Source organism: Cyanistes caeruleus, chromosome 7 (assembly GCF_971803275.1).
Source record: "Cyanistes caeruleus chromosome 7, bCyaCae1.hap1.1, whole genome shotgun sequence".
Lineage (NCBI taxonomy): Eukaryota > Metazoa > Chordata > Aves > Passeriformes > Paridae > Cyanistes > Cyanistes caeruleus.
In genome coordinates this window covers 35,932,203-35,990,811 of record NC_141707.1, presented here as the reverse complement: position 1 = coordinate 35,990,811, position 58,609 = coordinate 35,932,203, and the positions used below count along the sequence as shown (strand labels likewise).

General features: G+C 39.0%; 1 protein-coding gene and 1 long non-coding RNA gene across 5 annotated transcripts; one reads left to right on the top strand and one right to left on the bottom strand.

Annotated features, from left to right (window-relative positions):
• Positions 1-7,089: 7,089 nt before the first annotated feature.
• SPOPL (speckle type BTB/POZ protein like) lies at positions 7,090-40,433 on the bottom strand. 4 transcript variants are annotated; one of them, XM_086896909.1, is made up of 12 exons: positions 40,203-40,370; positions 27,380-27,424; positions 25,286-25,420; positions 24,988-25,109; positions 24,573-24,724; positions 20,908-21,035; positions 16,648-16,825; positions 16,497-16,552; positions 14,850-14,972; positions 13,485-13,627; positions 13,347-13,400; positions 7,090-11,287 (listed from the first exon to the last, which is right to left on the bottom strand). In XM_086896909.1, the coding sequence occupies exons 3-12, from the start codon at positions 25,361-25,363 to the stop codon at positions 11,143-11,145; spliced, it is 1,179 nt and encodes a 392-aa protein (XP_086753035.1). In that variant the 5' UTR covers positions 25,364-25,420; positions 27,380-27,424; positions 40,203-40,370; the 3' UTR covers positions 7,090-11,142. The 4 variants fall into 4 exon arrangements, 3 of the variants coding, with proteins under 3 accessions (XP_086753035.1, XP_086753033.1, XP_086753034.1); XM_086896907.1 differs by lacking the exon at positions 27,380-27,424 and having other exon boundaries at positions 40,203-40,433; XM_086896908.1 differs by lacking the exons at positions 27,380-27,424; positions 40,203-40,370 and adding an exon at positions 25,891-26,196.
• An 83-nt stretch (positions 40,434-40,516) lies between these two features.
• Positions 40,517-48,458, top strand: LOC111932326 (uncharacterized). Its single transcript, XR_015288925.1, has 6 exons — positions 40,517-40,679; positions 41,142-41,263; positions 41,415-41,659; positions 42,555-42,623; positions 43,955-44,026; positions 45,718-48,458. It is a non-coding gene; the product is annotated as an uncharacterized LOC111932326 (long non-coding RNA).
• Positions 48,459-58,609: the final 10,151 nt, after the last annotated feature.

Sequence of the window (58,609 nt, the reverse complement as noted above, 5' to 3'; positions counted from 1 at the left end):
ACCTCTTCTCCAGGCCAGCTGGGAAAAGAAAGCCCACCAAGGCAGTCCTGTACAAACTTTACCCTTCCTCAAAGTTCACCAGAAGGATTAATTTTCACCTCAGTTTATGCCTTCTATTTATTGATGAAAAAGAAATTCTATTTAAAATAATTCCTAGGACAGCATTTTCCAGGAAGACTTTGGAGGTCTTGGAATTAATTTTTTTCTTTTTATAGAGGAGCTCAAAGGGACTTGAGAGGAACCAGATTGCACACTATGGTACCTGTTTCATCTGTGAATTACATGGTGAGTTCTGTCCATCCTCCACAAAGGCAACTGCATGTGAAACTGTTTTTGGATAGGATTCTTCCTGGAACTCATCATTTAGTTAGTCTCTAATCCAGACAGTCCTGGACTTTTGTTTTTGACTAACAAAGTCCTTCTCCTTAAAAAATCCTCTAATTGCTAGGCTTAAAGGCCTTTCCCTCAGTGTTAATGCACACAAGGAGGGGAGTGGCTCTTGCCCACCCCATTGTCCCAAAAGCAGAACACCCTGGGTCACATCTCACTCACCAGCCCCATCTCCTGTTGTCAGGCACTCTCTGGACTCCTCTCTCAGCTGAGCTGCCCTACAGCTCTGTCCTCCCTGAGCTCAAGGCTGGCCCTTCCAACCCTGCTCCTTCAAAAGAAAAAGGGGTGAACACAAAACTTTGCCAAAAAGATACTTAACATGGACATTTCAGTGGATTTTTGAGAAATTACTAATATTTTTATATGGCATGATTAATGATAATATATGCCCACATTCCAAGCACTTCATGTCTACATAAAACATTGTGCCATAATGAAGATAATTGAAAGTATGACTTCCATCAATATTTAATTAGCATTTGGTGCTAACTCATTATTTCGGTGCAATTAATTTGACATCTTGCTGTATGGCCTGCACAGATTTCCTCCTAGAGGGTTGTTTTACTGGTGGGACACAAGTAACATAAGACACGTGACACCTTCCCCAGGCATTCGAGGGCACTGTGAAATGTGGAGAACATGACTGACACTTTAATCTACTGCAGGATACAAAAGCACATTAAAGCTCACAACGTGCACGTGCATTCAGCTAAGGCATTTCTGCAATAGGGCAATATTCTGCTAAACCAACATTTTCAGGAAACAAACTGTACCATCATCACACCAGGCTCCTCCACGTGTCTCTGCTCAAATCCCTTTTCCAGGCTGCAGAAGGGTACACATGATGTCAGCACACAGCTCTGGGGACAAGCACCAAAGAAAAATTCTCTTCCCTTCCAAATTATTTCTGCAGTTCTTCCCAGGAGCAGTGAGAGTAGCTCTGCCCCCCACCCACTCAGGAACAGGTTACTGAGCCCAGCACTCACAGCACAGCCAGAATCTCTCCCCTGCTGTCACTTCCCCTAACCTAGCAGCTGATACCTGGGGAGGGGACACAAAATAAATTCTGCAAGGTGCAAATGGGAAAGAATACTTGGCTTACCATGTGAAAGGGACCCCAAGTCCTTCCAGCCCAAATTCACTGGAAATAAAAGCACTCATCACCCTCTGCTTACTGATTATTTGATGAATCTTCTGTTCTGAATATTTGACAAAGATGTAAAAGAAACAAATGACAACATATCAAACTGCAACTGCCCCACTGCTCGCTCCTACTGCCCTGCTGGGGGGCCCTGGGGTGGGCAACACAAGCACCCTCCTTCACCCCCAGCTTCACTATTTAAGCCCAACTTGCAGAATTATTTAATAAAGAGCTTTTGGCAGCCCCACACACCAGTGCCAGCTGTGGGCAGGTGAGCAGCGGTGCCTCGGCTCCACCCTCTGCCTCCTCCAGGGCAGCATTTCCCTCCCAGCTGTTCAAACCCTGTGGAGCTGCAGGAACAGAAGCCAATTCTCACCAGGTTTAGCCCTACAAGAAGCAAGTTAAGATTACAAAACTATGACAGCACTACTGATGGTTCTGTGGCAAGAATCTCTGTATACAGCTAAATAAAGCTTATTTTTATTACTGATGCTGTCCCAGTGGCACTGAACATTGCTGAGCCAGCCCTAAGTTTCATTCTTGCTTCTAAAGAATGAAGAAAAATATTCATTCCAGGAAAAACTTCTTTCCATCCTTGGTAATCCATGCAAAAACACAAACCAGGTTTAATGTTAAAGACAATCTCAGTGCAATAGCACCTTCCCCTACATATTTTTATTCAGGGGAATCAAGAATAAATATTTAGCTTGCTCTCTTCAAACAAGCAACAAGATTATGGATTCTTTTGACAGCACTGACAAAATAAATACAACTGTTCATAGTATGACTATGACCAAGAGTGTTGATGTGAGTAATTATTAATAAAAATGGCTGCAACTTCAAAATGCTTTTAGTTTTATGGGTGCACCACATGGAGCACCCTCAAGAGCTGACTATTAAAAAAAAAAAATAACTGGTCCTTTAAACATTCCTCCTTTAAAGTCATAAAATACCTGCACTTTTTATCTTTGCTTCTTTTTCTAGCTGCCCAGAATATTCCAATGCCTTCTTGGAAAACTGCAGCCTCCTGCTGTGTACCTTGGTTACCAAATCAACACATTCTCAACACCCATACTATTTGTTTTTTCAGGATAATTCTTCCATAAATCCAGTTTTTATACTCTGCTTAAATACTTCAATTGCAATTTGTACAGAATATTCAGAGGTGAATCTCACTGGGGCACACTGCCCCAGTAAACACCACACATTTAACTGGGTGACAAAACAACTAGAATGAAGTATTTATTGATTTAAAATGTAGCTGAAACTGCCATTTCTTTGATGAAGTGTATCCAAAGAAAAGGGATTTCTAGAGCTACCCAAAGAGATGTTGATTTCAGACACACAGACCCCACCACTCTTGCAGGCTCCCAGAGCTGGGGCAGGTTTTGGGGTTGTTTTAATGAGTCAAATGCTGGACACCTGCAGAGCAGCATGGAAAGCCTGAGCTCCTATGCAGACAGAAAAACAGTGACTTTCAAAATCTCCTGCTACTGAATTTAAACACAAATTTTGTATGATTATTTCTTTAGATAAACCCCTCCATGTCTGCATGTCAGGGGTAAAACAGAATTAATTACAACATAAAGGAGGCATACAGAGACTCAAAACAAACAAACAAACAAACAAACCAAAACCAAGCTCTGAAGAGCAGATGCCCTCCAGGATTTACCCAGTTTTACCAAACTGAAGCTGTAAATCTTTCTCAAAGCTGATGCAGGATGAGTTGAGCTCCTGACAATAACTTTGTACCCCTACATTCCCTACCTATCCACTAAAGAGAAAACATCTTTACAGGAAAAATAGAAGACCTGGGTTATGCCCAAATTATTTATGTGGAAAGAGCATATTAAACTCCCTAATGCATCCATCTTATTCCCTTGTTCAACTGGAAATACAAAGCTGAAAATCTGAAAAACCCCAGCACCCTGAAGAAATAACAGACAAACCAGCCTCGCCCACATACACAAATCTGTATTTTTTTAGAAACACTGGAGACTGAATATGCAAATTATAAGAATGTATTAATTATCATTAATCATTCCTTCACAAAGACTAGAACTAATTGGAGAAATAATTTGAGGAAATTGAAGTACATGACAGAAAGCATTAAGATTCATTAAGTTTCAATTCTCTGGTCTGTCAGCTTGTCAGAAGTAGATGCCTGCTATTCTAGCACTACTGGTAAAATACTGAGTATCTTCCTAATCTAGTACACAATTTAACCCCTTTTATAGCTTGTTCTGAGATTAACTACATCTGACACCACACATTTTTTGCTAGAAGGCACTGTCACAAGGAAATTTGCATCTCCATTTCTTTAAATCAGCAAAATTGAACTTGCTCAAATTTCACTATAAAGCATTTGCAGGTTCACTAGTTATTTTGTATTTATTTACATTTGAGAGGTGCCAGCACACATTCAAAAATCCCACCAAGAGATGAACACCAAGGCATTTGAAGAAAAAGCTTCATTAAAAAAAAATCCAGCCTGCTCCATACCCACACCTCAAATTCATCTTGACTGGAACAGCCAATAAATATGCAAATATTTTATGTCCTTCTATTTGTGGTTCTGCAATAATCCTCCTCATATGAGTTGGTACAAACTCCTGATTGAGCACAATGACCCCCAGTCCTGCTGTGAGGGAGGAATGAGGGTTTGGCAGTGTAAGAATTGCCTCGTGTGTCTGACAAGAGCAGCCCATCTGCAAGAGGGACAGGATGCACCATTTCATTGACATTTTTTCCCTCCATTTAAAAACATATGGTGTGGGCTTTACAAAGAGCACCACAGCTCTTAATCTTGGGATAGCACAAGTACCAGAGGCAAGATTCAGTCTTTGCTGGAGGCAAACATTTCAGTAGCAGACTTCAGTAGCAAGTAGGTGGTTTGTTTTAAAGTTTCAAGACTCAATAAACACAGCTGGGTTAGAAAATTGTGTACATAATACATAAAGTTACATAATTAACATAGTATGTATAAATACATAGTACATAAAGTTAATTTCAGAGCTTACCAACTTAAAAAATGAAAGTCACCAACTTAAAAATGAAAAATATAAATAGTTTATGTGGCAATTAAGGTTAAAATAGGTCAGCCTGAAGTTAGGGTGAAATCTTAAAAGCACAGAAGCTCCATTAGAATGTTTTTGCAATACGCTTCAAAATTTACCTTTTTTAACTGAAATGGCTCAGTCAACTGTGCAGGGAGAAACGTGGGAAGTCACAAACTGTAACTGCTTAAAATGCAGCACCAGTTGTCTCCATTCTGATCAGCAGCACCAAGTCTGACATGGTGTAATTTATTTTCTGCATGACTATCACTGCCAACGCATGAAACATGCATAAGTTGGGCAAAGCAGAGATTTCCACTCATTATACACGTACCCTTGATTGGAACACAGTACCTGCATGAAAATATGCTCCAAACTCTGCTAAGAATGCAAGACAAAAATGTTGGTGTCAGGTAACATTTTCAAAGAAGGCCCTGCTCCCTGCCTGACAGGATGATGATCACCAGGTATTGCTGCAGCTCTGAGGCTCCTTCAAGAACACTTTAACCAAGAGCTCAAAGCACTCCTGGTGCCTTCTCTATAAGCCAAGGCCATGGAAATTCTGAGGTGTTTTTTCTTCCTGAGTCTCAAAATCACAAGTTTGTTTCTGTTCTCTGTACTCGACTTATGAGAAGCCCAATTTTACACTAAGAGCACCAACTTCACATCCTGTCCAAAATATAACTTATTGACACCCCCTGGAAAGCCATTCCAAAGCACTCAAGAATTCTCTCAGCTGAGCCTGGGTTGGGTTTTTTTTCCTCTTGGTGCAGTGCTTGTAATGGAAAAAGCAAGTCCTTTGCATCTCACATCTGAAATGCTTCACTCGACTCCTTGTATTTTTCCCAACTTTCTCTGAGAGTACAAAGAAGGAATCTTCAAAACTGACAACAAAAAACATATTCTTCTAGTGGAAGATTGCCAAGAAATTTGCAGAAAAATAAACTGTTCAAGACTAATTTTAAGTGGCAATTAATAGCATTTCCTCCATTAGCACACTATCACAATGTTAAGTGCAAAGTTATTCGTGTGCAATGGAAGCAGCTGCATCTTTAATCTAATTTACTTAATAAATGTGGCAAGTCAAATTTGTAGTGGAATGGGTAATAATCTACCTTGAATAGTAATTGTAACAAAAGCCATCTAAAACACAGAAAACCATTAATACTATGAAGTTTGGAGTAGTGGCACAAAGACTCACTTTAATCAACTTTAATTTCTCACCTGACTGCTCAGGCTGCACTCAAATGCTTCAACATCAAACCATCCTTTCAGCACAGGGCAGGACAGGCAATTCTGTACAGCAAGAGATGGGTTTTACTCTTTCAGCCTCCATCACCCAATTGAGGTTCAATATTTGAGCTTCCCCCTTTTAAAGAAAGGGCACACACACAGGAATGGACCAATGCTGTAAAATACTTTCAACTAAAATGAGAAAAAGTTTTCTTCATGTACTCAGTTTCCACACAAAAAACTGGAATTTGCTATAGAAGAAGGAAAAACAGGTGTTTTTTTTAAATCAATGCTCAGTGAATCAATTCTGAATAACAAAGAAAACTTTTTATGATGACAAGATAAACAACTGGGAGGAAAACCATCTTCAGAAAGGATAATATAGCCTTCTAAAAAAAGAAATAATGAAGTTTAATATTCTTTTTTTTAATCTGGAATTTGAAGTTCAGATCAGACATTTGGATTGCATAAATAATTCTGATACCACTGGCAGTGGTAAGCAGTCCTGTTCCCCTCAGAGGTTACTAAACTGTGGGGATGTGAGTTATGCCATTGTTGATATAAACCCCATGAGGAACCTTAGACTGGATCATTGTGGAGTCAATTAAGGGAAGCATGTTTTAAGCACACCTGGAAAATTTTGCATGTACCTACCCAGACACAGACTTTTTTATAAAATAACTTACCCCGACATCATCATTTTCAGGAGTGCAGCATGCCCCAAGCCACGAACACAGAGCAGTCTATCAGCAATCCCACAGTCACTGCTAAGTATTTATAACCATATTGAACCCCTGTGCTCCCCCTACAGATTCCTCTTACATACCACTTCTCCTGTAACAAATGCCAACAGCATTCCTGCTGGATGTGCTCACCAGCAGCCTCTGCTCTTTGGCAGGACAAAGGATGATGGTTTTTCATGGTGGGTGGAAGAGTAAAGCAGATTTTAAACCCACCAATCCCATCTTCGTTATCACAGCATCAACTCTTCTTCCCACCAGTCCTGACAGAGTCTGTGTAAAGGGAGACACTTCTCAGGTAGGCAAGTTAAGCTGTCCAGAGCTTTAAAGCATCAAAACAGAAAAATAACCAAGTTAATGGAGATCAGAGCAAGGCTGCAAGATGATCCTCCCCAAAAGAGGCTTACAAAAGCACAGCAGCATATTTGACACCAGACTGACAGTGCTGATAAAATACCTTTCTCAAAGCAAAGGTAGCCATTGGGAACAAATGCAAGTACAGACAACAAATAAAGACAGACACACTCTGTATAAGTAACAACTTTATTGTAACTTGATGTGCTGAAACGCAAAAATATTTTCAGCAACAAGGTACAAAAAGTATTTCACCATTAACATCAGCTGATAAAAAAAGGCTGGATGGTTTGATACGACTGTTTACATATCTGAATTCTCTTTACCATTTCCACCCCAAAACAGATCCAAGTCATTTCACTGGTTTAACTTCTAAAATAGGACTCATTGATCTTAAGCCTTCAAAAACCAGGTTACAAACACAGTGAAGTTCCTTGCAAAACACTTGAAATAGTGAATTCCCTTTACAAACATAGTCCATTTACTGTAAGCAGAAGCCACGATATGAGACTGAGTGTCTAAGGAGCTAAGCTCTGCACTAAATAAGCTATTGACACCAGACAAAGAAGACAGGTAACATTCAATTACAAAAAAAAAATAAAAAATAAATCAGTTAAGCTTAGGAATTTTAATCAACTGTAAAATTCAACAGAATTTGACAACATTTCAGGTAGCAGTACCTCACATTTGCAATTCACTGCCTTCTATGAAACACAGTTTCAAATACTGCACGCGGCTTTTATTCTCCCAAAGGAGAAGCCTTGCCGTGAGGATTTAAAAGGAACACAATCTCCATGTAGGTCTTCTACTGATCTCCTGTGCAAAGGTGAATTTTATAGTAAATATTCAATGTTTAGAAAAACATCAGAACTAGAGTAATGTTGTGTCCGTGATTATCACGTTTTGACATACACTTATCTTGTAACAGCAAATATTATCACAATTTCACAAAAATATACCATTACTCAACTTGTATCTGTAATACTTATTTCACTTGTTTGTGTAGTTTGTACCTTGGTGAAATTGAATTTAGGAAGCAAGAATCAACATGCAACAGAGGTCAAATGCAACTTGAACTTTTCCATCTCGATTATGTACCAGAGTATTCTTTTTCACCTTTAAAAGTACATTTTACAAAGACCTTGCACCCTGTTAAATCCCTTCATTGCAACAGTTTCTAAAAAGGCACAATGTGTTCATACTTCTGCATGCAGTAAATGGACTAGGAAATAAGGATTATTTATTGAAGCAACTTCCACCCAAAGCATCTCCTTAGGAGAGGTCTGAATGGAAACAAAAAAAAAAAAATATATATATATATAATACATAATAGCATTTTAACAGCAAATTGAGTCCTTATTTTTAGAAAGTCACCCTTGACAAAAACACCACACAGTCACACACACACACACGCACACACACACAGGACACATGCAGGGTTCTCCCCAGAAAAGCATGGAAGTGGTGGTTCACATCTATCTGAGAGAGTAGTGTTGGCAAGCCAAAACATGGCACCTTCATACGGCATTTTCCTAACCTGGAGGGAAAACTAGGAAAAACCCCCAAGATTTCAGCCTGGAAAAACCTGACCATTGATAATGGGATCATTCCTGATCTGCTGCACTTCCAACTGAGGCTTAAAGGGCAAGTTCTTGAGGTGTGGGGAATGAAACCGAGCTACTGAATCCGAAGGGGAAGGTTGTAATTACCAATGTCCCGTTCCAGTGAGAACGCTGCACGCAGGTAATTAAAGAGGTGAATAATTAGTGCACTCACTTAAGAATACAGCAACTGCTTTACCTTCTTCTCAGGATCTGAGAGAACTTGAAAACATAAATAAATAAAGTCCAACCTAAGCAGATGGATCAGCAGAGGGCTCTTTCCTGTTAGTGTAACACACAGCTCACACTGCCTGGCTCCAGGAGGGGACACTCTATGATGCAGATGATAGCACAGTGTCTGACATTTTTTTGGTACAAAGTGTGCTATTAGGCTTTAATAAAAAAATGCCTAGAAATCCTTAAGCTTTCCATCTGATTACTGTAAGTTGTTACAGAAGAACAGGCTGACCTGGGCAATCATTACAGCATTAAATATTCAAGTCACTTTGCACGTGAGCGCTGTGAGTTTTACAGTGATGAGGATGAGGAGCTGTAGTCCCGACACGTTACACAGTGCAGCAAAAACATCACAATTTTGGAATAAACACATTCACCTCCTGTTATGGAGAATGCTTATAAGACCTTATCTTAGATAAATATTTAAGAATTGATAAATCCCTGTAAATATGAAATTTGATACCTTGTCAATTATTTAAATTTCCAATTTTACACTTTAGCCACCATAAAGATTTAATTATAGGCTAAGAAAAAAATTCATGTTTAGAGGTTTTAATCTACGAAATTGGACTGGGAATTTTTTTTCCAATTTACCTTTGTAAGCAGTTTACTAGATGCCAAAGTATTAAATTATATATTCTTTCCTCTAAAAATTTCATTCAGGGCAAGTCAGATGAATGTCAATGAAATGAGGATGGAGAAACAATCTGAAATTCTTCCTCTCTCCTCCCTGCACGACTTTTTTTTAATAGGCAAATTCAAACCCTTATGGAAAGACATTTATAAATTAGCTGAGATCTCCTCCCATTCCCCACTGCAAAACCCAAGTCTTCCCCCCCAAAAAAAAAGAGAAATACAGCATATTATCACTATTACAGTAAACTCAATGCAATAACTCAGGGAACATTTAGAGTGTGCACTACTGCAGACTTTTCCTCCCAATTGTAAACAAAGCTATCAAACACTGAGGATGTTGATATTAAAGCTAAGGTTCATATAATAAAGAACTGGCCCGTGACAAGCAGTTTACAAATGTTTCATCCTTTTCACATTATGCAGAATTTCAATACCATCCACAATGCTAGTACAATAACTGAAATGCAAGACTGAGCAAGTCTCTGCTTGCAGATACCATCTGACATTTCAGGGAAATACTCCTCGATGTGTGCACAGCCTCCCCAGGTGTTCGTGGGAGCCATGCACGTACGTCAAGATGAGAAAAATCCCCTCAAAGTTTTTACCATTCACATGCCTTTTTCAAATAAGCGAAAATATTCTGTTACTTAAATACGAAAGCTCGCAATAGCCACCTTCAATTGGGTCTTAAAAAGACATGCCTTTCTTTTCTAACAAAACTAAATCCCATGTGGCTGTGGGCATCTTAAAATGTATCTAAAAAGTTAAGCCACAATTACCTGTACCTCATTAATTCATCAAAAGCAAAATATATATGTACCACACAACATACAAAAGTTACACATTAAAAGTGCATATTCAGAATCCATTTGGCCCATTTCCTCAATTTACATTTGGTCATTCTATGCATCCTTGACTTTTCTATGCAACCATACACTGGGATATATTTATTCCATATACAGCACTATTCCTTTTCACAATGAACTCTTTCACCTCTCGTTCAGTTCTGCATTAAATGTAAACTAATGATGGACCATTAAGAAACACAAGCAAAAGGTTTATTCTGTGTTTCTTTTCACCGCTTGGACAGCTTTGACACACACACAGTAAGCATTACAAACTGTAATGAAAATACATTTTTGGGCCAAACCATTGCATATTTGCCCCCACAATGAAAAATAAATTATGTTCAAAGCAGTATATTGCCATAAATAGCCTGTAGGCATTTGCTGAAGGTAAACAGGCTCTCCCTATATTTAGCACTTGCCTAGGGTACATGATGTGCCTCTGGTTCAAGTGCTTTTGAAGAGAGGCCAGTCAAAACCTTCCAGTTAGCACAGGACCAAACTATAATCTTTTTCTTTTCTCTTCTGAAAATAATGGAAGATCCCTTTCAAAAATTAATCTTCAGTTATCAGCTTTACTGCATTATGGAGCTAGTGCAATCCTGCAGAGCCTAGTCAAAAAGACAAGGCACATTAAAAAATAATAATAAAAAAATCAAGATACATTAGACTATATGGACTAGAGAGTCATTGAAGATAATTTAAGGCCTTTCAGTGAATTAGAGTAATCAGTCTAATTTAAAGCTGAGGATTAAACCATAAATTATCCATCTGAAAAGCAAACAATAGGCTTTTTCAGCTTCTGTTCTGTGGACAAGGATAACAAAAACTCTTGTTATGGTTTGTGAAAACACCTCTGGACAAGGAGGAGTGGAGTCAGTCCAATTTCTCTAGAGTTCATGGAAGATTTCAGGACTGTTTTAGCCGCTTGCGTGGAATGCCAAACTGTGGACACTGTGCAGACGCCAGAGCGCGAAAGGCCTCGGCTACTAAGTGAGGGTGGGAGTGGATCATGGACTTCCAGCCTGCAGTTTCCATTATGTCTGTTGCTTGGCTGAAAACAGAAGCATTAACAAGAGTCACACAATTTTACAAACCAAATGCACAGTGGAGAAGAGCAGGCAAGGCAGAAGCGCTGCAGAAGGGCAGTCAAATATTGTGGAGCAGACTGGGGATGCCAGTGAAGGTGCCAACAGAGAGAAGCAGCAATTTGCAATTTGGGCACAGAAATATAATCAGATTTGGGACAAAAGGTACTTGTTCTGCCCTACACAGTACCAGCCAGACCTCAGCTAGAGAACTGTGTCAAAATAACCACCTTGAAATTGTTCAGGAGAAACAATAAAGAGAAAAACTAGAAGAAAATGAGGTCTAGTGCAGAGATTAAAAGCAAGGGAAGACACAATAATCTCATTACATAAAAGGGCATGCTCAATTTGGGGAGAGAGAAGGATGACAAGATGAATCAGCTGAAACTGCAGCAAAAACGATGTAGTTCATCTCCTAGAAAGAGCCATGAAGGCAGATTAGCTGACTGGCTCCAGACCCCTTGACTGGGAGTCTGCAGTCTCAGTACCAGTGGAGAACACTGAGAATATTCACTCTTTTTTCAGTGCAGATGATGGGCAACATTCAAAATAGCTTTCAATGGCCACTGTTGATTTTTAACTAACACAAAAGCAACAACAGATTTCACCAAATGGGTGTCACACTGACACCCAGGAGATTAAAAACAATATATTAGTCTATGTATGCATTTACTTTTGGGTGAAATAATATAGAAAAAAAGCAGAAAATTCATTTTGCACATGGAGAATATTATATTGGTTGTGTTGCATGTCACATAGATATAGGATAAATTTGTGATTTGGAACTAACATGCATCAGTCCCAGGTTCCCATTGCTCTGCATTTTCAAAAGCCTTTCGTGAGCACCCTCACACTGTTTCAGGAACATTATCAAGCATGAAGTTATCGGCTGACCTCTACACCACATGATCTCTAAAACACCTTTGGCAGATTTCTAATGCAAGTCTTTAATCTGCTGCTGCATGTTAGTGAAGGTAAGGGCCTTGAGAAACAATACCAAAGTTCAGACTCCTCAGTGCCTAGAGTCAGTAAATTAAGCCAGGCCCTCTCATATTATTTCCCTGAAGTACTGTAGACGTTTTAGCTGAAGCAAAGATGACCAGCATGTTAACTAGCAAACATTCAAGACAGAAGTCAGCTCAGGGACTTCCAAATCATTTGAGAAGAAATACATCAAGTAGTTACATAGTTATGATACTGAGATATGACTTATCTCTATTACTGGTATTTTACTATTTACCTTTCACCACCCACATCTTTTCCACATCATGCTCAATCATTATGCCTGTGGAGCCTTTTTTTTTTTCAAGGAGAAACAATAATTTAAACTAAGTGGTACAACACAGCCTTTAAGTTCTCTGGAGATTCTGATGGTAAGAAATAAGTGTTCTGCTGCCCTTACACTGTTTGAGCCTACCACCAGCTATTCTGCAGCTGGCTGTCTTCCACTCTGTGATTCACTTGAGCTGCTGCAATCAGTGCCAGAGCCTGAGCCACACAGTCTCACCCTATTTCCAATGTAGGCAGGAGCCCTTAGAGTCAGAGGGACCTGACTGACGAGTTGTGTGGCCTTCACAGCACTTGTGCTGGCATGTGGGAAGATGCACAAACCCATCCCCAAAGGCAAGACAGCAACTGCCCTCCTTTCTGCGGAGCTACTGCAGGCTCAGACTGACCCAAGCAAGTCTCAAAACCACACTGGGGTTATCACTCCTCCAGGCACAAACCTGGGTACTCATGGGAATGGTTTTTCTATAAATGCTGCTTCCATCATCTCACAGCACTCTGCCCCTGGGAGAGGGAATGAAAACCAGCTATTGTTAGGATCTCACACTGGAGAGCAGTTAACATTGCCTGTCATTTAAAGGGGGAGTCACAATCAGAACTGGGGTAGCATCTGCTGAATCCTACTTTACTTACAGTCAGTGACAGGCCTCAGTAGTGTGGAAATGAAGCAACAGTTCTTAAGATCTGCAGTCTACTTAGCAGTGTTTGTACAGAACATCGTGGGGCAGGGAAACTTACTTGCTATTCCAGTTTTTCCCATCTTTACACCCAAGTTGTCTAAGAACACTGCACCTGCAAGAGAGAAGTGTGCTAATATTGCAAAAGTACACCAAGTATAAACAGAAATATATTTAGAGTCTCATAAGTATTACTTGCCTGTTAATAAAGTCTATTGCTTGTGCTTTTAGCTGTTCAGCGCTGTGCAAATCTGCGAGGATAAGAATGTCAGCAACATTTTCTACCGAGAGGTTACTACAGAGTGCCTCCTCACACATCACCTTCAGCCGTTCCAGTGCATACTGGAGAGAGAGAAAAACTGCACTAATCATTCCTCAAACTCATTCCTTCTGTCCTCATCTCTACACTTCTTCAGAAACTTCCAGCCAGGCTTGGTGCCACCCAAGCTAAACATCAAACTGCTTCCCCACAGGTACTGCAAAGCACGATGTGCTGCATGAACACTTCTCAAAGGTAACAAATTACTTGACACAAATTACTTAAAGACCTTGCTGACAAAGTTTTTATCATAACAAAAAGTAACTCATGCAAAAGTTTGCATTTCACTTCAGCTTGGTGAGGAGGAGGAGCAAGGAACCAAATCAGCATTGAACAGGTTCACATCTCTAAGGGGATGAATTGTATCTCTAACTGATACAATAAATACATTGATTTAAACAAATTTAAATTTAGCCCAAACCCATCTCTGAATTTCCTTATTTCCCTCATACCTTTGATACAGCCTACAAGAAATTTGATGGAAAATAACTGCATTCCCATATTACATTCTGCATGAATAAACTATGCTTCTTTTTTGAAGGATGTCACAGTCTGAACAGGTTTCATTTTTATTTTCTGGTATTGCAGACAATCATATAACTCTACCTTATAACAGTCTCTACATTTATCAAATATGCCCTAAATCAAGGCCAGCATTCAAAAAAACCCTTAGTTGCTGAGCTGCCATAAATCCCTTAATTTTAAAAATCATAGTAAAAAAAGCATTTTGAAGAGCTACAATTTTAAGACTGGACAAGATCCAAACAAAGAAGAGATGAAAGATTAGAACTATTACATTTGCAGGGGAAGACAAGAAGATAAAAGTTCTAAAGTAGCAGTACTTTAGAAAAGTACTTTAGGAAAGCACAGTTAATTCAAGAACTTGGATAAATCTTCTTGAAGAAAACAAAGATCTAGTATACATTTTATTCAAAACCAATTTTCCAAATAATATTAATGGTCTCAAATTTCTAAAAAAAATTGATACTAATACCTGAAACACTTCTCTTTAAAAAAAAGATTTATCAGCCTTCTACTGCTAAAAAATGTCTATTCTTTCCTATCTCGCTTCATTTCTCATGCTTCTCAGGTTTTAAAAAAGTAAAATATATATCAAACATTCTAAATAAGATTAATAAATAAATAAATAAATAAGATCTAATAAAATCTAAATTAAGGTATTTTTTTTAATCACCATTCCCCAAGCAAACACCAGGTTTGGGAACTTTGGAGTCAATTACTTACTTTGTCTGCAGCTGCCAATAAATTGTCAGCCATTTTTTCAAGGTTTGGTGCTTTTCCTGTGTAAATGAATCTCATCATTTCTTTAAAAACTTCAGGGTCCACATCATTTATTTCTACACGATTCTAGTAAAGAAGAAAAAAAAGTCTTTAGAATTTAGCTACAATTTCAAAGTGAGTATTAAATATCATCTGCATGCATGCTACACGTTTTCATTCACCATACATCATAAAAAATCCTTACAAATTTAAGGTAACATTCAACAATGTTAAGCCGAAAGCAATCAAAAAAGCTCTCAGAAGTTAGGTAGAAATCAGCTGGAAATGCTCCAGCAATAAAAAGTAATTGCAATTTTTTCCCTAGAAATGCATAACTCTGGAGTCGATCACACAGACCCTACATAAAAATCAAGACAGTTTCAGGAATATTTAAAAATGTTTCCAACACAATGTGTTTGGAATATCAGAAGTCAGAGCAGCAGACAGAACAAATTGAGCCTTTCTTGGCTCAATTTAAACTGAGTCAACACAGCTCAGAATCCAAAAAGCAAACACGCAGAACTGACATCACACAGCTGAAGATTGCCCTAATACAACAGTGCCACTGCAAGCTTAACCAATCCTGTAACAGCACTCCCTGTAAGCAATTAATAAAGTAGGAAATGATGTCAAAGATGTAGAAGCAAACACCAGACTTTTGAATGGAAATGCCAGGCACAGGAGATGTACATGGTCTGGTTTCCTGTCAGTATTTAGGAGTAGGGCTGCACTGGAGATACACTGCTAACATGAAGGCAAAGACCTGGCATTACTCCAGCTGTGACATGCTTGGATTTCTTTCAGAACAGGAATCTCAGTAAAATGCTCCCAATGCTCCAATTCCACCTGGGACAGTTTCCAAACTGGAGAGGTGCTGGGAAGGAAAGTGACCCTCAGTTGCAGCACAGCACCATGTTCACCTGATGCGTTTGTGCACACAAGTGGCATCCTGCAGTTTGCAAGACCAAATGATGATCATCTATCATAGCCCTTTTGTGAGGTGATTAGTTCCTCACCTTTTCATGGATTCTGCCTATAACCAAACCATTTCGATAATTCTTCTTCAAGAAAGACAAAAACAGCTCCTCGCTGTGGGAGACATCAAGTGCATAAAAGCAGAAGCAGCACTCTGCTGATTAAGTAACCACCTGAACACTTACACAGGTCAAGTGCCTACAGAAGTGAATGAAAAGAAGTATTCCACTGCCTGAGGGCCTAATTCCAGTCCTAATTCACCTCTTGTTTCTTGGTTACCATAAAAAACACTTTAATGCTCTACAGCAAAGCCTGAGTCAAGTCAATCAGCTGATAGGGAGATACAAACTGAGGCACAAAGGGGGCAGAGATCACCAGGTCAATACACCAGTAGCTAATGTTTAAAAACATTATCTAGGGCAGATACAAGTACCTGAAAGAATCCAAATCCTCCAGCACCTCTCCACTCTTTCTACACAAATTCCCTCAGAACTCACCAGGAGAGGTTCCTCCTGCCTTCATGCACCATAAGAACCCTCATCCTCCTCAATCTCCTCTAGCTCAAGTTTTCTGCAATGTCTTCCTCTTTCACAAGGTACACAAGTATTTACACATAACATTTTCAGTGAAGCTTACCTTTTTGCTTTCCTCCATTTCATGTTCAAACATTGCATTAAAAACTGGAGATCGTGCTGTATCAAGAAAAGTAAATATTAAATAGAATCAAATTTTAAGCTTATAGCAATTTAAATAACAAAATAATAGCATATACAAAAGTAGAAAGTACCTGCAAGGACAGATTTATGAGCTTTGAATTCTTGTCCTCCTACATAAAAACTGCAATCTGTAAATCTTGTTGTTTCCCAGAGATTCCCTAAATCTTCTGCTAGTCGACATTCAGGTACCTTCAAAGTGTTTGTATTAGACTGTCCTGATATATTTACTGAGTCTTGGACCACGCTTACCTAACAGAAAATCACAGCAAGACAACTCCTTCATAACTGCATGCCAACAATAATTAAATCACAGTACCTATTGCTAGAATTCCAACAATTCCAAAGCAAAGCAAAAAACAGTAAATCTTCTGGCATTAGGCCAGAACCATAAACCAGTGCTTTACAGTTTACTTTTAAGCAATATAAAACAAATAGGTCTTACTTAGAGACTAATATTGTGTACTTATCCAACCAAAACAGAAAGAGAGAGCACAATACCACATGCCACCTAACAGAAATGCCAAAGTAAATAAGAACAGATACAGTTCTTGGAAAACTAGTGGGAACAAAAACAAGTTAATGCTATTTCAGAGTTGAATTAACAGGTCAACACACATCTGAGTAAAATATACACAATATAAAATTCTATACAGATCATCAGGATCACATGGTCACAGAGAAGTTTCAGAAGAACAATCCATATAATTTTTCAATAAGCTATCCCTTATTGTACTGACAGTTAAGTTTATATATAACCTGCAGTGTGACAATGCAAACTAAATGCACAAAAGAGCTCCTTCATTATTTCATTTTACTTAGTCCAGGAATCACATGTAATTGGTTTCCAAACAAGATTAAAAGCCATTACTTTCAAAATACAAGGTGTAGCAGGTAACTTCAATAATGAAATGCATGCTCACAAGATGTAACTTCTGTACAGAACCAGTTAAGAAAACTGAAACATGTGCATTTGAAGTGAATATTCTGCCATTATTCCCTATGTTTAAGTCTTTCATACAGGAACTGAACAAGACAGCAGCACTCCTTGCTGCTTTTTCAGTTACCTCCACGCACTAAATCCTTAGAATCGGTGTTAGTAAAACAGAAGAGTTAAGCGGGTTTTGCTTCTCTTGTGTGAGATCACAGACTTGAGAATAAAACCTTTGTAAGGAGCCATACTACAAGATCTTGATCACTCCATCTCCCAAATACAGAAAATTAAGATTAGATATTAAGAGAAAAAGCTGATTCTGTTAGGATCAGGGCTTTGGTTGATTGCAAAAGGCATCTGGAATAAATCTGGCATAAAGCAAAAACAGCACAGCTCAGTTTCACAGAAAGTTGGAGCACTGCAAGCCAAACTCCAGACCAGAAGAGGAGGAGGATGATCCAATTATGACAGCAGCTTGGGGATTTGAATCACTGCCTAATTCCCTGTATCATCTCATACCCCCTTGTGAATACAAGAAATTCCTTTATATTCTTTCACCTTAGAAAAAGAGAAGAAAGCCCAAGCACAGCAAAATTTCCCTTTCACTGTTAGACTGTACATTTATAACAACGAAAAAAAAATCTGTAGAGCTATTTTCCAGTTTTCATACACACAGTGATTTCAGGAGATATACATACATACAAAGGAAGTTTTAGTTTAGCCAAGCTCATCTTCTGTTGCCAGAGTTCTGCTTTTCCAGAGCCCTGACTCAAAGTTCATGGTCCCAGTTGTCCACAGAGCATCCTCCAGTTAGCTATAGTGCCTAGGGAAAGTCATCTACACATTCTTCATGTGCACTTAAACTGATCTCTGACCTTACCAAACTTCTGTTTTAGAATGGCTTCTGATATGTATTGAGAGATGTGCAACACAGCAATTTCCTACATATTTTTAAGATGTAACCCAAGCAAAGTTTTAATTTAAAACTCCCCCGCCCCAGTGACCTGGCATGTACTGTCCTTTAAAGATTCTAAATACAAAACGATTACAGGGGTCTGATACTTTATAGCTCACTTGTCCAACAGGCATGCCTTCAATCAAGTGCATCCTCTTGTTATTTATAATTTATTTTAATAAAGCTGAAATCAAATCAAGTTAATTCCATACAACTATTGAAAACTTGTCAACTTAAACAAGTTCTGTGTGATGACCCTTAACACGGATAATGCTCATGATTTTTTTGATTTTGAATCTGTGGTAATCCAATGGTAAGGGTGATATAAATGACTCTTTTGACTACTAAGGCAGGTATGAGATGTATGAAAGCAGAGAATATGCAATTCCATTAGCAAATGGAACACCTGCAAGGCTTTAGTACTTTTAAGATTATATGGAAAGGGAGAATTCAGTCAAACAGATCAGCGTGCCCAAAACACTGAGGTTGTATTTAATCACTAGTTGTTGCTGGCAGCACCAGACTTTACAAAGTATTAAACTTAAGAGTCCTTCAGGTCCAATCCAAGGGCATATCCAGCTGTTCTTTAGAATCTTTGGCAATGCAGAATAAGTATCTTTGTTCCCAAAGACAACCAAATAATCTTCTTGCAAGCCAAGGGGAAGAAGGGCCAACCAACAGTGAGTAATCAGTGACCTTCACTAAATACCTGCATCTGACAAGTGTTATCAAGCCAAGTGCAATATGCTGAAGAAGTGGTAAGTCAGTTTTCCAAACAGGAAACGAGTAGGAAGGCAAAAATGGAAATTAGAGCTTAAAAGTGAAGTTATAAAAGGACATAAACTTCAGGCTTGTCTTTAGTTCAGGTCCTTCAAACAACACCTGTCATTTCTAAGGACAGCTGAAGAGCTGGTATCACACATCCAAAGAAAGAAATTCTTAAAATATTTGGGTTTCCAAGTTTTTCCTTCACCCTGAAACAAGCCAGAAGTTATTTTAACATGCTCACTGTGAACAACTAAACATTTTACTTCCTTCCACATTTAAGATCAGGGTAGGTCCAACACTTCACAAAAGCCACTCACATGAAAGCACCAAGACATTTTGTAGGGAAACACTGCTAAATTCAGTGATTAGCATTAGAATTTAAATAACAGCATTTATCTGTGGAAATTCAGTATTTCTTCTACTTATATTTTTTAAACAAACCTAATCTCTAAAATTAGAGAGTGATCTATTCTAAAACCAAATGCTACTTTTAAACACTGTTCATTTACATCAAAGTGTTCATTAGGAGGACAACTTAAGAAGAAAAAATACTCAAAAGTATCTTTACAGTACCATAAAACACTTGTTATATCTGCTTTTATCACCCAAATATTTGTATTCATAACAAATTTATCATGCAGCTAATTTAACTTGTCTAAGTGAAAATAAGATGCACTATATTTGCAGTATCTAGTCTCAAGGGCCACATTTCAATTATTCTTCCTACCCAGCATAATGACATATAATTAAATTGTAATCTTGCCAAGACAATTTTACACATTTCCTGTAAATACACAGATCAAAGCAAACTTATTAGCAGTTAGAGCATCTATCATCCTCCTAAGTCACTAATCACTTTATGGCAGCCCAGATAACCAGCCAATGTATATTCAACATACACTCCACTTACACTGCTACTTTCTCTGCTTTCCATTTTTAATACTGAGTAAGCTTTATACTGAAATTTAATATGAAAATTTAGGTTATGAACATAAATGATATTATAGAAGAAGGGAGCCACAATGCACCATGAAGTTAAATTTATACCACAGCTCTCAGTATTAATTTTCAGTATAAAGCATGTCTTTTAGAAGATATTTGCACTTGCTCAGGAAACAAAATGAAACAATTAGTCAAAAAATAAACTGTTTAATTTACTGGAAAGATCTGTTCATTGGTTAAAGCCATATCAATATAGGTTTAATATTAATATAGTAGATATTAAAGAAATACAGATTCTGACAATCAGTTGAGTTTTCTTTTATAATGTGAACCAGTATATGAACATTCCCTTCTGCTTATCCAGTGAAAACCAATCTTCTAATTCCAAACACAAGTTCTTTAAATACAAGTGACGAGTAAAACAGCATTTCTGTAAACAGCACACACCAGCTACCTCTGGCATAAATAATTCTACAGTCAATTCTGATGTAACTGTGACAAATTCATGGAGAAGTCCAGCAGTTTTCAAGTGATCAATTCAATATTCTACACTTCAGTGTACAAGCACAGAAAGAACAATATGCAATGCAGACAAAGCAATGTATATTTTACCAAGCTTACAGTTTTCAGAAGACAATTTTAGAGTATGTTACTGTTAAAATCAATATAAATCTCTATTTATTAGAGCAGGAAACATTTTATTTAAAATTTTATTACTTAAAAACTAATACCCACCTCACAAAATAATGTAAGCTTGTCATCTGGTAGAAGACCATTAGCTTCATCTAGTAAAAAATCTCTTCGGATAAATTTCTTAAACCCCCAGTCCTTGCCTTGTACAAATCGATATGCTCTTTGGCTTTCTGATAAAAAATTGTGTACAAATACAGCAAGTTAAAGGAAAATAAGAACAAATAACACCTAATTTCACATCAAGACTAAGTGCTAATAAAAAAAATTAATTGGTTCCACACATTTGGGTGACGTGTCACATTTCTAGAAAACACAGAACTGATTAAAACCTTTTTAATATTGTAATAGTGTTATTTTATAAAACACTTGCTAGAACTTCGCGGAGCACAATTTGTAATTCAAACCCTATCATCTCCTTACATCTCTCAGGCACCATCCAGCACAAAGAGTTTCTCAGTGTGTTTAAGAATGCCAATGTGTCAAAACAGGAATTGTTCAGAGGGAAGCACCATTACAATGAATTTGTCACCACAAACCCATCCTGACAACGCTCTGCAGTTGTCATAACAATCTGGTTTGACTTCTTCCAAAACGGAAAATCTTGTTTCACAAGTTGAAATTAGTTTGAAATACAGTAAAAGCATTAAAATAGAAAAACAGAAATGAAACCTTTCAAATACTAAACTTTTTTTGGTCATAAAAGATATTAATTATATTTACCTTTTGGCCCTAGTTATGAGAAGTATTTTTTTAATCGATCAGATTTGCTGTGACCAACTTTTTTTTCCTAATGTTCACAGCCAAAAAAGAATTCCCACAGTCATCTCAGTGCAAACACATGTAAATTCAGTAAGATCACACATTTTACATGGTTGGTTGACTGAAAAGTGACCACTTGCTGCCCAAATTAAACCACAGGAAAGAGCACCATATACTTTAAGTAAAATACGGGAAAGAGGTTATTTGGGCTTGGATTTGAGAATCTAAGTAGACTAAAACACATTCAGAATTAAATTTAGGAAGATTGTTCAAAATGAAGACAGTAAGAATAAGAGCACAGGGGGAAGTGAGGAAGGATCTTATGAAGAGTTCTTTAAGAAAGAACTTTTCTTTCATTCCAAAAAAAAAGTTGGGCAAAAAACACATCACCATCTCATTTGCTGTTTGCAGAGATGCTTCAGCCTTCCAGAGAGCACTTTAGAAGTTTAAGTCAGAAATTTGTAATAAAAGCAAAGTGTTTTTCATGACAGAATCTGTTAAAATATCATTCCTTCTACAGCCTCCAAAATAAAGCCATCAGCAAAGCCAGACTTCCCTACACTATTGACCTTGGCAGCACCACTGGAACACGCTTGAGCATGTACCACAGAAAACACACACGTGTCACACGCTGCCCTCACCTCCAAGAGCTAGAAAAATTACATGCAGAACAGTTCTTCACTAGGATTATATCAAGCAAAATACTCTGTAGAGATTTTCACTGCATTTTCAGAATACACTGAAGAGCACCCAGGAGCTGACACTGCAGGAGGTGTGAGGTCTCTGTCCCTGTTCCCTCACCACACTCCTGTATCAACAACCCCTTGCCCATGCAGAGCACAGCAGCAGAGGGAAATGCATTCACTGAAGTGCAGTGTGGGCTTTGAGGGCAGCAGAACAAACACACAGCACCATTCACATCTGAAAATCTATATACCAAGGAAGAAAATCACATTTAAAAAAATATTGTCTAGCTTTTTCAGCATCTGGATTAGCACTTTCACCAACTTTTAAGCTCATTACATTGAATTAAAAAAAAAAAAAATCAGAAAATAAGGTTCCCAAAAGCATTCAAAAATTTCTTCTCTAGATTCAGCCCAATTCTTTATTCTGCAGACTTAGATTTTAGTCTTAGCAGCAACAACCAGTGTTAACCCCCAAAATTAAGAACCAAAATTGAGCAGCACAAGAATGCAAATGTATTTTTCTTCTAATAAAGTAAAAATGTTAGTTCACTATATGTTTCATACACAGCTTCATCCCTTGAAGCCGCAGCCTATGCATGAATTATCAATTTAGAAGGGACATTGGAAGTGGGGAATCATTTTCCTGTCTCAGTAAATACACAGCATCTACAGAAGCAGATGGCAAATGGCTGGAGAGTCCAAGAGATAAGACTTCTGTTGGTAATTTCCCAAAGTGAAAAGATATTTGTAACTCCTGTGGTGCCAAACACAGCACAGCTACAATTGCAGAAGCTGAAGACACAGCCACTGATAGGATTTTCAGCACTGTAGTGAAATGATGAACCAGCAGAGCTGATGGGACAGGATTTGGGTGTTTGCTACAGATCTACTGGTCAGGAACAAACAGGTCACTGGAGATCAGGGTCCTGAGGGACAACAAATCAACAAGAACCCACAATGAACCCCTAAGGTGAAAAAGGGCCAGCAGGACCTGGCTAAAGACTAAAATACATTGCCCAGATAAGCTGTGGAGTGTCCATCCTTGGAGACCTCAAAGCACCACAAGTCCCAAGCAAACTGCTCAGGCTGACTGTGCTTTCAGCAGGGGGCTGGGGCCAGCCAGCCTCCAGAGCTCCTGTGCAAACTCAACAATTCTGTGCTTCTTTAATTATCTCTAAATAGTTTTTGATGCAGTTTCACATTTTATTACAAATACCATTGCACTCCTGGACTGTGTCAAGTCCAAATGTATACATTCTCCAATTGATTACAGCTTTGCTCATATAAGCTCCAAAAGCAGGAAGTCTGCAGGGACCGAAGAAACCATCACCATCAGTGTAAAAGGATTAGTGGAGTTAAACATGCATATGAAACATATATATTTAACTTCCTTAGCAAGAGCCCAATAATTTAATTTTTACATTTGAACCCGTTTCTGTGGATTTAATTTAGAGATTACAAGTGGGCCTAGGTACTTAAGGAAAAATAGCGTGACCTTTGGGTATAAACACTGCAGAACTACAGATGTTTGGTAAGAAATGCAGAACTTGCAACAAAACAGGACCTGAAACACCTCTTAAGTCCTGGAGTAGAAGAAAGGAAGAAAAACAGATATTCTTCATACACAGGACTTGCAGCAGAACAAATTCAGTGCAGATCAGCATTGAATTATTCATTTCCACAAGAATCCCAGTTTCTCAAAAAGCATTTCCAAGGAAGGTTGTGCTCACAAGTATGAAACTAAAAGCCTTCCATACATTTTTCATATCAACACAACAATTAAATCACCAGTTATTTCAAAGTCTTCTAATTCCTTAGGTACACAGTACAAGTTTTTAAACTGATTACAGTGTAGATCAGCTGAAATAGACCAAAATATTGTAAAGGATGCTTAAAAAAAACCAGCCAAGTCTGCTTATCCTATTTAACAATGGAAATCAAACACTTCCACTTTAGCTACAAACAAGAAAATATACCTCTGTTAACAGGAAACAAGAATAATCTGCAGAAAAACTAAGTGACAAGGACCTGGAGTGACAGCAGTTGGCAAAGTGCTGTAATTTATACTGCTCAGGATAGAATTAACATAGCTCAGTGATCAGAAACATGCAAAATATGAACAGGATTTTATAATTACGTTTATAAAAGGAAATTAAAAAAAGTTATTCTAAAGGTTTATCTCAATATTAAATTCTGTTCTCAACTGAAAAAAAATTACATTGCTGATGATGTTCTTACAAAACCACATTAATATTCCCTTACCCATTGCTTTTGTTTCTTCTCTTTTAGCATTCAGCAGGGAAAATTTGAATTTTGCTCTGACTTCACTTTTTGGACAACTGACTAAAAGCAAATACAATGACAAGTAGTCTTTGCTTTCATCATCTAATCCCTTTGGATTCACCCTCAGGCACCTGAAAATAATGAAGAAATCGTAATTTTTAAATGGCACCCAGAATAAATTCAGAAATACTTTTACAAGAGATAATAATAAATGCTTCTGAAATAAATGTTTCCTTTGTGATTCCTGACATGAAATTAGAACCAATCCATACCTACAGTAACCCTTCAAGAAGTGTCCAAGTTTTAATATTTATTTGTAATTTAACTTTATAACTGTTGTCAGCAAAATAACCCCAAAACAAAACCAAAGCATTTGCTCAAATAAAGACCTTACCACTTCATTTTGTCATTTGGCCCTGATGAAAATGTAGAACTCTTTAAAACTTCACCCATTTCTTCACGGCAGAAACTGAAGTTATTAATGGTCCACATGTATGAAAATTTTACTACTTTAACCTGAACAAAAGATCAGAAAATGTTAAGAAAATTTAACTTCCACATCAAGCATTAACCATGAGAACTACTTAGATTGTCAGTTATATTTTTTTCAACATGTCAATAACTTTAGGTCTTTTTTAGCAATTATTATGACACTAAGAGAAAATAAACCCATTGGTATTTATGTTTATTACCTGTGTGTAACACCAGCTTTCAGCCACAGGTCCACTGGACATCTCCCCAGGAGGAGGTGGGGTGGGAACCCTTGACATTGCCACTTATTGCAGGTTTATAGTATCAAGAGAGCAATCCAAGCTTCTGCAATTCTCCTAAAAAGAGGAATTCATACATTTTGTTCACACTTTTTAGGTGTGGGAAATACAAAAACTCTTATTACTGTGTTTATTAAATGATGCATCTGAAAATTAAACCTGAAAAGAGGACAATGGCTCTGCTGGGTGTCACACATTAACAACCACTGGTGCTCAAAACCTGCAGGCTGAGCCCTCACGCAATAATTTATAAAAATAAGCACCTCTGCATCACACACCACCACTAATGGTGCTAATGACAATATTTCAACACCCCCTTTGCAAATTACCACTTAGGCCACTCTAGAAGTGTTATAACTTTCTTCAGGCTCTCCTCCTTTGATTTGCAGAGTACCCGGAGCACTCGGTTATTAGTGCAATGCCTTGGTTTGCTCACCCATATAATTCACAAGAACACTCAGCCACCTGGGAGTAAAACAGGCTCACACAACCCTGAGATTTCTGAATGGAGGGTAAAAAAATCAAACCTGCGTTTCAAGCAGTATTTTCTTTCACAGATGCCTTCTATCTTTAACATGAACAGACACAGATGAAGAACTATAATCACCACACCACGTGCTCGTTCCCTCTTGAAGGACAAAGCCAGAAAACAGTTTCAGTCAACTCCCAACAACAAATAAAGTGTTTTTGTTATGAACTACCACCATCTATCAGAGCACTACAGTTGCTCCTGCCCATCAGGAACTGAGTCACTTGCCCGGATCCCTGACACCTGGCTCCACAGCAGTAATTGGGACTGGCTAATGAAAGAAGGTGGGCAGTGGGAGGGCAGCTCTGGGTTCCCGGCTGTCTCTCTTTTGAGGGAGGGCTTGCTGTCAGCTGCGGACGGATTCCCATCACAAGCACAGCCTCTCACTTAATCTGCTTCATTAAATTGCTAAAAAGTGAAATGAACCCTAATCAAACCAGAAAAAAATCAATTATTTCTGCCACAAAACATCTTCTCTCAGTACAGGAAGTTTCTTTAAACATATCCTGCTATCACTTAGAAGCAACCATCTTTCTGCAACAGTGATTGCTTCACTGTACAGCTCTTTTTAGCTGTGATAGAACAGCAGTAATTGTCTTCCTCAAAAGATGTGATTGCACATTACTAATCATGATGGAACTCTCCAGGGATGGAGCAAACCTTAGAAGGTTTTATGCAAACATTGGTAAAAGACACTGCAAGAGCACATACAGTTCAGTCATGATGTGAACAAATTCATTATTCCTACGGGAAGAATTCTGCTCTGTGAAATGCTATGATCCTTGCTGGATACTTTCTCCCTGCCTTTCTGGTGCTGCTTCTCACTCATGGTATGAAGCAGCCCTTCCACATCAAAGCCTGCTGACAGGTGATTGCTCTGAATCACACAAATATAAGACCTTGAAAAGAAAGCTAATTCTCAGTTTTTACCAGAGGAGGAAGCAGATGCTTTATAATCATATCCCTTAATGAATCTCTACCAACAGATCTGCTATGACAGGGTGAAAATAAAATACTGAGTAGGTCTCCTGTAAGATATTGATCCTTGAGACTCTGAAAACTAATCATAAATACAATTCAGCTGTCTTTAACAAATGAGTTTTCTCCAAATACAACTTATATTTGTGGCAACATTCAGTACTGCATTAGTACTTTACATAAACGAAAAACAAACATCATCCCTAAATTTAAGATAATCGAACTTGTTTGCTTCATATTTTTTTAAGCAGGAAACATATATTGTGCATATTGTGCTTACATAGTTTTTGCTTACATGTTTACAATTGGTTTTGATTCTCTGTACCACCCAGAGTAAAATTCCTGGGAAGGATACATATGAACTTTTGCTTTCATAAAGCAAACATTAGCACTTACATTACCACTATTTCTACAAGTACATCTTACTCAGTGGTGACAAGTGAGGCTGTGCCCCAAAAGCAACAGATTTTGACACAGAACCATATCCTGAAAGGGTTAGAACAGCTTACCTTTAGCCTTACTGAACCTGCTTGCCGCACCTCCACACTCCAAAGCTAAAAGCAAGAGGAAATAGAGCTCATTCCTTATTCTGTCATTTGCATGAGATGCACAGGACTGTCTCGTCTCTCATCTGCACCTCAATTCTTCAGTCCATTAGACCAGTCAGCTCCCAGTAACCATGAAGGAGCAGCAGATCTGAGCCAAATTTGCTCTGAAGGGGTTTCTAAATTGGAAAAGCCTGAAAATAACTGCTATACACAATCTCTTTTAAGAAAGTGTTTGGTGACCTTGGGCCAGCTACCAGTAGCTATCTGCCCACTCCCGTCTCACAGCTAAATCAGTTCGATTCACTGAGAATTTAACTCTAAGCAAAGGTAGTTATTTGCAATTATTTTCAGGACCATCTGTTGCCTTGTCTCTGTACCTGTTCTACCCACAGCATCTGTGCTTCAGAGGCTGCTTCCACCTGCTGCACTGCCTTTATTTAAGGAAGGCCTGATTTTACCTAAGTACATTTCTCAGGTCCTTCTGAATAGCCTCAGCTTTTTGTGAAGTTTCCCCTTTACAGCACTAGCACCAGACAACTGATTTTCATGACCTCCTAATACATCTCTGAGGAACAGATTTACACCCCACTTTTTTTGCATGAATTTACTAAGCCAACCACTTTTTTAGAATGGGAAAACTGGCAGAAAGCAGTAACTTTAAATCCTTCATACTGGGAGTAAGTCTGTGTTGAGGAGATGTCTGTACTTTTTAGTACGCTTGAACACACAATTTAAAAAAAACAAAGGCCCAACCAAGACAAACTGAATAATGGGAGAATGAATAAACAGAGCTTCTGATGCTCTGTTAACATGTACCAAAAGACAGGTAGAAGGATGGAAAGGGTTTAGCAGTACTGCAGATCTGCTGTTCACTTTACTTAACCAATTAATTGAGATTTCAGTGGGGTCATGGGGATATTTACCAGAGCTACATGGTGAGAGAGAACACCAGCTTTCAAGATGCTGTCCTGAAGGGTAGAGGTGTTTGGAGAGACTTTTGCAGTCCTCAGACTGACACCAGACCATGCTGAGTGGCCACCAATGGTCACCAGGGCAAAGTGGACCCTGCACAGGCAGCCTGAATGTGACAGCAGAGATGCAAACAACACCCTTTGTTCTACCACGCTCTGCCTGGGGAGGAGACTAAATACTACTCTGGAGAAATTGTTTATGAATCATTGATTAGCCACTGTCATCAGCTCTGACAAAATGGTTTTCCAAGTACCAACCCCTCATCATAGCCTATTAGACCAAATGGTTGGGAACAGAGAGAGCCGCAGTTCACAAAACCAGTCGGAGGACAATTGGGTGGAATTAAATCAGTGGAGTGCAGGAAGACAGGTCTGCTATCTGCAGGATGAAACAACTTAGAGGGACAGTTTTCATGCTAGAACCTGCATTTATTACTCTGCAGGCTCTCATGAACAAAGCAGCAGAAATGATGGAACATTATCAGACAATAGCTCCAAGAGTTTTCAGGCAATGCTGTGCCTGTCTGGACACAGCCCAACAAACCAGTCTGTGTGGCCATTCTGCCAGGCAGAAGTGTCTGACCATCAGGGCAAACATGCACTGGGAACAGGAAAACAAGCTTCAATAGATAGGGTGAAAGAAGTTTCTGGTTTTCAAAATGAAAATAAGATGTATTTTTAAAGGGTGTCAAGTTCCTTTGTTTGGGTTTTTTTTTCTAATGAAGTGATATACTGAATGTTGTACAGCAGTCAGTGCTGATTTAATTCAGTTTGTGTTTACTGTCTTCATTGAACACTTCTTTGTGTTCATTAAAAAAAAAATAATTAAAAATCAAAGGTTCTTTGCTTGTACTTCCAGACCCCAAACATGATGGACTTATCAGTTCTACTGGTCTGTTAAGGAAGGTACTGGTTTCACCTGATAATTGCTCTGCAAATAGACCAGATTCTGTTAAATTAGAATCTTTGAGGAGCTGATCCCACAGTGAGCAAGCAGGCAGAAACAACATGAAAAAAAGGAGATTTCTCAAAGATTATTTTATTTAGGAATTAAATGAAGTGCTCTCCTAGTCAAATACTTATGCTAAACTTAAAGCCATCTGAAATTGATTATTGTCAATTAATTACTTGTACACACAGTGTAAAGAAAGCACAGCCTAGCTTCCAAAAAATGTATTTTCTCAGATTTTCATCAAAAGTTGTATCAGATCTGCATTTTCCTAACTTTCAAGAAGATATCTTCAGATTCAAAGCGACCTCCTGCATCAATAACATGACTTTCAAAAATATTATCTCGTTTCCCCCTCTCTGAAATTGAGTATCAACATTATTCTAAACAAAGTTACTTTTCAACTTCTCTGAACTAGACAAGAGCACATTCCCAGTCTCTTACATCTTGTGCTGGAATTAGCTCAACTTTTTCAGTGAAAAAGTGACTAGCTCGTTAAGAAAGCACCACATACAAAGGAACATACAAAGGATTTTCTATGTCCCCAATAATAAAGCCACAAAACACTTCATAAACTTATTTGAGGAGCTGCCCTGCTAGGAGGATGCTGGTCCAGCTGTCTGTAGGAGCAGCTCAGTGCAACAACAGGTCCCAGGAGTTCTGCCAGGGCAGAGCAGGTGCACACCAGGTGCTGCACATTAACAGTGACCACAGCAGTGGTTTACCTCGGCACTTCACTGAGGGATTGCAGCCAGCACGTCCCTGCCAGGAATGGCTGAACAAACTCTTCTGCAGGGTACCAAACACACCCCAAAGTCAAATCCAGCCTGCCTGAACCCAACCCAAGGACAGCTCTCCAGGCAAACCAGTGACCCTGTCCTGCTTCCTTCAAGAATGAGAAGAAAAGCACATTGTGAACTCAGTGATCAGTTCCTGCTGAGCCTCTTCCTTCCAGCATCCCTTCTTCCCAGGGCTTGGGCCACCAGGATCAAAGTGGTTCTTTCCAGGGTCACACCAACAAACTCCAAGTGCATGCACTGCATATTGCACTCAGATGGTGACAGTCTTTTCCTGAGCTGGGCTCAACATTGCACGAAATGCAAAGTTGCTATGAATTAACTTTCTGTCCCCTCTCTGGAAATACTGATATTTCGTCACTGGTTGATACAAAGATCACTGTCTGAAGTCTGGTAAACAACATTGTGCTCCTCCAGCTTTTTATTCCTAGTAAATACAAAATTCAGAAACCAAATATAGTTTGTGAAACTTGAAGGGCTGGCTGTAATAAAAAGAAAAATCTGAAGTAAATCCTTCATTCAGTAAAATCAACTCCCAAAAAACCATTCAAAATAAACATGGTGTAGTTACAGATACTTATTTAATTTCCTCTCATTAAATGATAACCAGTGAATAAAGTATTACAGTGTCATATAATTAATACGTAAGTGCTATATATATAAAACTATCAATATTTGTTCTAGGATTCAGCTTCATTTTTCAAATTACAGAAAAGGCAAATTCTTGGGAAAAACACCATCTTGTCACTTCTTGGCTGAGAAAGAATACATTTATGAATATAAAAATCAAGGAAACAAACAAAGCCAATCAAAATAGTTACGTCTGAAGTGAAATACATTCTAAGGCTAAAGACAAAGTTATTTCTGCACTGCCCCTGGATCCAGCTGGATCACACAGTTCTAGGCAGCATCTGCTTATGAAGGCCTAAGAATGAAAAAAGCCATGTCCCTTTCTCATTGATCACAGAAGGATTTGTGTAACAGCCACCCACCACCCTGGGTCACACTAATTTGGTGGCATGAAATGCCTATGGCTTGAAATGTAATTTTTTTCTGTTTAAGACTTTGTCTTATAAGCCAATAAAGCTTAAATAAATTCCCATGATTTTCATTAGTAAGTAGAAAAAAAATGAACTTAGCAAAAAATAGGTTGTTTTCTTAATTAGGAGGATTTGCATCCCTTCACAATTGATCTTTTTGAAAGAATTGCTGTCATATTTTCTAAACAGCTAACTATTAAGCTAAGTTTCCTGTTGGATGATCCACAACATAATAACAGATGTCTAAAAGGTCTATTAAGCTCAGGCAGTTTTCCAATTTGTTCAGTTATTATCTCCTCTGAAAACATACTCAAGATATACCTACAAAAATTTAAATACAGTGTTTAGCATTTATTGACTTTAATCCCCATCCATCACTGCACCATTTGAGTGAACAGAATTACATATATCCATCACCTAAGATAGAAAACTTGTAAGTTAAGGAGGTATTATACTTTACATTATCTGTAGTACTTCTAACATGAAAAAAATCTCCTTTTGGGGCAAAAGAAGGGAACAGCAGTTGGGCTACACAAAGGAAACTCCTATGACACTGAAGAGGCAGCTTATATCAGTTAAAAAGTCTTGAGGGTTTTTAGAACATGATATTAAAAAATGCTTCTTAAAGTATATATGTTTGCTCTGGAACGACTAAATAGTAACCAAGTTTACACAAACTCAAGCTTCGGGGCTTTAATCAGAAGCTCTGGCTGCTCCTGTGTGCTTCAAGCTTAACATCTCACCTTTGCCATGCCACAGCTCTGCTGGAAGCCTGGCCCTGCCAGGAGACACAATCAGCAGCCACACCACAAGCCAATTCATGACTCTCTCCACACTTTTCCAGTGAGAAAAAAATACTACCATGGGCTGGGCCGTGACAGCTGAGGAACTCCATATACACCCTGTCACCCCTGCCCAGGGACAGTAAACTCTAGCAGAGAGAGGGCAGGCAGCTGGGGTCACAGACATCTCAAAATAGCTGCAACTTAGACTGCAGAATTTCAAAGCACATCCTTCCTCATGGTGGTTTTGGCAAAAAATCCCCAGCAAGGCGAAATCCAGCACAAGGGAAATGCCCAACTTTTCAGAAGGATGATGGTGTACCTATGACTGATGACAGCAGCTCAAAATTAGCAAGATAATACTATTAGTTGTAAAAACTGTAAAGTTGTGTACATGCTATTTTCAGGCTTTTCTCTAAATTTTCTTTCCTATCCTAAAGCTTTGAAAAACGAAGCTGAATTTTACCTCAGCTGTAAGAAAGCCCAAGTACTCATCAGAGCTGGAGCTGAAACTGTCTAGTTTACATCAGCCAAGCTCACTGATAAAAATCCCTCAGCATTAGCCTTGCATTATTGTTCTGTAATACAGGAAACACACTGTGCTCTGTATTAGATGTCCCAGACCATTCCCTACAGCAGTCATCTATGCATTTCCCTGGAGAAGAAATGAAATATTATTTCTTACAGCATTTTTCATTTTCATTGCCCAGTCTAGTTTTACAGGACCCAAAAGAGGGGTATTTCCACCACAATTCCTCTTGGGAAACTATTCTATTCAAATAATCTATTGCTGTCGGGTTTGTTTCCTGGTATACAGCCAAAGTGATCTTTTCCCCTCCTTAGTTTCACTCCATTACTCTTACTCCAACAAATCACTGGCATGTGAAAGTATATTAAATGAAGACATTTTTTCCCTAAATGCTTCAGTTACACACAATCAAGAGTTCACCAAATCGAAAATACTAATCTTAACTTTTTTCTTTGCACTTGGAACAGGATTTTGTATAAGCCAACAGAAAGTTAATTTCAATTGTAACAAAAAAAAATAAATCTTTCTCTAGCAGATTCAGAGCTAGTCTGGGATGGTTTGGGTTGTTTTGGCTTTCTTTAAAAATCTGTAAGATTTGTTAAAAGCACTGGCCTACACTCTCTGGAGACAGGCACTTTCATTTGCTGCAAAGGAGCTGTACAGGGCAGCAGAATGTTCTCCTCATTAACTTCTGCAGACTGGCATCACCTGCAAAGCTCACATGGCATTGGTACAACTGCTTTCAGCAGGCAAAAGCTCATACTCACAGATGCTGCCAGGAGGAGGTTGATCAGCCATTTGTTGCCCTGTTACCTCTCACGGCAAAGCAGTGGTCACATTTGTGCACACAGCTGCATCTTGGAGATCCTGAGTGTCACAGCTCATTCCAGACCTCCTCTGTGCCCAAGTGTCAGACTTTGTGCAAAAAACAACTGACGCTTTAAAGCTAGGAAATTGAGAAAAAAAGGCCTAAAACTCAATTCTGCCAGAGGATCAAACTGCATTTGATGCTAATTTGCCCCAACAGTCTTGAACTAATCCACAACAGCTGATTAGACACATCCTAGAAAAGACAGACAGGTCAAGAGGTAGAGCAACATACACACTTGCTTTGGTGAATATGAAGCAGTAATCTCTAAAAGCCATCAATACAGCAAAACTTGACATCTCAGGATTGGACTGCAGCTAAACTGGTTTAGACCCACAGAGATAAAGAAAATCCTATAAGTTCATAGAATATCTTGATTTGGAAGGATGATTGAGTCCAGCTCACAAACTAGTCCAACAGAAACTGGCATCTGAATTTCAAAGACAAGTAGACAACTTCTATCATTCTATTGTTTAAAAAACAACCAGGTACTGCTTTTCTTATACCTCGGGATTTAAGAACCATTCTGATATAATCTTTTTAAGATCATTTTTTCCACTACAAAAACAATCCAAAGCCTGGCAGTCTCCTGTAAGTTTCCCCACTTACACAGTCTTAGTTGCTCAAGACAGAAGAAAATTTCCCAAGTAAGTAGCAAGGCAAAGAGGCTGGCACAGGCCTGTCAGGGTGGCCTGGCTGTGGAGTAAATAGATTTGGTTTCATCTTGGGTGCTGTCAAACAAGGCAGACCAGAAGCAGATCTGAGTCTGCTGCTTTTTGCCTCCATCCGCAGGAGACACAACCCCGCTGTGAATCATCCCGACGAGGCCACCTCGCACACATGGAGCGGTGCCACCGCAGAAAAGCGCTCTCCCGGAGCGGAGAAACAAACAGCGGGGGAAAAAAGGCAATTTACTATCAGGAAATCAAGAAGTCAGCCAACATCAAGCACTGAGCCCTTCTTTACAAGTGACTCTGGAAACCTCTGAAGGCTCAGACACTGTAATTTATTAGTAACCCAGACTAACACTTGATGATGTTACTGCCATATATCTTTCCCCTCAGCACTCAGTGAGCAGTCTCACGCTTGTTGGAGGGGATGGCACATTTCCAAACACAACTGCCATTTAATCATTAAAAATGATGCCTGGCCAGTAAAACAATATTCAAAAACACTGACTACAGAATAAAGGTGGATTTTGCTTGATGATCTTATTAATATAACTAATCATAGCAATTAACTCTGGATATAGTTTGCCACACACAAATTTTGAGCAGGTCACTGCATATGGAAGCTTTTCTTTTTCACTTCTGCTTATATAATGCTTTCTGTCTTCCCTCTTCCCTCCCTCTTTTTTTTTTTCAAAAGGGAAAACCCATGCTTTGGGAGAACCTTACTAAAAAGCCTTTTTTTTTTTTTTTTTGCCATAAGCAAGGCAGGAACTTGCCTAATCACAAGCCTCTCATGAGATGCAACAGTATTAATTCAAATATTTCAGATTTATTTACTGTATTTTTTCCCCTGGATCAACCACCTGCCCAGTGGATTTTGCAAAACTTGCATAAAATGTATTTATGCAAACTTCTTCAGTATAAGAAGTTCTTACAAGCTTTATCACCCATCACAACCCAAATATCATTCTGCTGCCATTTTTAATTTAAATTAACTTGCTATATGCACATAAATAAACAAAAAAAAAAATCTACCTTGACATATTCTGCAGAGATCAGAAAAACTCACTGGAAATAGATTTCATACATTTTATTCCTCTGAAACCACCATATGCCAAGTGCAGTGCCAGACCCAGGAGTGAGATCACACCCACTTGGACAGTGAGTACAGCAGTGCATTACATTAACCTGCAATCACACAAATCAGCCAGAGATTTCAGACAACTTCATCTTCAGAATAACATTTTTACAACTCAAATAATATGACTTGAAATAATTTCATAGACTTTATGCAGAACTTCCCAAATGCATGGAAAAAACACCTACAAAGAGGTATAAATCCAGATGTACACAAATAATTGCTTCAATTAACTTTGCACATAGCACAGACAAGTTAGTTAAAATGACTGTTTTGTCCTGTTACAAGAACAGTTACTCAGCTTGATATGTAAGTATCAGTATGCCTACTGCTACATCTGACACTTACAAAAAGGAGCTAAAATTAAGTATTTTCATTATATATTGCTCCATCCATGAAACTGAAGAAACTATATTAACCACTCATTATATAAATTTGTTACAAAACGTTCTGGTTTTATCTTCAAGAGGTTTGATTACAAACAAGTAACTCTCTAATTAATTTCAGTTACCAAGGAATCTATCTGTTTTAAAATTTAAGAAAAATTGCTCCTAAAGAGTGATAGTTTTGTTGCTGAGGTAATGTCTACAGATTAAGTAATTCAGAGACCTACTGTCTTCTGTGAAGACAGTAAACATGTGTCTGTTCTAAAGAATTTAGAGAAATTATTAGCTAATCTGAATCACTAGATTAATTTATTAAGCATTTGAAACAACAAATAACTTGTGTTCAGATTTTACTTCTACTTAACCCATTGATTTTAAACTCTGTGTACTGAAATCATCTGTCCTTCATAGGCTACAGGCCACACTAATGGAGAAAGCAGATTCATCAATGAGAAACCGAATATGTATAAAGAAAGCCAGGAAAATGAAAGCTTTTGTGAACTTTTCCAAAGAAAAAGTCAGCATGGAACAGAGAGCTAGAAAGTAGGACACCAGAGGAGAAAGTTACACCAGCTACTCCCCAGGCCAGAGTTCTGCACCTACACCTCATTTCAGTTGTTTAGGAAGCAACCGCTGATGCAACCACCCCAAACCCTTTAGAGACACCCAAGTCTAATGTAATTGCTGAACATTCAGCACACAAGAAAACAAGGCATTTGAAAGAAATCAAGTCATCATCCCCCCCATTTCCTTCATCTCTATTCGCAGCCCTGCTCATGAATCGATTTTGCAAAAGACTTGACCAACTGGTAAGTGAGCTCTTGGGAGGGGACGAACATTAAAGGAACAACCAGGAAGGAGGCCAAGAGAAAGCTTGGCTCCCAAGTTTCACCCAGTGATCCCTTCCACTGCACAACAATAAGAGGCTCCCACCCCATGAACTTTGGAAGTTTCCCAACTGCTGGAGACATTTACTCCACCAGCAGCAGCACTGCCTATGCCAAGAGCTACTCTGTTGCATATTCCCTGGCACACAATTGTTTTTTCTTTCTGTAATGCACACAGGTAAATTACACATCAAATGATACCTCACCTTTGAACTACTTATGAATTCAAGTCACAATATAGTGCAAGGAGCAAATGTCACACGACCCGCCTGCAGCGGATGAGTTGATGCAGACTGTTAAAATTAAAAGTAGTTCATATAATAGTTTTCACCAAAAAATGAAGTGATAAATGGCTTCTGGGAGATGCAAAGCAGTATCAAGGATAAGTAATCTAATTCAGGGAATTTGGATATGTGAGCTCTCTGGATTATTCCATGCCAATGACTTTCTGAATCAGCTGAAAGACTATCTGACTTTCCACTACATTTCCCAAATGCTATATGCAAACACTCATCACAACAACGTTGACAGATACATGCATGGTTGCAAAGTGATTCCTTGTACAGAACATAAAAAAACCTTGTAGCTGATAAAGAATAATTTTAAACCAGGCTACCAAAAAACACAATGGAAAGCTATGAAATTTGGATAAAATGGAACCAACAGAGTTGAAGTTTACAGCCAAGACGTTTTAGGTTAAGCTCTTTCCAACACTGAACATACACTCCTGCCAAAATTCCACCACACAAGTCGAATAGCTAAAACATTACCAAAACACCACTTTTTATGGAAAACACACACTGCAACACACCTCTTAAGAAACCCACTGAACTAAGGGAAGTGACCCTCTCTCAGTTAAGAACTACAACATCTAAATTCCCACGACTCAAAAACCTCCACTTCTCACAGAGCTGCAACAGATCCCCACTAAGTACCGAGCACAAACTGAATGAGAGATTTCCTACTTGCCTTTGAAGGGATAATTCCAGTAAGAAGCCTTTTGATATGAGTGGGACAAGAAGCAACAGAATGTCACAGGAAGATAAACTGGACATTTTCTCAAGAAATCTAAAGAAGGGAAGTCTCTTGTGAAGAGAGACTTGCGTTATTTTGTAGTGGGGAAAGGGAATCGTGGAATGGCTTGAGTTTGAAAGAAACTTGACAATCATTTCATTCCAAGCCCCCTGCCATGGGCAGGGACGCCTTCCACTATCCCAGGCTGCTCCAAGCACCATCCAACCTGGCCTTGGACACTTCCAGGCATGGGGCAGCCACAGCTTCTCTGGGCACCCTGTGCCAGTGCCAAGAGCCAAGTTACAAGAGGCTTTTGGAGACCACAGGCATTAGTCAAGCACTGAAGCAATGCCTTCTATTTCATCCTAAAAATGCAGGGCCCAGAACACACATGCCAAAATGCACGGTCTTCATGCTTTGATTTGGAGCACAGTTTTTTGAAGATCCCAGGATTTTATGACTACAAGTATCAGGCTGCTGCTTCTGGGAAGTGTAACAATCTCACTCAAGACTTCTTTTAGTCTCAACCAGGTTTTGCTAAATACACAGGAAGCAGACTGCTCTTGACAAGGAGACAGAAATGCCCATAAGGAGCATATGAACCTGTCACAAAAACTGTGAGAAAAAACACCACCAAAAATATCCACTTGTCATCAACAGGAAAATATAACAAAAAAGAAAAAAAGCAGGCTGAGGTAGTTTTGTAAGGCAAGACACACAGAAGCCTAAGCCTGGGTATACCACAGCACCTGGAAACATTCAACAGGACAAATTTCTAATTACCACCACTTCTAAAAAGGGCATGAGAGGCAAAGAGAAAAAAAGTGAACAGATGTGAAGAGATTGTATATGCAAGGCTGGAAAAACAACCAATGCAGACAGAAAACCTGGGAAGAATGAATGAAGAGAGACGTCAATGAGATTTAAGTGCTAGTCAACTGTTTCTTATTGCTATCCTCAGCTATTTCTTCTCCACTCTAACTTATGTTGATAATGACAACTGGTTTAATTCTCTCTCCTGTATATTTATGTTTAGGTGCTTTCAAATGCATAAAAATCAACAGAGAAACACAAGCCATAGGAAAAAAAAAGAAAAAAAAGTAGTTTTATGTGATTTCAACTCAAAATGCAAAACTGTAAAAAGCATGTAATGAAATCAGTTGAAATCAATGACTAGGGCCAGAAAGAAAACTTGGTGGCCTTTCAAATTCATTTTATATTTGTCTATAGCATAAGTAAGTTTTTAATAGCAACAAGTAGCTTGCGCCGCCTATGCAAGTACAGAATGTAATTCTTTATTTTCACTGACAGTTTAAAAGCAGGCTGCAAAGTACCAAAGTTAAAAGTTTGGCAGAAAGCTGTTTCAAGGGAATATAACACCAAGGATATTTCTGGATATTTAAAATCTCAGATTTCCAGAAGAGAGTTAAACGCAGTTTCTGCTGATGTACCAAAGCCCAGCAAGTCTGCAGCTTTATATACAAAAGGCATATTATGTAAAAATTACTTTCCCTTTCCTGAGTAAATATCCCCTTACAGAGCGAAGGGGAAATACCATGCAATAGGCACACACTGGAAATCCTTCACAAACATTTATGGTTGTCCTGGCCACACATCCCAGAAGGCCCAGATAGAGACGCCAGGTAAAATAGTTTCAGAAGGGACAACAACTGCTAAGCGCCCCTCTAAAAAGAGGTATTTATTTCCAGAAATAATTAAACTTTTAGTAAAAAACAGATAGGGACACTTTTTTTTTTTTTTTAACCTTTTTTTCTTATGGTTAAAACAAAATGCCTTGGCAGTCATACAAATGATTTTGCTCGGAACCACTGTGGTAAGAATTCCTGTAACCATATGGGATATCTATCAAAATAATGCTTTCTGCAGAACTGGTAACAAGAAGGACCCTGCTTGACTCTGTCACAGATTGTTCTTCCTGGCAGGAGATTCAAGACAATCCATTTTGTTCAAATGCTATTTTTATGACCCTTAACACCCCTTTAGAAAAGAAATGAATATTACAGTCACAAAGCAAAGATAGGTTTTTAAACAAATTTCTGATTTCAGTATCCTACAGCTAAAAAAACACCGAGAGCTCGTCAATATCGCTCATGCCGTTTCCTTTGCTTTGCCCTTTTCCTTTCTTTATGGTCTTTCTCACCTACTTCTGCCCTGGAACAGCCTCAGTGTGATGCAAATTTCCCCGGACTCCCGGGAATTTCAGCAGACGACATCATCAGGTGAAACCCAGCCTGAGTCAACTCCACTTCCTGACCACGTCTAAGATGGTGCGCGCAGCCGGTGAACCGAGGGGAGCTCTCCTCACACACCATTCACTCCCTGATACAAACTTTGCCGCAGCCCAAAGCCGCCAAACAACCCCCGAGCAGCCCACCCACGCCCCACCGCCCTTTGGCTTTCTTACACGACGCGAACTTCCCAAAACAAACTGCACTTGGGGGGGGGGGGGGGGTAATGAGGGCACGGGCGGCGAACACGGCGCTGTTCCGCGGGGCTCTCCGCGGCCGAGCGGCGGGCAGCGCTCACCCAGGGCCTGCAGCAGCCCGGGGAGGGACCCCCGGAGCCCGGGATCGCTGGATCCCCGCACCGCGCAGAGCCCACACCGCCCGCCCCGGCGCAAGGCGAACGCGGCCCGGCCCGGCCCGGCCCTCCCGCAGCTCCTCCCGGCGCTGCCCCGGGCCCGAGGGCACAACAAAGGCTTTTCCCCCCGCACCCCCGGCCCGGCACGTACCGGATCGCGGCGCTGGCGGGGCGGCGCGGCTCATTCCGCCGGGGCGGGGACGCTGTGACGGTCACCGGCGCCCGGCGGGAGGCAAAGGCGGCGAGCCCGGGCGGCGGCGGAGCCGCATCGCTGCCCGCGCCGAGTCCCGCTGCTCCCGGCCGTGCCCGCCCCGCGCTCGGCACCTCCCGGCTCCGCACGGCCCCGCTCCCGCTCCCGCCGCACTTCCGGGAGGGAGCGGTCACGCGGCCGCGGGACGCGCCGCTTCCATCCGGGAACGCGCGGGGCGGGGCGGGAGCGCTGCGGGCCGGGCCGGGCCGGGGGCTGAGGGCGCTCCCGGGCTGCCGGGGGGCACAGCGGCACGCAGAGCCATCCCAGAGCACATGGCGCAGCACTGCGTCCAGACGGTTCTGGAATAGCTCCGCTGAGGGAGACTCCGCGCCCTCTCTGGACAGCGTGTTCCAGAAAGGAGTTCTTCCCCATGCTCAGGTGGAATTTCCAGTGCCTTCCCCTGGCCTCGTGTTCTCTTGCCCGTCCAGAAGGATGGAGCACCTCTCCCGAGGGGCTGAGGCTAAGGAATTGTTCAGCCTGGAAAAGAGAAGCTTTGCGGTGACCTAATTGCGGCCTTGCAGTGCTTGAGGGGAACTTACTGGAAAGATGAGGCAAGGCTATTTACAAGAGCACGTAGTGACAGGACAGGGGGGAATGGGTTCAGATGGAATCAGTAGGTTTAGATCAGATATTAGGAAAAAAAAAATCATTTTGAAGGTGGTGAGGCGCTGGCACAGAGAAGCTGTGGCTGCCCCATCCCTGCAGGTGTCCAAGGGCAGGTTGGACCGGGTGTGGGGCAGCCTGGGATAGGGGAAGGTGTCCCTGCCCATGGCAGGAGGTGGAACAAGATGATCATCAAGGTCATCTTCTAACCCAAACCATTCTATTGCTTGGCACCAGCGAGAAGACCCTGGTGACATCTTCTTGGCACTCCACTTTTGGTATTTATACACGTTAATGAGGGCCCCTCTCAGCTCTCTATTCTCAAGGCTTAACAGGCCCAGTGCCCCCAGCCTTTCCTTGTAAGAGAAATGTTCCAGTCCCCCAATTACCCTCACTGCCCTCTTCTGGACCTCTACTCAAATGGGTCAGCAGGGCTCCTCTAAGGACTCCTTATTTACTTATTTTTTATTTTGTTTTGTTTTTCACATGATGTTGACCTGAAATTGACAGAAGTTCCATCTCTTCCCCGGTAATGAAGCTGGAGAGTCCTCAGTGACTGGTCCCCCAGATCCAGGGCTGGTGTTGGGCTCTCAGCTTCTCACCCTGCCCACAGATTTGCTCCTGGATGGCACTGGCATGGGCTTCAACATCTTCAGTCCACAGCCTCTGATCAGGACTTTCCTGCTTCCTCCACACATGTTCACCACCCAGCAGTTCTGAGAGCTGTTGGTCAGATCTGTTTCCTTTATAACCAGGTGAATTTCCCTATGTCACTGAAGTAGTTGCTTCTAAAAATAAACGGTGTGATAATTTGTAAGTTACATGCACAGTACTGCAAAATTCCCTGTGGAGGTCTGAAAATAAAACTTAAGCAATATGTTTTGCTTTGTTTTTCAAACAAACAGGTCTTTAAAGAAAACATCCTCTATGGAGACAATTAAGACCCAGTGACACTTTAATTGCTTCTCTTGAGAATGACCACTAAGAATACACGCTAACAGAGCATTGTGCTGCGTCAGGGTACCCAGGCTAGCAAGGTCTCAAAATCGATACAACTGCATTAGTGAGGCTCTGAGCCCTGGATAATTCATCCTGCAGAGAAAAACTTCACTGACATGGCCATGGTGCCTTTGGTAGTACTAGTTCTCTCAGAACTATTTCATGAACCTGTTCAGCACTGCACTGTATTTTCAGATGTCTCAGCTTTTTTTGTTTATTTGGAGTCTTTTTCACAGCAACCCTTGTAGGAAATAGCTTTACATGCACAGCCAGTGCTTACTCCATTTAGTGAACAGGATTCTGGCAGGCTGCTTTCATGTGGTCCACTACTTAGAAGAAAACACGGTAAACCTTTATCAATTGTGAGAAGTGCAAAAAGAGCACGGAGTATCAGGATGTTTGGTCTTGTGAGCTGAACAGTTGAGTGATTGGAGACACTGTTGCAACTGGGAACTGAAAGATGAGCATTTTTTCACAGGGCAGAATTCAGTCACTCTTACTGAAAATGAGGGGTGCATTCCTAGCTATACCTGAAGAGTCTACAATGGAAATCTTAGGATTTAAATAGAGTAACTTGGCACATAGGTAAATCAGCGAGTCAAGTGAATCTTTGTATATAGTAACCATCATCTCCCTTAAATCCCACTCTAGAGAAAGTCTGCGAAGATGAATCATTAACAAAAATTGTGGAAAACATGCGTATTTGCCAGCAGTCAAAAGGTGAGATTAGAGCTCATGCATCCCTTGGGCTGAAAAGTTCCTTTGCTCACCCTCAGAGATAGGATATTGTGGGGGGTGTGGGCACATGCCACAGCAGGGTGTGTAAATGGTGGCCAAGCAGAGCAACTGCCACCTGCCAGATCTGGAGTTTCCACTTGGTTCTGGAATGGATCTGGAGTTTCCACTTGGTTTTAGCAGAAGTTTAACTTATTTTCCTGAACTTTTCATCCTCTGCTTAGTCCTGTTTCCTGCTATTCCCCCTCAGATTCCAATTTTTGCACCCTCTCAGTGCTAAATTAAAGTGCCTCACATAGTGTTGGCCTCTAACGTTAAGGTGAAATTCTGTCACATCAGGAGACATCTGTGTGAAATTCTGTCACATCAGGAGACATCTGTGTGATTTGCATTTTGGCAGCACTTAGTGGGTCAAATGAGATGAGTGACCCTTCATGCCAAATGTGTTACCAAACACAGAGTTTGTAATCTAATTATGACAGAAACTGTAAAGAAAAACAAAGCCAGGTGATTAAGCACACTTCCAGAACAAAGATTTTGGCAGAGACCAGAGGGAGGACAAAACTTTCCTGGGTCCAGAATGAATGCCCCGGATCATGCTTTCTCAGACCAGGCAGGAGGACTTACAGGAAAATATTCTTACAATATACATCATTTTCTGGCAGGATCTTGGTGGTATTTATACTTCTCAAAAATTTTCACAGAAAGAGCCTATGCTAGTTTATTTTCCTGAATAAAACCCAATACTAAATGTATTTAACTTCCAAATTACAGCCTGGGAAACTACATTTCTAAAGACACCTGAAGAAAGCACAATGGCTGTTGTTGTTGTTTTTAACTGTACACACACCCAGCAGTACTGACTCCTCTATTTGGACTGACCTTCACTTTTCATTATGAAAAAGCTCTCATTGCACACATTTCTGTGTGGGGAAGGGTTGTTTAATGTGAAAGACCTCTAAAATAATTTTACTTTAGAATGCTCCTTGAAAGATTAAGAAAGCATATTAACATATAAAAGGATTAGTATGTGCAGATTTAAGTGCTCTTGTCAGGGCAGGCAATACAGAATGATCAAGTTTCAGGTTGTTGGGACTTTCACCTTAAATAAACCCTTCAAAATACAAATTCTGTCTGCTGTTATATTAAACATATTATTTCCTGTGTTTCTATGTGAAATAGAGAATTTATTCTAGGTTGTTGGTGAGATTTCTTCACCCTTGTTTGTGATAGGAGGTGAGTTGAATTCAGCTGCTGTACATAGTGATGTTAACTCTTAGGGCCTGTAAATATTGTTTTTAGTATTACTCCCACAGGTTTAAAGAAAGTACATGCATATGTAAACGTGAATTGAAATGCATTTGTGAGTGGAAGCCATTCTCTATCCAGTAAGTAGTCACATTTCAATGGTGAAATTATATATCCTAATTAGAGATTCATTATAAAACTCTCAGATACTTCTGCTGAAAGGACCCATGTATACATGCATGTAAGCACATTGCTGCAATAAATTTTCAAGATCCACAACAGGATTATGTCACTAAAATAACATTTTTGAAATAAATTAAAGACAGGAATATTAATTTAATCTATTTTCTTAATCAGTGTAATTATTTTATTAACATATTGTAGAAAAATTCATTGCAATTAATGCAAGAGAGGGCAAGTATTACATGCTTTCTGTTTTCTTTTCCTGTCTGTTGTCCAAATGTAAGCACTTTCTGGAGGAATCATGATAAATCCATAGCATCTTATTTCATTCAACCCTATTTACTTTTAACAGAGCCAGCAGACAGCACTGCAAATGTGCTGCCAAGATGTATGGGTGACTTTGCATTAAGTAAATGCAAAGGCAGATCTAGCTGATATAAATCACAATTTTATGGGCAGTTTTAAAAGAGTGAAAAATTTCAGCAGGAAAGTTTTTTGTCTTCTTATAATATAGGGGTTTCAGAATTTGAATTGCTTTTTAGAATTTAAAGTTCCAGGGCATTAAGATACTACTCAATTTAGAGTGACTTTTCCACCTTAAATTATTTTTATATTTTCCTGGACTTCCTTTCTGAAAAAGAAAAGAAAATAATAAAACTGTTAAGCCACGACAAACAACGAATTTCCTACAAGGTGGTGATACAGCCATGAAATTATTCAGTAATGTTTCAACAGAATGGGTCTTCACTTGAAAAGGTCAGTGTTTTGAAACCAGCACTCTTCACTGTGAAATATATGCTAGTTTTAGCAGGAAGGTTTTAGTGAAGATGCAGCTTCTGAGAGAGGAGGGTGACACTGGAGGAGTGAAATGTTCTTCCAGTGGCTGTAGCACAGAGCTCGGCAGTGGGGGTGAGTCACAGCCAAGTCTCTGTTTTTCCTGATTCAGTGTGAGTTTAGATCTATCTTTCACTGCAGATAAAAACCACCAAGCTTCTGTAACCACCAAGTCTTCTCCATTTACACTTTGTATAAACAAACACTAGCTTTAGCAGGGGCTTGAACTTGGGGCTTCCAAACTTTGCCTGAGCTCAGCAGCTGTTGGGTGTGAGCTTCCCTTTCTTCTTCCATTAAAACTAATAAATAAACACTGAAAAGATTTTCATGCAAAATATGAAAACATTTCAGTTTTCTAACTTTCACAAGACAGGCAGATGTTTCCCAAATAGTTTCAGTCAGTTTTTCAACGCATTTTATTTCAAGAGGTGCTTTTATGTTATTAGCGTTAAAAAAGAATTATTAAATAGAATTTGCTTTGTATTGTCATGTCCCTTTCCATCAGTTTCTGTGTTTGCTCTATTCACTGTTATGCCTTTAAATAGAGAGTAAGGACTTCAAAGCAGGTATCCTATCTTCCTGAGGGTATTTATTTAATTCATAACGGCAGAAAAGTTCCTGGAAACTGATTGCAGCACTGCATGACAATATTTTTTCTGCAGAATGATGAGCTGCAAATCACTGACAATCCTTGTTTTATTCCTCTTCAATATTTCCTAATGTGATATCACCAGTTTCTTGTAAAAAAAACCCTCCATATCTTCAACAAATCTTCTGAATTTGTACTTAGTGTTTCTTCATTCATATTTGCCAGAACTCCACAACAGGATGGCTGTGTAACCAGGTGCTGTGTCCCAGGTTTTTTCTCCTTTACTCTCCCTTCACTGCCACTGCTGGGTCACTGAGGGTCACAAATGAGATGGCAAACCATTTGATCTGCTCAGTTAGTCACAAACCTGACAACCACAACTGGAAGAGGTAATATTTTTTATAATATTCTTCAGGGAAAGATGATTTTCTTTTTCATTTCTTTGTAAAATTAATACAGCCTTTTCAGATCTTGCTAAAGGATGAGAAAGCCTCGTTAAAGTTCTTTGCAAATAAGCATTCCTATCCTTTAAAAAAAAAAAAAAAGTAAAATCAAACCCTGTGGTTTTAAATGTTATGCCAGATTTGTCCTTCTCGACTTCCTTCTGCTCTCCAAACTGCTGAAACACAAAGGGGCTTCCCTTCTAGAGACTTCAGAGAGTGGAAACTTCTTTTTGTACCAGAAAGCAACAATAAAGAGTAAATGTTGCTTTGTGGCTTATACTCATAAATTTGATAATGAAGCCAAACGCAGTCTTTTCCTCATTTCAATACCAACTAGCTTTTTAAAACGTATTTAAAAGTAACTTTCATAGAGGGAAGAACAAGCATGAAGTTCTGAATTTTATGAAAACCCCAAACATGATCATTTATAAATGGAGATATGCCCTGCATCTGAACACGATTCAATTGGCTCAGAGAGCCCATGAACAGACTCTCAGAAGAATCCACAGATTCTTCACTGAATGAAGATCAAGCTGCTTAGGCACATTTAGAGGAAAAACCACACCTCAGTTCAGTTCTGTCAGAAAGCTAAGTTTTTTGAACTTTATTACCCTTTCTGGTTGTGAGTTTCTGTGGTGTTGCCTCTTGAAACAGACTCCTGGTTCCCAGCTGATAAACAAAAACCTTAATTATGCTGTTCACAAGAATATATTTCAATATTAATATTCCCCAAATTCTCTTGAGTTTCATGACAGGACTTGGTGTAATTGTCTCCATGCATGGTAAAAACCCTCATCTTCCTTCTAACGTAGTATTTTATAGGACTGAGCTCTTTTGCCATACTTGGAAAACAATTTTTCTAGCATGGAACACTAAATACATAACTTTTAATAAAGACTAAAATAAAGCAGCATTGTCATTCCAGTAAGTGCCTATTTTTACACCTCCCAAATATGCATAACGGGCAATTGGATATTTGCTGATTGTTGCACAATAATTTACCCATGGATTTTTCAGTTACACATGAAATTGCCTGTTTTGTTCAGTTCTGCATATTCTACCAAAACATCCTGTATTTTTTTATTCTTTTTTTCCCTATTGCACAATTTTTTTGGGTTGGAAATCATACACTGGGGAAAAAATGGATTGAGGGAGAAATATTAAATTTAAAGCTCATGCCTTCATGTTTTACACGTGGCTTGGCCTCTGTTAATTCAGGAATTAATTAATCCCTAATGAAACACGCTTTTACCGTGTATCAAACAGCGTTTTTGTTTAACCATTAATTGTTTTTCATGTTTTTTTCTGGGCAATGAAAGCATTGGCTGTTTTTCTAATTTTTCTAATTTTTTGATTTCACCATCCCCACAAAAGATGTAATTTACACAGCTTTATTCACCACTACTATCTATAATTAATCTGGTCATATGGTTTTAATAAAATTTAATTAATTAAAGTGTAAGACTGTGACTGTCCTCCAAGTTAATTTTAAAGTGTGTTGGACCATGTACACTAGATAACAAACAATATTAGATGTATATGTATATAACAATGTCTTCAGTTGTCAAAACAACATAATCTGTGCAATAAGTTTGAGTTTTTGTAGGAAAATCTCCTAAGCAGAGTGATTCCTGAATTTTACTGAAAAAGATGTGGGGTTACTGAATTTCATCTCTAAGAAATACTGGAGATTTGTATAAATTCCCCATTCTTTGTGAATAGATGTAAGGACAAATGGTATATTCTGAATACCAGAAAAAAACACCAAACTACTTTCAGGATTATTGGAAGGATCCCAATGCAAATGCTAAATATCAAGCTGGGAACACAGAACAGCCCTTGGTAATTTCTAACAGAATTATGCCAGATATTTGAAATTTTGATGAAGCCAATCTTTTCAGTTTAAGACAATACAGGTGTTTCTCACTTATTTTTTATTTCTTTTGACATCTACTTAGATTTAACCCCTTTTTACATATCAATGTGTGCCGTAAGTGCTGTAGTTTTCCTTAGCACAGATTTTGTACTGTTGATGTTTTCATCCAGTTAATTTCTCCTTGCTGGCAAGCATTTAGTGTCTCTAGACATATTATGATTCATAAGATGAATAGCTTCCCCTTGCTGTGGGATTCAAGAGACCAGCATGGAAGTATCCTATTCCTAGAGCAAAATCTCAGATGAATAATGTAGTATGACAAGTGTATTACTCACTGATGGAGGTCTGCTGGAGTCTCTTCAGCAGCTTAAAACTACTGGTCAGGAAGAGGTAGATTAAGGTAGATACAGGTCTTCTGAGTCAGATAATGTAGTGGTAAAACATTGTTAGAATCAGTTTGCAATACTGTAATTGGATGCAAACTTCATTTGAGATTTCAGCTTTCATCTGCTGTACCAAATTTACATAACACAAATGCTAATTAGTGATGGATATTATACAGCAGACTCCTGTGCACATTATGCTTAGGTCAAAATTCCACTTATATCAAAAGGTGAAAGCAGCTTCCTTATTCAAAAAAAAAAAAAGGTCTGTTGACACCATTGATTTGGAAAGATGTGATATTTTCATATTTACATGTGGGTTTGTTTTGTATCTCTTCATTTAAAAAGAATTTGCCACAGCTTTCCCTATATATTAAAAGCACAACTTTTTGTAACCCAAAATTCAGGTGCCTAATTGCTCTCAACTCTTTCTTGGTTTATATTTTGAATACTTAAAATTAAATACTTGATATTTAGAATCAGATATTTTAATATGGCTGTTTTCTGCCTGAGTATCTATATTAAATTCAACAAAATTATTCATAGTGGTACAGAAGGTGACTCAGATATCCAAAGTGATTTTGATAGCCAAAAAGTAGGAATTCACAGTGGAACAACTGCAAGATACTGTGTTTAAATTCAGAAAACATAAATGATAGCTCCCTAGTGAATGTTGGTGAAAAAGACCAGACAGGTACAAATCCAAACAGATACCTTTCATTTCAGTTGTTCAATAATCAAAAACTGGAATATCCTTTGAATTTTAGTATTTCAAGGTGTTTACACAGACATATAAGGTAGATCATTAAAAAGGAAGAAGCTAAATATGATCATCCTGGATAACTACCTTGAACTTTCTAAGTGCCAACAAAACTTGAAGTGTGTTATCTCAAAGCCATTGACAGTCATGTCTGCAAATCTAAAAATATCTTCTAAGAGCACAAGGATCAGATTTGTCATCTAAACCACGTGTTTGGCCCTGCAAGTTTTAAGATCAGAGAAGATGACAGCAACATCTCCTCAAACTGAAGAGATTCACAGGGAGCCGTGATCTCGTGGAATACCTTGAGGCTTTTCTCTGAGTCATCTCTCCCTGATGGCCGTTTTAAGGTCACTCCTGAATATGGACAATTTGTTCTGGAGACAAGAAACAGTACTTGGCAAGAAAGAAACAGAGATCAATTGGTACAATACATGACTGTAAGTCCAGTTAATCAAAGTGCCTTTGAAATACTTTTGATTTGCAGCTTTGATCTACGTTGTTCTAGAAATCAGTTCAAATTTTTCATCCAGTACTTTAGGAAGAAGTCTGAATTCCAAAACATCTGGATGAAGAATGATTTCATTTTAGTGCTTTGATCAGTCCTTGTTGACAAAGCTTCATCAACCATTACCGAGATTGATTTTTTCAGTTTTTATTTCAAAAATTTTATGCAAAGAAGACCTTTCACGAATGCTAATTCCTTGGAGTTACAGGCTAAATCAGAACCCAAAACAGAGATGGAAATTTCCAACTGTTGATCCCAGTTAATATCACCTCCACTTGCTTCTAGTTCCTTGGCTGCTCATGTGCAAGGAGGTGGATAGCTCTTATCTCTAAAATGTGTGCACCTTGTCTCAAATGCTTTTGCCAAAGCTTGGGAATTTGGCTCTTTTCTACCTAAGTGAACAATCACAAGAGGAGCTTAAAAAACTGGTTCATGAGAGTTCCTCACCAGTGGCAAACATATTTAATTATGAGAAACATGGATGGTGTTATTGTGTTTCTGTTTTATTTAAAAAGATAAGTCTATCAATATTTTTCTTTGAAATAAGTGGAAAGCTGTTTTCCATTCAGCTGGCCTCTTTATCTGAGAATTAGTTATTGAATGGTCAATATTACTTGTTCTTCTCTCTGCACACTGGATAATAGAGTGAAAATACACAGCAGGACCTTCAGAACAATGTAAGAGGAGAGGAAATTAGTGCAAACTCATTTGCACAGATAAGGGAAGCTTCTGAGGACTTGAGCCCAGGGCTTCATAGTACAGAACTGCCAGGATGGGTCCTGGGACCAGTTCAGGACAATGCTGAAAAAGAAAAAACTTGTGCTCCTGACCTTACAACATTTTATTTGTAGCAAAGTTGCAGTTATAGAGTATGGCATGTTGGTTAAAAAAGCCTTAATTAGCTGTTATGAGTCTCAAATGACTTTAGAAGTGCAATCCCTGTTTGCAACTATTACTGACCGTGGTGTCTCACCTGAGAGAAAGAAATTACCATGGTGCTACCCATGAAAATAAGGCTGAAGTTGAGCAGCAATTATGGCTGAAACCTGCAGCATTTGAAGCCTTTTCAATTCCTGTGCTGTAAGGAGTCTTTCATTCAAGTAATAAATTGGATGGCACTTAGATGAGGAGTACAAGTTGAAAGACAGAAGAGTGTAGACCAGACAGTACAAACCTAAATGTATGGCTCAGGCGTTTGCCACAGTTTGGGGATTTCTGTAAGCAGCAGATAAAAAACAATTTGATTGTAAAGCTTGAGCTGTTACTGTTCAGCATTCCCAAGACGAAATTTGATGTCACTGTGCAGATTTATGGCATACACAATGTGGCAGGAAGTGCAATTAACAAGGCAAAACTGCAACACCTACAGAAAATTGTGATGAAGAAAAAAATGAAGATAAAATTGTTTTTCTTTTCAATTTTTCTTATTCCTTTATTTCTGTACTTTCCCATTGTGAAGAAAAGACATAAAATGATTGACACTGTTACTAGGAATAATGTCTGAAATACTGGAATAAGTATTTAGTGGCTGGTGAGAACTGTGACCTGAGACACAAAGAGGCTTTAGAGTGAAAGGGATCAAACCTTAATAGCCATTAATGCACAACAATTACAAAAGTTCAGGGTAAGGGAACAGGGAAGCAAAGCAGGCAGGCACTGTCTGAGAGAGGAGACATTGCCTCTTATGGTAGAGAAAATGCACAAAAAGCAGGAGCTAAAACACTTCGCCCAAAATATTACTGAGTGTTTTGTGGGCAGAGGAAATATCCCAGTGTTTGTTCCCTAAAGAAAATGGAAACTGGAGCACATGTAAGCACCCACAGAGGCTACCAAGAAACACAAGTTGTGGGACAAGATTCTCAATGGACACTTCTTATGCAGAAAATAACATCCATTATGTCATTTTGCCATTTTGCTGTAAGGGCAGTAACAAGCTGGGTTCTGCCTGACCAGCAGAGCTGCAATCTTACTCCAGCAGCACTGATAAGCAGCTGATACCATGAGAAGAGAACTTCAGCATTGGAGGACCAGTGGACTGGCCATCAAATTCATCACAAGATGATACATGTTGCCTGAATTTTTTAACAGAAATACCCTCTCTTCCAAGAAAACTACCTCCCAAAACAGCTGAGTAAATCTCAGCCATTAACGTGATCTACCATAGAAATGATTCATTTATTTTTCTAAAATCAAATTGAGTTAAATTTTCTCTACTTCTTTCTTTTACATTAAAGCAACTTCTAAAACGTTTCCTAATGAAAAACCAAAATGAAATAATTATAATATATTATATAATTATGCTTATATTATAATTATATATTATAATAACCTAGACACAGAATATTTCTTCTGTAATGTGTTGACTTCTCTCATTACCTGCCACTTTTGACACCTACCCAGACTAAATGTAACTCAAAATCACAAATAATTTGGGTTCTCTTCAGTTTTCTGGCAAACAAAGTATTTGGCCAAGGGAATCAAGGAACTTGTGCCACAATAGTGAAAAAGTGTGTATTAATACTGAGTAGCAGGCAGAACTCACTGCTCTGGAATAAGGAATTGGTTCCATTTTCCACGTGAGAGACAGGACAAAGCCTGAGTTGGCAAAGCTGTTTAGGAGAACCAGAGATCTTGCACATCCTCTGTTTGGGAATTTTGTGAATACAAAGCTCTCTGTGAATTCCTGTGTTACGTTCACACCTCACATTTTTGCAAATCCCAGTCTTTGTTCTAACAGAATATCACAAGTGACACAATTACGAGAAATAGACTAACAAACATTAAAACTGACAGAACATAAAATGTTCTCAGTTCAGTGGCTTGGATATAAGCTAAAAAAGCAAAGAACACAGCACATGTTTCTGCACTTGAAAAGCTTCCCCCAGAACCTTCTTTCAGGGACAGCTTGAAAAGACAAATTGTACTGGAGTTTTCCAATCTGTCACAGTAAGGGAAGCTTCTGAGCTGTAGAGAGATGCCTGTGAATTAAAAATACATCATTTCATCTGAAAATTTATAAACCTTTCTAGTTCAGTTGGGTTTCTTTCCCTTTGAATATCAGAAATACACCCTCCAACTCTTATCCAGATACAAACTACCAAAACAACTCTAACAATCCAAAACAAGTGTTGCAGTGTTGATTTTTTTTAATATATTTTAAATGCTAGTTATTTCTTCAAAATGTAAATGTCAATCTAGAGCAAATGAGGAAGTGTTTTAATAGAAACTCCAAGCTGAAGATGATCCTCATTACCATGGGAAGCTGGAATCCATGTTTTTTTCTCACTGAAAAACAAAACAGTACAAGTGAGAAGGTATTGTCTGTCATGCAAGAAAAGAGGTTTTTTAAGACCCTACAAAACAGGTTTAATTTTAAGGCCAACAAAAAATTCAACTAATCTCTGACTTAAGATATGTGGATTTAGCCTGGGAAAAGGAGATTTTCCTTTTTGTTAGAAATCTGCATCAGTGCACAAGAATTGGTGGAATCTCATCATGCTCCGACATGACACACATAAAATTGAAAAAGAACACTGTGTTTTCTGATCAAGTGATTCCTATAAACACAATTTCCTTGGTGGTTACCTGTCCAGTGCTCATCAGTGATCATGTGTAGACTTGTTTTTCCATATGAACTCTGCTTTTGCATGATGTCACAGTTCATAAACTTTACCCCTTAAAAATTATAATTTACAGTTCATTTTCTTCTTGCGATTCTTCTTGTTGGTAAATATATCAACTGCACGTTTTATTTTCTTTTCTTCAGGGAAGGTTCATATATATTTTTCAGTTAAGCATTTTGATTGAATTATGAAGACTTTCTGTGAAGTTAATCATGATATTCATGTTTTACAAATGGGGAAGTTGAGGAGCAGAGAAGGAAAGTGACTTTCATAGTGATTCTGTAAGTGGCAAGGCAGGGAATAGAAACTGGAGATCTCTACTGCCAGATCCACTCTGCTGGATGGAGACCATAACCTACTACTCTTTATTTTTCCATAATTTGCTTTTTTAAAGTCATTATCCTTGAGACTTTGCAGACAGTATGATAAGCAATGTATTAAAACACCTTTATCAATGTCATGCAATTTTATTGCAAAATAGTAGAAGGGGATACTCGGGTAGTGTTTTGGAGATTTTTTTTTTAAAAAAGCAGCTCTTAATTCTGACTCTTTAGAATTTTCAAAAATTAGAAGAGAATTCAAGGAATGGACTTGTAAATTTCAGGAAATTATCAAAAATATTCAAAAACATTTTAAAAGTGAGTGTACAAAGGCTGTAATGCCTCAAGGAGAAGGAAATGTGCAGTGGATTTGATGATGTAGTAAATTAGGATTTTGAACTCCTGTAGCCCAATCAGAAAAGTCTTGTGTTCCATCTGCAAACCATCACCTCATATAAATTTAATTTGCCAGTTAAGATGCTCTGTTTTCACAGCAGAAAACCTTTCTAAGCATCATCATTGTTCTGGATAATTCAACAGGAGTGCAGTTTGCATCTGTGGCTGGTGTGGAACAGATTTACATGGCAAAGTGGTTTGATCCTGCACAGATCTGGTTTTGATGTTTGCAGCCACAACCTGAGCCAGAAGGAACAGCAATGACCAATCTGGAAAGAATCCCAATGACATCACTTCTTTTGCATGTCACCAAAAATGATTCTGTTTCCATTCTCTCTCTCATTTCTTTGGCCTGTCCCTGAACAGGGTCATTCTCTGATAGTGTTTAAAGGTTTTAGATAGAAGAACCACTCCTGAGCTCTTACCCCATCTGCTCCTGGACAGACCCAGCTGTTTCTTTTAAAAATGCTCTCTTGCAAATTTTACACCTGAGCTTGCTGACCCCTTACCAGCAGGTAATGTTGAGGAACCCACGTATGTTACTCTTCGCCAGTGGGAGGTGAGCTGGGTTGTGCAGAAAAGCTGCATGAAACAAGTTCAGACACTAAATAATAACAAGTGTCAGCCTAGAGTAAGACTTTTATGCCTGAATTATGAGCCTCCTGTAATAGAAACTATAAGGGAAATTCAAACAGGCTATTAATTGTAGCAGTGCCAGTATATTAAGATGAGTAAGATTTTCTAAAGGTATATACTAAGCAATTTCAGTTCTTTTTACTTGTTTCATTAGGAGGAAGCTCTGCAGATGCATTTCCAATAAATGTGTGTGCTGATTTAAGAGCTCCTGTATTGGAGTCAGTCACCCCTGCCAAGGCTCAGAAAACATCACCTTCCTAAAGCCATCAGGGTTGTACTGTGGTTACACGCTCCTCTCTGCCTTTGGCTTTCTCTAATCTTCATCTGACCTGTGGTAAATTCATGCTGACTGTTCTCACCCCCAAGGAAATGAAGTAAGATTAAGGTTTCTAAGAGTATAAAGTTCTGAAAATGAATATCATGGGCTGAAACCTCTTGGCTGTTTTAGGAATTGGTACAAGTCCACTGGTCATGATATTTTCTTCAGCTGACAGAACTGCTTTATGGAAAGGCTGAAACTTCTCCTTTGAGAAAAGTAGTTTCAGTGATTTTTGGCCAATGAAGGATTCCCTGAAATTCTGCCTGAAATTTCAGACACAGAGGGAGAGAATCCAGCATTATCCATGGCATGGTGTCTCGGTCACACTGCAAGAGCAGAAAGCTGGCTCAAGCCTGTTCTCTGCCTGACTCAGGTCAAGGATTTGAGTCTCAGTTGAGATCTTTTGTTACAGCACTCACTCCACCTGGTTCATTTCAGGTTTTTGATATCTACATGCACTAGAATGATTCTTTGGAAAGATGCAGAAAAAAGGGAAATAAGGACTGCCTTCTGGTTTAAAAAAAAAAAAAAAATTCTCAGAGTCAGAACTCTTTAATCCAGGTCTCATTCTTCAGGAGTGGATTGTGTGAAGTTCACAATATATGTGCATAAATATGTTAGCCACAAATCAATGTGAAAACCAGAAAAGCTTTAACCTAAAAATGAGAACTCTAAGCACATTTACAAAGGACACCCAGCAGAGTTTTACACTGAAGCAAGAACTGCATCTACAAAAGTAATTCTTGTCACTGGAAGAAGAGTACAATTTTATTTCTTATAGCTGTGCATGAGATATTAAGGTTATTTTATTTCATTACTGGTTCTCCTCTGTTCTTCCTGTGCCAAGCCTCTGTGTATGCTACTGTGAACACAAATTTGTGTTATATCACTGTAGAAGTGCTTGCCATTGTGTACCTGGATGCTGGAGTGTATTTGGGGAACAGGCACCTCTGCCAGAAACAACTGAGTCAAAAAATCTGTATCATCATAAATAGTCCCCTATTTTTCCAGAATATTCATAATCTCATGGGAAGTATTTCCACACACTTCCTTTAAAGGAATGATGTGTTTAGAAAGCCTAAAGGGACAAAAAAATCATTTCCTCTGACTACGCATCCCTAAAATGTTAAACATAATTTTCAGAATACACAAAAATATCTGTTACTTCATTTGACTTGCTCCAAAACAAATTGGTCTTCTGCCAGCCTCTTCTCTCCTTAGCTTCTCTTGAAAAGATATTTCCATTCTGAGACCAGTTGCAAAAGAAATTAAGGAATCTTATTGAGGGAATATAATCAACTTTATAATGGATGAAACTGGACTATCACAAAAGAAAGAAATTTTTTTATGTTCTTTTTTTTTTTTTTCATGTTCTTCAGCATTTAATGTATATTGTTATTGAGGTAAATCCAGAAAAAAAATCTTAGTTCTGTCTGTCCAGGAGCACATGCAAGGCAGTAACTTCTCACTGTTTTCAGCTGCAAGGTACCTGTGACAGCACTTTGAGCTCCAGGTGGCTTTTCCCAAGATATCTAAGGACTAGGAAATAAAAACTGTGCTCTGTAGATATCAGGCTGCCAGGATAAGTGAAGCTGTTCCAAAATACACAAGCTGAGGCTCTGGCCTGTGAGAGGCAGTGGTGTCCATCTGTACCAAAGCACTGTCGGGAGGGTTTTACACCGGCACCAGCATAAAGCACCTCTGCTTTCTTTTCTCGGCTCTGAAACTCTTTTTCTTAACTGCTTTTCATTACAGTTCTCTCTGGAAAAATACCAGTAATTTAAAGGTTAATAGAATGCTGATGTCACTGTAATTAGAGCAGAGGAAAAACATTTCTGTAATTACTGCTAATGCTTTCCTGCTGTTCAGCCAATAAGATATGGCCCCCAGTCTGAGATGGGAGGTGGGTGTAGAGATCTGTGTGAGCGAGAACTTGTGACAGGTTGATCAGACTAGTGCAGAAATGATGTCTGAGTCATTGGAAGCATGTTGGAAATTGGTCATTAAGCAACCCACCTGGAAAAAATAGAAGTCAAAATGTCAAGGATGTCATAAAAATGCAGTTCATGGCACTGGCTAGCTAAAAAAAAAATGTAGGACATGCACTTAATCAAAATTCATGTTTTGATTTCACTTCACAGCATTACAAGTAATCCCATTAGTGTAGGAGTTCTATATTTCCAAAAATGGCTGTGATGCTGCAGAGCTGACCACGCACAGGAGCCTTTGGGAGTGACCCCTGGACAGGGCTGGCAGTCGGTCACACCCGGATCATTATCCCTAAAGTTGGTTTGTTCTGTGCCTGGTCACTTCCCATGGAGTGAGTTGGTGCCTTGAGGTGCACGGTGGGGTCTCTGCTCCACCTCCCAAGGTGGGAATAGCACTTCAGAGCTCGCTGAAATAGCTGTGAGCAAACAGAGCAGCTCAGCTTGGGAGGTTTTCTGTTCCGCTGATGGGAGACCTCTCAAAATTAAACTTATAGTTATTCAAATTTCTGTATTGTCAAAAGACCACAAAAAGAGGATAATTGCTGCATTGTAGTTGTTTCCAGAAATGTCAAGGAATTCATTTCCTTGTTGTCCAACAGAATTTCAGAATTTTACTAGAAGAAACATTTGTTTGCCTGTACCTAAGACCTTAAGGAAAAAAACTCTCTACAAATAAGGCATTGTGTGTGTTTTGCTAACTTTAATGGAATTGCATTTGCTCAATTGCTAATGAAATTCTACAGTCTGATGGATGCTTTGATGAAGACACACTAACTTCCTTCTCTAACCCTCCTGGCATGGCACTGGGCTCAGGTTAATTAGCTGTGTCCCTCAGAGATGCTCCATCCAGTAGCAGCTCAGGCATCCTCAGGTGTCCTGTAGTATTTTACAGTGCAGAAATGCCCTAATAAACTCATCAATGAAGAATAAATTTTGCTGTTGCTGTTTCTACTAGCACATATTTCCCAGATTCCCTTTGGCAGATCTATCATTAGTCACCTCATTGTTTCCATGTGTCACAGTGGATGTGGATTTTAAGAAAAAAAAGGAGTTTACAAAAAGGTAGCTACATGTTTCAGAGCAGAGCTGGCATCCCCCAGAGAAGCAGGGATGAGAGAAGCAGCACGTGCAGGTGAAGGTCAGAAACACCAGAGAGGAGTTGGAGAGTGTGATAATAGACAGGAGCAGATAACAGGAAGAGTTTCTCTACACCGGGAACAAGCAGGGCAGATTAGGAGGAAGATAAATAGGCCTTTGAAACTTCAAATCTTCCCCTTTCCAATTTAACATATGAAAGTGAATTATATCTGAATGCTTATGGGGATCTAAAACTGAGAAATAGCCAAGGTTCTTTTCTGACTTCTTTTCAGTGTTCCAGCAGCTCTGTTTTCACTTTGAAACACAAGTGGCAAGCGAAATGCTCTGAATGGGAGCTGTTCAGTTCCAAAAGGCATGGCCTCCAGAGATAATCATTACAACAGTGTTCCTTTCTTGTACCATCTCTGCAGTGATCAGGACTCTTGTACAGGCTCTGAATGTTGTACCAAACTGCCCCTAAGTGATTTTAGTGATTTGGAATTGCAAATAAGTTATAGTTCAGCTGTAGTACCTCAAATGTAATACTGAAACTGCATCCTTGAGTATATATTTCTGTATTTCTTCTGGGTGGGCCAAGATTATCTGATTTTTACCTGATACTTGGTATTAAATTGTGATCATGGTTGAAATGCTGAGAACTGAGATCTTCATGGTCTCAGGCTTAGGACAGTTTTTTTTCCATACAGGCCAAATTGATTAATAAGAATTAACACTTGACAGCTTAGCATAAATTTATTCTCTCTAATTCTTTTCAAGCTGTTTTCACT

Bases quoted from the DNA above. Each gene is read 5' to 3' on its own strand.
- SPOPL (XM_086896907.1), bottom strand. From the start codon at position 25,363: ATGTCAAGGGTTCCCACCCCACCTCCTCCTGGGGAGATGTCCAGTGGA. The intron at 21,036-24,572 runs GTAAGGGAATAT...ATTTTTTATCAG, and splicing joins AGAAGAAACAAAAGCAATGG to AAAGCCAAAGAGCATATCGA. The intron at 16,826-20,907 runs GTGGGTATTAGT...ATTTTCTGTTAG, and splicing joins AGCTTACATTATTTTGTGAG to GTAAGCGTGGTCCAAGACTC.